Source organism: Myxocyprinus asiaticus, chromosome 10 (assembly GCF_019703515.2).
Source record: "Myxocyprinus asiaticus isolate MX2 ecotype Aquarium Trade chromosome 10, UBuf_Myxa_2, whole genome shotgun sequence".
Classification (NCBI taxonomy): domain Eukaryota; kingdom Metazoa; phylum Chordata; class Actinopteri; order Cypriniformes; family Catostomidae; genus Myxocyprinus; species Myxocyprinus asiaticus.
Genome location: NC_059353.1, coordinates 50,583,435 through 50,655,523, shown reverse-complemented (window position 1 = coordinate 50,655,523; position 72,089 = coordinate 50,583,435). Strand labels below are relative to the sequence as shown.

Genomic DNA, 72,089 nt, shown 5'->3' with positions numbered 1-72,089 from the left:
GTATTCTACATAATATTGGACTTTTGATCTCACCGTGTAGCTTCAATGATTATTCCTTAATGTTTGCTTGTATACATATGAGATTTATCATGCTGCATGATGTTCGACAAGAGGATGGAATCAAGAACTTCTTCAACGATGTGTATGACCTGTACATCAAGGTACAGCAAATCGTATGTCATACTGACATCCCATATGTATGCAATGAATTTGTTTAAAAACTTTTGTCTTTTTACACAGTTTGCAATGAATCCCTTCTATGAAGCCAACGCTCCGATCCGCTCCACAGCCTTCGACAGGAAAATTCAGTTCCTTGGGAAGAAGCATCTCCTTAGCTGATTTGTTTTCTCTACGACTATACATATAATGTGTACATTTTTGTGCTTTCAATTTACCCTCATGCATAATAAATATACAGGTGTGTTGTCTAAACTATCTTATTATTTTGGATACAACTGGGATCATTTCATTACATTTACCACCTGATGTTGTGCAACGAATTCTGAAGTTCTGGGAATAATGGGAATATTTGGAAAGGTGAAGTACTTAAAGGGATAGTTCACCCGAAAATGAAAATTCAGTCATTGTTTACTCACTCCTGTGTTGTTATAACACTATATGACTTTCTTTCTTTTTCTGAACACAAAGGGAGAAATTGTGAGTAAATGTTGTGCTCAGTGATGTCACAATGGCAGTTTATGGTGACCACCTCTTCAAGCTTCAAAAGAACACAAAAGTATAATTCAGAAGTCTAATAAATTATATCCATGAGACTCATGATTGTTATGAAAGCATACGATAAGATTTGATGAGAAATAAACTGAAATCTAATGTATTATTTAGTGAAAATGTTCACTGACCGTTGATCTCCTGTGTGTGTTCATGATACGGACACGAGAGCAACAGTTCACGCAGCCCCCTCGCGTCATTGGGGCGTTCAAGCAAAAGCTTGTTTTGTTTATCTAAAAACAGGTCCTCCACAGCGATAATGACAACAGGACACAACACAGCTACACAAAACAGAGAACAGAACTTACTAAACATGTCTGAAGAGTTTGTAGTCCAAGAATTGATGCATTTCTATGCCCAGCCTTATTTTTTTTTAACAGAGTACTCGTAAATCAAACAGAAACATAGAGGAGGCTACAGGCAGCCACAGTCACATCGTGTCCTAACCTGACAGCAAATGACGTGTGATAAATGTATATTTTCTATGGTAATCAGAGTTTTTGTCCTAACCAGCAGTGACGAGCGATGGTTCATTTTATCGATTGCTTGTTTTCTATTTTCAGCATCAGGCTGGTAACTCCGTCCACTGTGAACTGGCACCGTTTAAAAAAAATAAGGCTGGGCATAGAAATGCATCAATTCTTTGACTGCAAACTCTTCAGACATGTTTAGTAAGTTCTGTTCTGTTTCTCAATGTGCATTCGTTTGTTTTATTACATTCTCGTGGACTCGTTCTGCGTCCTCATTCATTGCCGAAGTCCGATTCCAATCCTCAAGAACGCAAGTACCGAGAATGCAGGAAATTACCTGGATGTGTCCTTGAAATCGAGGTTGCATCGGATGGTGACTTGTGGGCAAGAACTCGGTACTACAGTGGCAGACGAAGGACATTTATCGTTTTGTTTTGATTTTTCCTCAAGAGTTTCCTGCTGTTAGCTCGCTATACTCGTTATGGTCATTATACTTCAAAAATAATTTGGGGCATAATTTTAATACAGTAATAAACATGGAGAAAACAAAGGTTTACAGACTTTATTCTTTTAACGTGTCACTAGTCCTGCAAAACCTCACTGGTGTGATAATGCCAGTAGTTCTCTCACTGGATTCAAATGTGCTGTGATGGTTAATTGCGCAACAGGAATATCGCAGCACATCTCAAAGCTCGCAATAGATGCGTTCTGCGTCCTCCTGTCCTTCTGAGTTTGTTCTTCCAAGGTAGCTTGGCAAGACTGGTCTTCATAAGCACACAAGTCCATTCTCCGCGTTCTTAGAATTGAGAAACACCCATAGACTGAATTTTCATTTTTGGGTGAACTATCCCTTTAAATTCGGTGCCACCAGAAGAGTGCAACAGTGCCCGCCCACTTTTTCAGCCGTCTGAAAAAAAAATGTTTCTTTTGATACATTTTGTTAGATTCTTGCATAAAAACAGAAAACAGTTTTCGAATAGGGTAGAAAAATAAGCTTAAGATACTTCAGAGTATATATCTTGAATTAAGTTTACTTTTCTACACCATTCCGAATTTTATACTTTTGGTTTTTAGTAAAAATTGAGTGAGATTTAAGCTTAAAATGAGATATATAAAAAAAAAAAATAACAAAAATGGAAAAAGTCATTTTAATTCAAGATCTGTTCAGGGGTATTAAGTCCATTGCAAAAAAATAAAAATAAAAATATTTGAGTATTTTGTTGTATTTTTTTAGCAAGAATATCAAAGCGTTCTTAAAACAAGAAAGAATTATTTGAGAAGCAGAAATGGCATGAGATATTAACACTTTTTTTCCCAGAGAAATCTAACCAAATTTGGTGCGGTTTATGCTTATAACAAGAAAAAACTATTTGCCAATGGGCTAAGAAAAATAATCTTGTTTTCCCTTTGAATCGAGTTTTTGGCAAATGGTTTTTTTCTTGTAAAAAGCATAAACTTTACTACATTTTGTCAGATTTCTCTGAAAACAAGACAAAACATCTTAAACAGTTTTGCTTCTCAAGTAAAGTTATCTTGTTTTAAGGATGTTCAGGTATGTTTACAGGAAAACGAGACAAAAATACTGATTAAGAAAATGATTTTAGCAGTGTATTTATTGCATTTGCTCTTTACTAGACTATCAAGCTGGAGAAAAAATTATATACAGTACTGTGCAAAAGTTTTAGGCACTTGTGAAAAATGTTGCATAGTGAGGATGTCTTCAAAAATAATGACATAAATAGTTTATCACTTAATATCGTGCAAAGTCCAGAAACATAAAAAAGCTAAATCAATATTTGGTGTGACCACCTTTGCCTTTAAAACAGCACCAATTCTTCTAGGTACACCTGGACACAGTTTGTCTTGGTTGTTGGCAGATATGATGTTCAAGCTTCTTGTAGAATTCTCCACAGTTCTTCTATCTATTTCGGCTGTCTCAATTGCTTCTGTCTCTTTATGTAATCTCAGACTGACACGATGTTCAGTGGGGGGCTCTGTGGGGGCCATGACATCTGTTGCAGGGCTCCCTGTTCTTCTATTCTAATCTTTTCTATTTGCAAAAGTAATGTTTGGGAGTCTAACATTTATATTTCCTATTGACACACTAAAGCTGAAGATATAAATAACCATCTTAAGACAAATGTTTTTGTGAAGCATCTTATGTGCCTAAGACTTTTGCACAGTACTGTAAGTTTACACTGTAACCCACACAAATCCCATAAAATATATATAAACTGTAAATATACGTACAAGAATACCACCCAAAGGAACCAACCCAGTGTTTACTAGATAGTGCATCTTGAAATATAATGCAGCAGGCGTGGACTGGCCATTGGGAGAACCGGGACTTTTCCCGGTGGGCCGGCCGTGAAATGGGTCCGAATGGGCTGCCGCGTTACTCAGAATGTGCCGTGATATGCAGAAGGGGGCAGCGATATGCAGAAAAGGACAGCAACCCCCCACCCCCGCTCATCGAATTTTGGGCCAGTTTCTATGTGAAATCCTGGGCCGAATTTTCTTCCCAGTCCGCCCCTGTAATGCAGATTCTTCCAGTTCATTCAACGAGCATTAAATAGCTAATGTAAATAGATCATTAAGACATATAATTCATGTCCGTTAACAGCAGGAGGTGCCGCTACGTGGCTTCCGATGCAGATTGACCGTGTCTGTCAGAATCAAATGCTCGTGCCGCTCCTCCATGGCTAGAACTCTCCTCACAGCTTCCTCGAATGCTACCGCAACATTAATTGCATCTTTCGCACTGGTCTCGAAATACGGGAAGTTGCCGTTCTCCCTGCACCATTCCTGAGCTTCTTCACTTGTCACTTGTCTTTCCGGCACGTCGATCTTGTTACCCAGAACCACAAAAGGAAACGTGTCAGGTTCCTTGACGTCGGCATAGTAGACGAACTCTTTTTTCCAGTTGTCGAGGTTGTGGAAGCTCTGACTGTCGTCCACGCTAAAGGTCAGCAGGCAGCAGTCAGAACCACGGTAAAAGGGTGTTCGCAGACTTCGGAATCTCTCCTGGCCGGCCGTATCCCAGATTTGCAAGGTGACTGTACGGCCGTCGACCCCCAGGTCTTTATTGAGGAACTCTACACCGATGGTGTGGAAAAGGTGGGAGTCAAACTTGTTGGTGACGTAGCGGTTCATGAGGGAGCTCTTGCCAATGCCACCATCACCCAGAAGAATGACTTTCAGAAGGGATGATTTGGATGACATGATCTTTGTTGTTGGCCTCTTCCTGGTTACCTGAAAACTAAAGTTTTGGGACATTTTAAGAACATTTAAGAATGTCTAAAGCTCCAAAATTTTGGATAAACTAACACAAATTAGTGTCTTTTCTAACAGCAAACCTATGTAATATTGTTTTAGGTGAAAAGTGGGTCTAAAACTAGTTCTCATTTTTCATGTAGTAAAAATATCTTGATAAATATTGAAAAAAAAAAGACGTACCAAATCAATATGGAAAAAATATATACTATTTTCTTTTTTTTTTTTTTTTTTTTTGCATAAAGAAATGGTCCCACATATTATCTATCTATATATATATTTACATTATAACATTATTTTCAGGACACTTAAGCACATTTTATGCCCTAATTGTCATTACCGTAACATGTCCGGACCTTCTACTTTTACTATTCCCATTGTTTTCAAAGGGAATTCTCATTACCGTATGACAGTCATGCTGTATTTTACTGTATTACAATAAAATAACATGCTGTTGTACAATTATTTTTTCTCCCCTTTTCTCCCCAATCCGGAATGCCCAATTCCCAATGCGTTCTAGGTCCTTGTGGTGGCATAGTGACTCGCCTCAATCCGGGTGGCGGAGGACGAATCTCAGTTGCTGAAACCGTCAATCCGCATCTTATCACGTGACTCGTTGTGCATGACACCGCGGAGACTCACAGCATGTGGAGGCTCATGCTACTCTCCGTGGCATCCACGCACAACTTACCACACGCCCCACCGAGAGCGAACCAAATTATAGTGACCACAAGGAGGTTACCCCATGTGACTCCACCCACCCTAACAACCGAGCCAATTTGGTTGCTTAGGAGACCTGACTGGAGTCACTCAGCACGCCCTGGATTCAAACTCACGACTCCTGGGGTGATAGTCAGTGTCTTTACTCGCTGAGATACCCAGACCCCTTGTACAATAATTTCTTAACCCTGTGAGGCCCACTGTTGTAATATTACAAAATACATTTTAGCTCTACTAAAATAAACCTGCACATATTTTGTTTCTCTCTAAGACCACATTTACACAACTAATAGGTCCTATTGTTCAGCCTTGCAATGCTACTGGATGGTAGATTTTGTAAATAGGCCTGTTCACCTGGCCATGAACTCACACAACCTGCAAACTTGCCTTGAAGCACATCATCTTGTTTTACTGGACTGGATAAATCAACATTCAAGTAAGTAAAATGCCTAATATATATATACAGTATATATATATATATATATATATATTTTTTTTTTTTTTTTTTTTTTTTCCTGTGATTAGTAATATGGCTAGATCATGCAGATATTAAGGTACTGTTGAATGTTTTGATCATATTAGATTTTGAGCTTGTTATGTCAATGCTGTAATTTTACAACACTGGGTAAAAGGGGTAGCACAATTTGCCTGTGCACCCTGCACATTACATGGATGAATTGTACTTCTCACCTGTTCCATGTGAAATAAATACTAATAGAAACATACTGTTTTTGATCATTCACAAGTTTTAAATGTTTTCTTTGTTACCATTTTGAGTTTCAATCAAAATTTAATGATTATTAAATGATAAGTTCAAGTTGAATTAAGGAATAAATTATTTATTTGAGAATTTGAAAGTATTTGTGTAGCAATATTTGAAACTATCTGTATCTTATCATCAAATAAAACTATCATCTGGATATGAGCAAGCAGTAGGCGGTCGAACCAGATGATATTAGTAAACCTGCAACCACTGACCATGAACGGGATTGGTGATTTTGTGTTTGTGAGATCTATGTAATTAATCGGCCGGCATGTGACTCTGAGCGACAGTCGGGACGCGGATGAAAGGATAATGAAAGTTAGGACGATTCAGAGTAATCAATAACTTAAAAAGGTTCAATTAAAAGAATGATCAGAAATCAATTAGAGGTTCAATTTCAATTGGAGTCAGATTAATAGAAAATTGGAGTCAGTGTTTTTGCGTCAGCACTCAGAAAAGACAGAACAACAAAGAAACCTTCAGCCATTTTATTGGAATCTGACATCGGACTGATAGTTTTACAAGGGACAGGTGATAATGTTCTGGAATGTGGGGGGTATAAGTGCTATTAGCATGATAGGTAGGGGGCACAATAAGCTAGCAAGACAGTATTGTGTGAATTCTGTTGAATGGGTGAATTCTTTAAAACGTATAAGTATGATTGGGATTGATTTGCATTGAGATTATTTAGCCTGGAAAATATATATATATATATATTTGTTCCTGGGTAGTAAGTGATATTTCCTAATTGCTTATGCCTCAAAAGTATAGAAAATGGCTATTATTCCCCACAAACTTTGCTTTTGTGACCAGGACAGTGATATTTTGAAATGTACCTATTTCCAATGAGAAAACGGGCAAATTTGTGTCTTTTCGTTCACATAAAGTCAGAGAAAACCCACATATGAATCCAAATGAACATGTATTTATACTAAAGTAATATTCTAAGCCGTGCTGGTCCATAATGGTAACAAGTACCCGTCTCTTCCCCTGGCTCACTCGGTGCACCTCAAAGAGGATTACAACAGCATCAAGACCTTGCTGGACGCCTCGAAGTATGATGAGTATGGCTGGGAGGTCATAGGAGACTTCAAAATGATGGCATTCCTGATGGTCTCCAAGGCGGTTTTACAAAGTTTCCCTGCTATCTTTGCCTTTGGGACAGCAAGGACACCAAGGCGCACTACCACAGGCGGGACTGGCGACAGCGGACTGAGTTCTCTGTGGGGAGGAACAACGTCAATTGGGAGCCACTGGTGGACCCCCGGAAGGTGCTGATGCCACCACTGCACATCAAATTGGGCCTTATGAAACTATTTGTCAGAGCTCTAGATAAGGAGTCGGCAGCCTTCAAGTACCTTCAAGACTTCTTCCCTAAGCTGTCTGAGGCAAAGGTCAAAGCCGGTGTCTTCATCGGACCACAGATAAAGAAGATCCTGGAGTGCAATGAATTCCCCAAGAAGCTCACTAGTAAGGAGAAAGCGGCTTGGAACAGCTTTGTCGCAGTGGTTCGGGGCTTCCTGGGCAATCACAAGGCCGAAAACTACGTGGAGCTGGTTGAGACTCTGGTGAAGAACTACGGCACAATGGGCTGTAGGATGTCCCTCAAAGTCCATATCCTTGATACTCATCTTGATAAATTCAACGAGAACATGGGAGCATATTTGGAGGAGCAAGGCGAGTGCTTCCATCAGGATATACTGGACTTTGAACGCCGCTACCAAGGACAGTATAACGAGAACATGATGGGAGACTACATTTGGGGGCTGATTCGCGAAAGTGATTTACAGTAGAATTGTAAATCACAAAAAACTACTCACTTCTAAATCTTTTGTAGTCATTTTTGTATTACTTTAGTATAAATACATGTTCATTTGGATTCATATGTTGTTTTTTTCGGACTGTATGTGAACGAAAAGACACAAATGCTCCTGTTTTCTCATTGGAAATTTCAAAATATCACTGTCCTGGTCACAAAAGCAAAGTTTGTGGGGAATAATAGCCATTTTCTATACTTTTGAGGCATAAGCAATTAGGAAATATCACTTACTACCCAGGAACAAAAATTGTGTTACATAGTGAAATCAGTGATTCCATTTCAGAGTGCCACCAGCCAGGAAAAACCGTCTTATCTACAATGTGTATGATGTCATTGATGCCATCCAAAATGGGAATAGTGACTTTGAGAAGGACTCTGATACAAGATATGAAGAGGAATGTGGAGATGCCTGTGAACTGGAAAAGGAAAATTAAAAATGGGAATCTCTGGCATACTGTGTGACTTTGATGTGTACCAAGGCAGTGTGAATGGAATGGAGGGCAACAGGGAGGTCGCACTTGTGTCATCCTTTGCTGGCCCAGAACCAGTGGAGAAGATTCAACGCTGGGACAAAGCCACCAAAAGATACACTGAAGTTGAGAGGCCTTACATCGTGGGTGCCTAACAAATTCATGGGAGGTGTCCATTTGTTAAAATCAGCAAAAACAAAAGCAGTCGCAAGGAAGTACTATTTTAATGTATGAGTACTCTTCAATTTAAATAATCTATCTTTTTTTCTAAACATTTGGAGCTAAAATGTGCTTAACTGTCATGAACATAATTTCACAATGCAAAAATTGTAATGGCAGCAGATTAAGTGATTATTAATAATAATAATAATATTCCAAGTGTCCCATTATACTATACTAGTAAAATCAAACAAAACTATTTTTTCAGTAGCAAGCCTAATGATTATATATAGTGATCGGCCAAAATGATTTTTAAATTGCAGATACCAATATTTTGGCCAATGGCTGATATAATGCAGATATATGATTTAATATGAATTCATTAAAGCAAGTGATATGCACAAAAAATATATAAATATTGAAAACATATTTTACACGATATTTCCTGTTGAATTAGCTTAATTTTATATCGAACCCAGAATATTTCTTTAAGAGATAGATTGTTTTTATTTTTTTTTAATTGACAGTGTTTTTTCTTGTTTTAAGCATTAATGACACTAAATTTTGTTATATTTTTGCTTTAAAAACAGAAAACAATTTGCATATAAGGTATAAAAATAAACTTAGAGACTTCAGAGAATATATCTTGAATTAAGTTTATTTTTCTACACCATTCACACACACACACACACACACACACACACACACACACACACATATATATATATATTTTTTTATTTTTTATTTTTTATTTTTTTTTGGTTTGAAGCAACACTTTAGTGAGATGTGTGCTTAAAAAAAACAATTGAAAAAGTAACTTTAATTAAAGATCTATTCAAGTGTATTAAGTACACTACAAAAAAAATATATATATATATATTCTCCAAATATTTTTGGTCTTATTTTCTGGCAAAAAAATCAAAGTGTTCTTAAAACAAGAAAAATTACTTGAGAAGCAGAAATGGCATGAGATATTAAGTTTTGTTTTCAGAGAAATCTAACCAAATTTGGTGCAATTTATACTTATAACAAGAAAAAACTATTTGCCAATGGGCTAAGAAAAATAATCTTGTTTTCCCTTTGAATCGAGTTTTTGGCAACTAATTTTTTTCTTGTTAAAAGCATAAATGTTATTACATTTAGTCAGATTTCTCTGAAAACAAGACAAAACATCTTATACAATTTTGCTTCTCAGGTAAACTGATCTTGTTTTAAGGATGTTTAGATATTTATACTGGAAAACTAGACAAAAATACTGATTAATTTTATTTTGCATAAACAAATGGTCCTAAATATTTTTTTTTACATTTTAACATTATTTTGAGGACTCTTAAATTATTCCCATTGTTTTCAAAGGAAATTCTCATTACCGTAAGACCATAATGTTTATTACTGTATTATAATAATAATAATAATAATAATTAATAAACAAAATGCTGTTGTATACGGAATTTCATACATTCACAATTATGATGCAAGTACTTTACAATTTAAATAATCTATTTTTTTTCTAAGAATTGGGGGAAACTGTAATGAAAATATCACAATGCAAAAAATTTATAAAAATAATAATAATAATAAAAATCTTAAATGGCAGTAGATTAAGTAATTAATAACAATAATAATATTCCACCTTAGTCACAGAAAATGCAAGTGTCCCATTATACCGTACAAGTAAAATTAAGCAAAAAAATGTTTCCAGTAGCAAACCTGATGATTATATGTAGTGATTGGAAAAAATGTTTTTTAAATTGCAGATACCAATATTTTGAAAGCACGGTGGCCAATGGCTGATATAACGCAGATATATGATTTAATATGAATTCATTAAAGCAAGTGATATGCACAAAAATATAAAAATATTGAAAACTTATTTTACACTGTATTTATTAAAAATTCACAGAAAAGTACAGTAATTTAAGAAGAAGAAGAAAAAAATGGTCATGGTCCATTGATGAGGCTGTTGGTAGATTTTCAAACTAACAAAATGCTAAATATCAGCCGATTAAAGGAATACTCAGGGTTAAAAAAAAAAAAAAAAAAAGGAAAAATCTATGTTACACTTACAATGGGGTCAATTCTTGGAGGGTTTAAAGGCAAAAATGTGAAGCTTATAATTTTATAAAAGCACTTACATTAATTCTTCTGTTAAACTTGTGTACTATTTGAGCTGAAAAGTTTTTAAAATTGTCATTTTAGGGTTTCTTGAAAGTAAATCGTCATGGCAACGAACTAACTTTACACAGAAAGGATTAGTGATTGATTTTATCACACTAAAATCATGTTAACACATATTGTGGCTATATACCATCTCTGTATTACGATATGCAATTTGCTGAAAATAAAAACAGTGTACAACACAAAATGAAGGTATGAGTAAATTCCATTGAGAAAGAACAAGGATGCACTCACAGTTTACTCTCAGCTGCTCACGGTCATGTGCTCCTCTCTGTCCTGCACATCACATGCAATAGAGTCCATTAGAATGAAGGCAACATGCATGCCAGCCAAAGTTTAACAAGCCACACACACACTTAATTAAAATAGTGCAAGCATGGAGAGAAGGGTAGAAAACACTCTTTCATTTAAATTGCTGGTCTGTTGTAAAGCTGCATGGCTGTATCTGTTACACAATAATTTCAATAACGTGGAAAAGAGCCATATTTCATCTAGAAGACAGGAAGTGTGTGTGTGTGTGTGTGTGTGTGTGTGTGTGTTATATGCAGGCCTCCCACAGTCACTGAAAACATGAAAATATCTGGGAATATTAAAACGTTCAGGCCTGATAAGATCATGAATATTAATAAGATTGTAAAAGTCATGTGAATCATTCTCGTGAGTTATTTCTTTTCAATGAAACTGTCTAACCGCTTCTCAAATCAGTCTAAATAATTCATTAAAGAATCAGTCTGAATCAAAATTACTTTTAAAAGCATATCCAGTAATAACTAATGACTGGAATGGTCATGGAAAAGTAATGCACATTTTTTATAGTAAATATACGTTTTCTTAGTTGTGCTCTGTTCTGAATTATTTCATCACATATACATTGCTCTTGTGTATAGTAAAATTAGCTGACAAGTAATCTGTGAGAAAATGGTTCGTCTGAGTTCATTCTTTTAAATGAATCGATTGATCTAGTTCACAAATTGCTCTAAGTGATTCACAATCGTATCAATGTGAATTCAAATGTTTTTTTGTTTTTTTTATCTAGCAATTTTGATTGACTGGAAAGGTTAAAAAAAATTATATAATTGAAAAAAATAACCTCGCAATTGCAACTTTATGTAATAAAGTCAAAGTTGAGAAAGATAAAGTCGAAATTGCAAAAAATAAACTCACATTTGCAACTTTATTTTATAAAGTCACAGTTGAGAAAGATAAAGTCGAAACTGCGGAAAATAATCTCAAAATTGCAACTTTATGTTATAAAGTCATGGTTGATAAATATAAAGTTGAAATTGCTCAATGAACTTGTAATTGCGGAAAATAATCTCGCAATATCAACTATGTAATAAAGTTGAGAAAGATAAAGTCGAAATTGCGAAAAATAAACTCGCATTTGCAACTTTATGTTATAAAGTCACAGTTGAGAACGATAAAGTCGAAATTGCGAAAAATAAACTCGCAATTGCAACTTTATATTATAAAATCATAGTTGAGAAAGATAAAGTAGAAATTGCTTAAAATAATCTCGCAATATCAACTTTATATTATAAAGTCACAGTTGAGAAAGATAAAGTCGAAATTGCGAAAAATAAACTCACATTTGCAACTTTATGTTATAAAGTCACAGTTGAGAACGATAAAGTCGAAATTGCGAAAAATAAACTCGCAATTGCAACTTTATATTATAAAATCATAGTTGAGAAAGATAAAGTCGAAATTGAGAAAAATAACCTTGCAATTGCAACTTTATTTTATAAAGTCACAGTTGAGAAAGATAAAGTCGAAACTGCGGAAAATAATCTCAAAATTGCAACTTTATGTTATAAAGTCATGGTTGATAAATATAAAGTTGAAACTGCTCTATGAACTTGTAATTGCGGAAAATAATCTCGCAATATCAACTTTATGTTATAAAGTCACAGTTGAGAATGATAAAGTCGAAATTGCGAAAAATAAACTCGCAATTGCAACTTTATATTATAAAATCATAGTTGAGAAAGATAAAGTTGAAACTGCGGAAAATAATCTAAAAATTGCAACTTTATGTTATAAAGTCATGGTTGAGAAAGATAAAGTTGAATTTGCTCTATGAACTCGTAATTGCGGAAAATAATCTCGCAATATCAACTTTATGTTATAAAGTCACAGTTGAGAAAGATAAAGTAGAAATTGCGGAAAATAAACTTGCAATTATGCCCTATAAACTTGTAATTTTCGTACATTTCATTAATGAGCAAATTCACCAACAATCCATCTTCCAAACCATGTTTTTGCCTTACCCAGATTCACTATAGTAAGCCTATAATAATGATTTATATTTTAAAGCTGTTGGGAGGGATTTGGCGGGAAATTGCATATTTCCGCCATTCGTGCGGCTTGAATGTAGCATCATTTAAAATCAGTACTTTTCAGTTTCAGTTGCCATTGTAGAAATGTAGTATTCACAGTCAGCCATGATTACTTTAATCAGTGAGTGAAAGTGTCAAATAACAGGACGGTTACTGAGATTAAGCAAGTAGTATTCAGCTGGTCATGTGACTCTAACATGGCAGCTCCCATGTGCGGACCCTCTCCATGTAGAAGAAAACAGATTTTATCCACCTTAATCCTGGGGGTCTTACTGGGGAGACGGATGTGGGATGAACTTCCACCGGAAGTCGTCCTGTAGCATTCGCTAATGTAGGCAGCGGTCATTCAGACCCCGTTTACAGCTGGTATTAGGATGTGATTCGGATGATCCGATAGCAAGTGATCAGCACTATATACAGGTGTAAATGGGGTGCAAAACCTTTTGTGATCAAATCGCAAAAAACACATACAGTGGTAGTTAAAATCACATTTGAAACGCTGTAAACACCGTCCGGGATGCAGCGAAGCACCACTCCTTATCTGTCAATCAACCGCTGCGCTAAATCAAGAGTTTAAACTGTTCATGACTCTGGTGACACATGGCTTTAAAAGGAAATAACTGTCCGATCGGAAAAGGAGCATATACATGTACGAGATTCTTTACGCATCTTCTTCAGTGTCTTCGCGTGCACTTACAGCAGATGAAATTTGAACTGTACCTGGTGCACCATTTTTCCATGCTGCTTTGTCTTTTGTGACATTTTTCTGGTTTATTAATTTATGATGCTATATGTCACAAGTGCTCACAGGAGGTGCATTTGTGTGACCAACAGTGATGTGTCTGGCCTGACCACATGTGACCGGATCACCCGAGATACATCTTAATACTGTGACAATGTGCATTAATTACAATACCTGCTGTTCTTCAAGAATCCAGTACATGGCACTGTGTTACAGCAAATGTTACAAATTGTTTGAGAAACAAGACCAACATGTAATGTGCTATCAGTCAGTAAACAGAGACGTGTTGAGTCATTTTATTTTTAATCATTGAACAAAACCAATACCAGCCATAAACAAGGTCTTAGTGAGTTTGTATTATGCTTTGCTCAATTCGTAAAATGTTCGCATTTGCATTCTCACTAATAGAAATTAAATTGAAGAGCTCTGTAACTCTACATACATGAATGGGAGTCACTTATGGAAATCATCATGACAAGTATATATTCAAGTTGTAGCAGCTATCTCGTATATTAGAATTCTTACTAGTAAAAATTCAGTTGTAGAGCTATGCTCACACATCTAGAAATATGAATGAGTGAGTCAATACTGAAACAAATGACAAGTATAAAATATTCTTAACTGTAGTATCTCTCACATCTCGTGCAATTCATTACGGGGTAGTAGAAATATAGTTAGATGATGTCTCTAAAATGACTGGAATCTGTTATCTTAGTAAAAATGGTCATGATTTCATAGAGCTACTGTAAAATTACAATTAATATAATTGGGAGTCAAACTTGGAAACATGATAAGAAGTACTAAGTGCACCTTTAATTGCATCCTGACCCTTCTCTAATTGCTGAACATGCTTACCAAATAAAACGTAAGACACACTCCTCTCCTTCAGTTGGTCAGCAGACTACTGTATATTAAAAATTAATGGGAGTCGAATGGAAACATATAAGAAGTAAATCGTTCAATGTGTCAGAGCTCTCTAATTATGAATTCTTCACTAGCCTGAAAATTCAGTTGCTATTGAGCTCATGCTAATTAAACATGAATTGGCAGTCAATGGAAATCCATGTAAAGTAATATCGCGCTTCGAATTGGTAGAGCTCTCTGGCAATTAGAATTACTTACTAGTGCAAACATTCAGTTGTAGTCAGCAATATGTCAATTAGAAAACTGAATGGGAGTCAATGGAAACATATGACAAGTATATATTCAATTGTAGAGCTCTCTAATTAGAATTCTTACTAGTAAAAATTCAGTTGTAGAGCTATGTAATTAAAAATAAATGGGAGTCAATGGAAACATATGACAAGTATATATTCAATTGTAGAGTTCTCTAATTAGAATTCTTACTAGTAAAAATTCAGTTGTAGAGCTATGTAATTAAAAATAAATGGGAGTCAATTGAAACAAATGACAAGTAAAAATATTCAACTGTAGATCTCTAACTGGAATTCTTACTAGTAAAAATGTAGTTAGAGAGCTCTAAAACTGGAACTGTTACTAGTAAAAATTCAGTTATAGAGCTCTGTAATTAAAAATAAATGGGAGTCAATGGAAACATATAAGAAGTAAATATTTAATTGCAGATCTCTCTAATTGGAACTCTTACTAGTAAAAATTCAGTTGTAGAGCTATGTAATTAAAAATTAATGGGAGTCAATGGAAACATATAAGAAGTAAATGTTCAATTGTAGAGCTCTCTAATTAGAATTCTTACTAGTGAAAATTCAGTTGTAGAGCTATGTAATTAAAAATGAATTGGAGTCAATGGAAACATGTAAAGTAAATGGTCAATTGTAGAGTTCTCTAATTAGAATTCTTACCAGTAAAAATTCAGCCGTAGAGCCATGTAATTAAAAATGAATGGGAGTCAATTGAAACAAATGCAAGTAAATAGTCAATTTTAGAGCTCTCTCTCATTATAACTCTTACTAGTAAATATTCAGTTGTAGAGCTCTGTAATTAAAAATGAATGGGAGTCAATGAAAACATATGACAAGTAAATATTCAATAGTAGATCTCTCTAACTGGAATTCTTACTAGTAAAAGTTAAGTTCGAGAGCTCTCTAACTGGAACTCTTACTAGTAAAAATTCAGTTGTAGAGCTCTGTAATTAAAAATGAACGGGAGTCAATGGAAATATATGACAAGTAAATATTCAATAGTAGATCTCTCTAACTGGAATTCTTACTAGTAAAAGTTAAGTTCGAGAGCTCTCTAACTGGAACTCTTACTAGTAAAAGTTAAGTTCGAGAGCTCTCTAATTGGAACTCTTACTAGTAAAAGTTAAGTTCGAGAGCTCTCTAATTGGAACTCTTACTAGTAAAAGTTAAGTTCGAGAGCTCTCTAATTGGAACTCTTACTAGTAAAAGTTAAGTTCGAGAGCTCTCTAATTGGAACTCTTACTAGTAAAAGTTAAGTTCGAGAGCTCTCTAATTGGAACTCTTACTAGTAAAAGTTAAGTTCGAGAGCTCTCTAATTGGAACTCTTACTGGTAAAAATTCAGATGTAGAGCTCTGTAATTAAAAATTAATTGGAGCCAGTGGAAACACATGACAAGTAAATATTCAACTGTAGAGCTCTCTAACTGGAATTCTTCTAGTAAAAATTTAGTTTGAGAGCTTTATAACTGGAACTGTTACTAGTAAAAATTCAGTTGTAGAGCTCTGTAGTTAAAAATAAATGGAAGTCAATGGAAACATATAAGAAGTAAATATTTAATTGTAGAGCTCTCTAATTAGAATTCTTACTAGTAAAAATTCAGTTGTAGAGCTATGTAATTAAAAATGAACGGGAGTCAATGGAAACATATGTAAAGTAAATGGTCAATTGTAGAGTTCTCTAATTGGAATTCTTACTACTAAAAATTCAGTTGTAGAGCTATGTAATTAAAAATGAACGGGAGTCAATGGAAACATATGACAAGTAAATATTCAGTTGAAAATCTCTCCAATTGGAACTCTTACTAGTAAAAATTCAGTTGTTGAGTTTTGTGAATATAAATGAATTGGAGTCAATGGAAACATATGACAAGTATATATTCAATTGTAGAGCTCTATAATTGGAACTCTTACTAGTAAAAATTCAGTTGTTGAGTTTTGTGAATATAAATGAATTGGAGTCAATGGAAACATATGACAAGTATATATTCAATTATAGAGCTCTCTAATTGGAACTCTTACTAGTAAAAATTCAGTTGTAGAGCTATGTAATTAAAAATGAATTGGAGTCATATGAGAAGTAAATATTAATTGTAGAGCTCTCTGATTGGAATTCTTACTAGTAAAAAGTTAGTCAGAGCGCTGTCTATTTGGAACTCTTACTAGTAAAATTTCAGTTGTAGAGCTCTGTAATTAAAAATGAATGGGAGTCAATGGCAACATATGACAATCTCTAATTGTAACTCTTACTAATAAAATTTAAAAATTATTACGAGTAACGCTGGGGACATTAAAAGATCATTTGGCCTTCCGTAGTGCTGCGGCTGCCACTGTTGAAAAAAAAAATGTGTGTGCTGATTGCAAAGTAACAGATTTTTAGGGCAGCTGAGATTAACTTTAGGGGGGCTGAGGCCCTCCTAAATAGGTTCTAGCAATGCCTATGATCTGCAGTACCTTCATGGACCCCTGCTGAAAACCCTAGCTCTAGACACATCACATGGGAAAGTGTGTTTACCAATATATATATGTGTTTTTTCCCCTAAATTCCATGTGCATAAATGTAAATGTACCTTAAGTAGAAAACTCAACTTAGTGGTGTTAATTACTGAAAATTGGGCAGCACGTTTACATTTTCTCCCCAATACTGGTTTGGAATTTAACTATTAAAAAGAATCACAAGAAATTTGCAAAAATGTTGAAACTCTTAAAAACATTTTAATGCAAGGCAAAATTAAAGCAAAATTTACAGCTGTTATAATGCTAAAATGTTTATATAATTATACAAATAGTGAATGGTAACTACCAACAAACCTTTCAGAAAACTGAAGAGCATAATATTAATAACACTTTCATGAACGTATCCTCATTGTTTTCATATGCATATACAGGTTATAACCTGATTATTATAAGAGCAACAGCAAGATCTGTCTTTTTTTGTTGCTGTCAAGATGATTTAACAGGGCACACATACACAAACACAAGATGATGTCCATTGTGGTGCCCTTAAAAGACTTTATCATCTGAACAGGGTCCTGAGAAGAGCACTACATGATCCAGCCCAATTTCTCCAGTGACTGACTTCCCCCGCTCGGCCTCAAAGATGAGCTGAAGAAATAAGAAATACAGTCTCAATTATTTTCATTCAATGCCAATGATTTGTTTACACATTGGCTAAATGTGTTGAGCTAAATATAGTTAGGGAAAATCAAATTATGAATATACTGTATCAAAAATGGCAATACAAAGTTCAAGATCTTATTACTTGTCTTACAGAGACAACTCTTCACCATCCAGTCAATTCCTGATGAATAAAATCAAGTTCCTCCCTACATTTCTTTCTTGTTGAATATCACTTCAAACTACATCACACTGCAGAAGTAAGATTAGTTTTACATGCTGTTTCATGTTGACTTTAAGCGCCCTTTGATGCCCCTCCAGTAGGTATGACAGGGAGTGAATTACTCTAATGTTTATTGCAGCAAAATGGAAATTAATTCCAAAATTGGGGTGAATTGCATTTTAATTCCATATAGATTAACGTATCAGTAACTTATGTGCCACTAGTTGCAGAAAACGGAATTGCAATCTGATTATTTGAGTGGCCTGACTGGGCCGGGCATAAACAGCACTGGCTCAGCCAATGGCGTGAGTTTGGGGGCGGGGCTAACTAATTGCCTGACCAATGGTAGAGAAGGGGAGTGTCTGAAATGTTCTTTTGTTTTTTAGTTTTTTGCAATTCTGTTTGGTGCATCTGTTGGTACAGAATTGACACACTTCACCTTTAAAGATAATAAGTTGGTTTCAAGAATTTCAATATAAATGATCTGCTTCTCAATTCGGAAAAAAAACCCCAAATCTCACACGTTTTGTTGGATAACTGCGACTGGCAGATCCTTACCGCTTCTGGAGCTGTTTCCGTCCAGGTAATTGTGATATTTTCTGTTTGCCATTCCTGGTTGTGACTCTGTCTTCTCTCCCAAATGGCAAAGGCACTGCTGTCCCACGTCACTCGTAAGACGCCCATGTTCAGTCCCAGGATACGGTAATCGAATTTAAGACAGAAGACGCTCTGACGCATGTAATCATCCAGAAGCAGCTTCATCCTCGCCTGCTCCTTCCTGTTGCCAATAAGACCATGCAGAGCCAGGTAGTATTCTCTTCCTAAAAATAAGAAAGGGCCTAGTAAGGCTAATGATAAAGCATATTACATTTACTGGCATCTTTTACATAAGAATCAGAAAATAAATGGGAAAATTCTTCTGAACACATGGGCGGTGCTAGGGGTGGGCTAAAAGGGGTTAAACCCCGAATGTTATTATCATCTTGTAGCAAATATCGATATCAAAACATACCAGTGATTCAGTATTAAATTAACACTAAAATATAAATATATTTTAATATTAAGTGATATATATAAATTAATCATACCAGTCTTTCTACAGTATTGATAATATAAAATAAGGCTCAATTTAGTACCCATAAGTTATCTTGTTGGGGGCTGTGCACAGTGATGAGAAGTAACAGAATACATGTTACTAACGGCGTTACGTATTGAAATACTAAGCTATGTAGCCTGTACCTCAGAAGCTTCACTGCTTAAGATATTTAGGCTTTTTCAGAGCATGTAGTTTATTTTGTTTTACTGTTCTGGCAGATTTTTTTCACGTTTTTCACTTGTTTATAGTTTCAGTGCTGAAGAAGTAATCCAAAGTATTGAGATTACATTACTGAGTAATCTAATGGAATGTGTTACAAATTACATTTTGAAGCATGCATTCTGTAATCTGTAGTGGAATACATTTTAAAAGTAACGTTCCCAACCCTGGCTGCACATGCAGGTTGTTGACACTCGTGTGTTTATGAACTGTCAAAATAACTTTGGTCTTGAGATATTGGAAACGGTGTTGAGTTGGTCCTTCCTGATGCAGTAAGTACCAGACAATAATATATGTAACCCTGACAACAGTGAGTAATACGTACAGATGTGCTAACTTTAAGTCACAAGCCAGGACATCTGCGTTTTTTGCTAAACTATTATTATTAAGACACGACGCCATGAACCGTGCAAACTTTGTCAAATCTAGCAATTATTTTTTTCCTCATAGGCACCATATTTTTTCAACTAAACTAACTTAAAGCACCCGCCAAATCAATGAGGACTTTTTTCAAGCAGGCTAGTTCCGGTCCGCTCCGTTGAGCGTTTGTTGGGTGTAGAAACTTTTCGGTATAGCCTTTATCAATAGCAGCGACCACAGGATGGAATTATTGTTGCTTTTAATGAACGAGTCCTCAGAAATACTTAATCTAAACAACCCTACCTCGGGTTCCAATGATTTCCTAGGGATGATGAAACAAAGAAAATGGTTTTATGTTAATCGACTGTATGAAAGCACACATGAAAGTGAAAGTATCTGATGTGGTTTGCGAGGCATTTCTCAGGTAAAGTGTTACAATTCATGAAGAAAAATGAGCAGGTGCAAATTGTTCAAGGAAGCAAAATTGAGTCTTTTTACTTTTAACATTGTGTTTTAATTGATGGTGCATTTGCAACATGTTTATTTCCCGTTTGCATTTGACATTTAATGCAATTGCTGGTTTGTTTGTTTTTGTTGTTTTTCTTTTTTTATTTGTTTATATTGCATTCACATCAGATGAGGGCCCCCAGATTTTAACTCACATCTGTCATTTATTTTGTTGTATGAATTTGTCACCGGTGAACACTTATCCAATCATTCCACTCAAATTGGAGGCTATATCTCGATATTTAAAATATTTAAAACAGTGATTCCCAAATACTCAAACTCTGGGGTGGAAAGGTTCATTTATTTATCAATTTAAAGTTGGTTTAAAATATTTCATGAAGATTAAATGAAATAGTAATGTCATGAGAGCAATGCGAATAGTAGGCTATTATTGTTTACTCTGTTCATTCATTATGAATGTACAAATGTATTTCTTTATAAATAAATGGATGTTTTGTGGTATTTAATAAAAACATTTTCAGACTCTGTGAACTGTGACACATGTATGCATGTCTCGCTTGAAACCATAAATACAGTCATATAACATAAAAATCTTCACGTCATCATCCCTGGGATATCATTTGAACCCGAGATAGGGTGGTTATGAACCGTTCATTAAAAGCAACCGCAATTCTGCCCTGTGGTCGCTACTATTGATAAAGGCTATACCGAAAGTTTCTATACCCAACAAACACTCAACAGAGCGGACCGGGACTAGCCTGGGACGCTACGTGAAAAAAGCTGTCAACTGAAAGCCAACGGAAAGCCAAAAGGGACAAAATTGTTTTAAAAATAAATAAATCACATTAGTACATTGTGTTAAAAGCATGCAAATTCTGATCTTAGAGCCAGTGTTAATCTCGTCAACTAAATCGCTGATGAAAACGTCATACAAGAAGAGAAAGACGTTAATCGTGATGATAATTTTTTTTTTTTCTCCCCAATTTGGAATGCCCAATTCCCAATGTGCTTGTGGTGGCAAAGTGACTCGCCTCAATCCGGGTGGTGGAGGTTGAATCTCAGTTGCCTCCACATCTGAGACCGTCAATCCGCGCATCATCACGTGGCTTGTTGAGCGCGTTACCACAGAGACGTAGCACGGCATCCAAGCACAACTCACCACGCGCCCCACCGAGAGCGAGAACCACATTATAGCGACCACAAGGAGGTTACCCCATGTGACTCTACCCTCCCTAGCAACCGGGCCAATTTGGTTGCTTAGGAGACCTGGCTGGAGTCACTCAGCACACCCTGGATTCAAACTCACGACTCTAGGTGTGGTAGTCAACGTATTTACTCGCTGAGATACCCAGACCCCCAATCATGACGATAGTTAAACTTTTGTATTAAAGAATACTGTTGATGAAAAATAACACTGCAAGATACTAACAGTGCAAGATATAAAGGGAAGAAACATCTAGAGAAACATCTGTTTATAGAAGAAAATATTAGAAATGCATTCATCTAATCCAGCAGTTCAGTTTGTTATTTCCCCACGTGAGCTGCATGAGTTGAACGCGATGAACACCAGCTAAATGAACCACTTTAAAATGGAGATAAATCAAAATATCCACAACATATATGTAATATTACAACGAATGTACAGGTGAACTTGAACTAAGTAACAGAATATGCGTAACTTGCGTTGAGAATACACTGTTTCTGTATAAACTACACACAACGTCATTTCCTAAACTGGTTAAACACAGAAAATTAATATGTTTCTAGAGCATGAAGAATTCAGAGTTAAGTAGGCTAACTTAAGAGTAGTTAATACTTCAGTATACTGATTATATGCTTTTATTTCCGAAGCTCAGTTGGACAGTATTTGTAGCCTATCTTGAATATGTCTGATACATGTTTAAATTGAGAAAATGTTTAGACGTTTTTTCTAAATGTTTGAATATTTGATTAAAGTTTAGTCTGTTATAGATTTATACTTGTTTTTGTCATTTTTACATTTTTTTTATTTTTTTGCTGTTACACATTATCATCAACTAAATTATATTATTTTCCGTAAAACCGACTAAAATGATTGATAATGACATGCAAAAATATTGACACATTTTAAAGGATGTTTTCATCAAAAGACTAAAACTATGACCAAACAAACACCTGTGTAAAAATGTACACTGCTTTGAGCGTATCTGAGGCAAATACAAAAGTTATCGTTTAGTTTCAGTTTTAGTAATATTTAAAGATTTATTATATAAATGACATCTCACAGATGTAACATTTAAACCTTTATTATAAAGTGTATTATATTCTGATATTACATCAAAGGACGGCCCTATAAGTATTCACAGAGGTCTGGACACAGTCCCGAATATCCACTGACCCTTAAACCGCCCCTGGCTGTACATAGTTACAACTGATATTTTAAATGTGGACATTTAAGCAGAGTTGAATATGTACCATTTTTATGATACTTGATGGTCCAGTCCAAATCATCTTCATTATCCTGAACCCATTCACACGCACCGTGATCAAAATTACAATCTGTCAGGAACCCTAATCAAACAAAACACATAATTGTTGAAAAACGTACATACTAATCACATGCTTATTACAATGGATTTCATGTTGAATTTCATGCTCTCTTACTTTCCCTCAGTGGCGCTGCTTGAATCTCTTTCGGCTCTGTGTCTGGACCATAAACAGGCTCAAAGTCGTCTGGAACTAGAAAAGCAAAAATAGACACGGCACATAAAAAACACAAATTGTTATTTTGTTTGATCTTAATGTACAGCACTTTGGTATACACTGTAGTTTTTAAAGTGCTTTATAAATAAACTTGAACCTAACACTATCAACACATGTCAACAGTGGGAATTACAACAGGAAAATTATGTAAACAACATTTGCATTTTGTGAAGAACATACTGTCTTTGGAGTGAAAATGAGCTGGCTGTGCAAGAAGGACATAACCAATCACAATTCTGCAAATAGTTGTAAGAAAGAGGACCAATAGCAATTCAGTATGCAAATGTCACAATAACACCATTGTTTGGGAAGTAGTCAACTAAAATTAGCAACGTTACAAACGTAACTAAATTTCTCAATAGCGTGACAATAGTTCAGCTGTTTTCACAATATAATTGTTGAGTTGTGCTGTAGCCAGTCCTGGGTAATAACGGATTACATGTAATCTGTATAATGTAATCTGATTACAAAAATCAAGTACTTGTAATTAGATTAAATGACATTTGAAAATACTCATAATCAGATTACTGTTACTTTTTTTGATTATATGATTACATATTAATCAGGCAAATGTAGTAAATTGTTCATAATTTATTGATCCCTCTTGGTTTTTTAAATCATTTAATTAAATAATAAAAAATGTCTCTCCATTTTCTCCCCAATTTGGAATGCCCAATTCCCAATGTGCTCTAAGTCCTGGGGGTGGTATAGTGACTCGCCTCAATCTGGGTGGCGGAGGAAGAATCTCAGTTGCCTCTGCGTCTGAGACTGTCAATCCGCGCATTTTATCACATGGCTTTTTGAGTGCGTTACCGTGGAGACGTAGCGCATGTGGAGGCTTCACGTTATTCTCCGTGGCATCCACGCACAACTCACCTCATGCCCCATCGAGAGTGAAAACCACATTATAGTGACCATGAGGAGGTTACCCCATGTGACTCTACCCTCCCTAGCAACCGGGCCAATTTGGTTGCTTAGGAGACCTGACTGGAGTCACTCAGCACACCCTGGATTTGAACTCGTGGCTCCAGGTGTGATAGTCAGCGTCTTTAATTGCTGAGCTACCCAGGCCCCCAGTTTAAGTATTTTTTTAACAGTAGCGGTAATTTTGACTTTGTTCAGTTGATGATGGCCACATCAGCCCTGTACGCCTGCACCAAGTGTAACCAGCGACTCCTGTTTGAGGAGTTGTTGCAGGGCCTGCAGCTCTGCAAGGAGTGTCGAATTGCACATCCTATTGTAAAATGCACCTTCTGCAGGTCCGAGTTTCAGCAGGAGAGCAAAACCAACACTAAATGCAAGAAATGTGCAAAAAATGTTAAACAGTTTGGGATGCCAAATCCATGTCAGGACTGTAACATCATTGCTGCGTTCATTGGGACCAAATGTCAGCGCTGCACCAACTCTGAGAAGAAGTATGGCCCTCCACAGGCCTGCGAACAGTGCAAGCAGCAGTGTGCCTTCGACAGGAAGGATTAAGGAAGAAGAAAGGTGGATGGGAAGCTCTTGTGTTGGCTCTGCACACTGTCATATCGTTGAGTTCTACAGAAAACAAAAGAGCAGCGCAAAGGCCTTGGCTTCTCCCACTCCAACTCTTCTTCCCTCAGTGAGAAAGAACATCAGAGACACTACCGACACAGTTCACATCACAAAATAAGTGGTACTTTAAGTCCAGAGCAGGATCAGGGACTATGGATGCAGAGCATTCAAAAGGAAACGGCAAAGAAAAACCTAAACTAGAGACAAAGCCATCTAATGGAGACAGTAGTTCAATCACTCAGTCAGTGGATTCGGGAGGCACGGATAACTTCATCTTGATTAGCCAGCTGAAAGAGGAAGTGATGTCACTGAAGCGAACGCTTCAGCAGAGAGACCAGACCACCTTGGAGAAGGACAGGAAGTTAATGGAGTTGAAGGCAGATTTTCATTATCAGGAGTCAAATATGCAGGTAATGCATGGGGAAAGCGCATAAAGAGGCCATGGAGCAACAACAGGCAAAGAACAGAGAGCTGATGAAACAGGTCGCTGCACTTTCGAAAGGCAAGAAGTTGGACCGCAGCAGTAGCTCACTGCTGTTACCATAGCAATGACCTCATGCCATCACATGACCCCTTGCCCCAATGTTTCATTACTGTGAGAAAGCTTCACCCTGCATTTCTCACAGTTTTTAATTCGGGCTTGTTAATAATTCCAAGAATATCAAAATCCACAAAAGGAGGTAGATCCTTTTCATACTTGGCTCCTAAACTATGGAATAGTCTCCCTAACACTGTTTGGGATGCAGACACACTCACTGAGTTTAAGTCTAGACTAAAGACTCATCTATTCAGCCAGGCATACACCTAATTTATCCTTCAACTCACAATTAGGCTGCTTTAGTTAGGTCTGCCGCAACCAGAAACATTTATCATGATCTATAACTCTGTATAAATCTGAATGACATCTACGCTAATATTATTCTATTTGTATCCCTGTCTCAACCTCGGGATTCATATCCCGAGGTCATCAGAACCGGCCAGATCCAGCTCCGTTCCTGCTTGGTGTCGGACTCCACTGCTACGTGTCTCTGAGTGATGATGACTAACTGCAGCCGGTGCCAGCCAGACATCACTTCAGTCTATTACGATGGACTTCAGAGGATGAACTGATGCCAACTCCAACTGTAAGACATGGGATACTTCATATGCCACTGACTGAACCTTGGACTTAGGATAGACCTCACCCAACCTCACCGAAATGACCTGCCGGTTGAACTGCGATGCACCTCACTGATCTCTGCATCACCTTGGTCTAATGATGGACTACACTCTTAAAATGGAATATATAGACTATCAATTAATTGCCAACAAAAGCCTTCATCAGCCAACCAACAAACGACAATGCATCTATATGAACTTCTGCAGTTAATCCAGGATGAACTTCAAAGACATTACTCATTAATCTTACAGTTCATACAAAATCTTTTGTTTAAACACTGACCCTTAACACTTACTTAGTTTACTAATCTTAAACCATGGCAACTGCCCATGTTGCCCATGCCTAAATCCGCCACTGGTTGTGAAAAGTGCTATACAAATAAAAATGACTTGGGAAAACCAAATAATTTTAGTGAATCGGTTCTTTTTGACAGTTCATGTCAATGAACTGGTTACAACGAACGATTCCCTTATATTTAACATTGGGAACTTCGATTCATTTTAGTGAATTGGTTCTTTTGGACGGTTCATGTAAATGAACTAGCTCACACATATGATTCACTGATTCACTTGAGCACCTTGCAGCCTTAAAGGGACTTTGCCATCTTATTTGAAGCTAAATATTTAGTTAATTGTTGCTGTTTATCACAGTAATAAAAAATACAGTGGATGTACTCAATGTTGGGCGTAATGCAATTACAAAACAATTAGTTACTGTAATATAATTACTTTTTAGTGAAAAAAGTAGTGTAATACACAGTGTTGGGTTAGTTACTAAAAAGTAATCCATTACAAAATACTAACTAATTCTCTAAAATTATAATCAGATTACTTTACTGATTACATCATTGAAAAAGTAATCACACTACTAATTACTTTACTTTTAAGTTACTTTCTAAAACACTAAATAATATCTATTTTTCCTTGTTCGTTGTCGCACACCCATCAGCTGTCACAGAAACGCAAACAGACGTACATATGAATTCACATTTTAATTTTGTTAAACATAAATATGATTTTTTTTTTAAATATTTGTAAACCAAGTAATGTACTTAAAAGTAATAACTTTCTTTGAAAGTCAGTAACTGTAATCTGATTACAAGAATATAAAATGTAATGTGTTACCCTACTTTTTGTGCCTAAAAGTAATTAGATTACAGTAACTAATTACTTATTACTAATCAAATTACCCCCAACACTGGTAATGAATTACATTTTAAATACTTGTAATCTGATTACAGTTACTGACTTTCAATTAATTTAAGTACATTATAGGGTTATGCTTGTTTTCTAATATATTATTGATGTAGAATACATGAATTATTGCCCCATAACGAGTTATTGTGAAGGAGAAATGTGAGGTGCTGAGTGTATGACTTGTGTGTAACAATGAACAAGAAATATAGACATTATTTTGAATTTGTTAGTGGAAAAGTGTTTTAGAAAGTAACTTAAAAGTTAAGTAATTAGTAATGTGATTACTTTTTAATGAAGTAATTAGTAAAGTAATATGATTACAATTTTAGATAAATAATTAGCCATTTGTAGTGGATTACTATATTCCCGTACTATTCCATACTATTTTATATGGTTACTGTAGTAAAATCATGGTTGATTCTCATCTGGACGTCACCCTAATTAAATATATAGCTATCAGGTTTGTAGTTTATTATTTAGTTATCATCATTTAAAATGTAGAGTTAGAATAACTGCCCCGGATTGATCTTGTTGAGATAACTCAACTATCCAAGTTTTTGTTTACTGAACTTGTGACAGGTTTTTGAAAAATAATTCAGCTGAAATTAGAGGACTATGCACATCATGCTCACTTATTCGGATTCCAAGCATGCACTGTGGCATGAATAAATTATGCAAATTTCAGTGTTAATGCCTTATTTAAAAAAAAAAAAATTTGTTTGCTGCTTTTCTGTATGCTGTTGGTTGTTGTGTTTGTTGACACTTGATCATACACTCATAAATAAAACAAATAGCAGTTTATTTTACCCATAACAATGAGATGGCCCTAACTACTTCTATAGTTTCAATAATATTACATGGTAATAAAAAGTCTTTAAAACTTTATGTTCTGTATAAACAACTCTCCCTCTGAAGTTGAAACAACTAAAAATTTTAAGGCAGCACAAACACTGACTTGAAACAATCAGAACTGATGGCAGAATTAAAGAATATCATCTGATGGTTATATCTAAAAATATTTTCTGCAATGTAGTGTAGCTGGCTACTTTTTTAAATGAGTAGTTTGACGGTAGTTTAACCCTTTAAGCTCTGAAGGTGTTTTTAAAGATATCCTTTTTCAGTGGCATACCCAAAATTAAAGGCTTATAACTCATACAAAAAAAGTGTTTGGTATCATAGTAAAGAAAACTTTTAAATTTTTTATGATATGGATTATGATACATTCTGAGACTCTCAGCCTAAGAAACTGATGAAAATCACAAAACAATTTAGCCAAAAATTTACTTTTTTTCTTATTTTTCTTATATGACATTATATATCTCTGTGGTGGCTCAGAAAAACTGCTTTTGTTTTGTTCCCAATCATGTCAACTGTATCTGAGAAAAAGTTTGTGTTGATACGACAAAGCAATCAAAAGTTATAGCATTTCAAAAATAATTTAGTGTCCAAAAGCCTCTCCAAACAAATAAAACATAATAATTGTACATAAGAACTAATTACACATGCAAACACAACAATAACTAAAGGTTTGTATAGCATGCAGACATGATTTTAGTAATGAGATTTCACAGAATGAGTTTCATTCTGTGTCATTTGAGTCATCATTGAGTCTGTGTCATGTATTTGGCGCCATCTCCTGGTGGTCATATGTAACATTGTGCTTCATGTGGATTATCTAATGATCTATGCATCTGATTATCTTGTGTGTGGGCTCGTTTGAAAGACAATCACCTTCTCTAAGTAATGGTATGTGATATGTTATGTTCCGTTTATGTTTTGTGAAGTTATAAGCGAAAACGCGGCATATAAGCAACATAATTGTCAAAGACATATACTTAGCTATTACTCGCTATATTTTTGTGAGTAAAACAAATAGGCTGGTTGTATTGTACTCTTTGAGAGATTTCCAACAACATATGACACATGACTATTTGATCAGTTTGATGTTTTTACTGATTGTAATAATATGTACAGTGCAAATTGTTTTTTTTATAAATGATCAAAATGGAACACTTCTGATTTGTCTGCAAATTTCAAAGCACTTGTTCAGTTTTGGTCATAATGTCTACATGTATTATAAAGTAGAGCTTCTAAACTTTCAAACGAAAGCTATTCTGTGTTGGTCAAGACTGAAGTTATTAATATTTTGACAATTATTTTATTTACTTGCGGGCTCATCCGAGCTTAAAGGGTAAACCAAAAATTAGGAAGGAAAGTCGTTTCAGAAGCTTATACTGAAGACAGAAATGTTTTCTTTGGAATAATGTGCACTGATGAATCGTTCACAATAAAACCAAGAAAGTGCATTATGAATAATTCAATTTAGATTTTTCATATTGACTAAGTAGTTCAAGCTGAATTCATTGCAGAATACTTTGGGTTAGAGTACAAATTTGGTACAAATTCTAACCAAATGTGTGAGGAATATCAATACAGTTTTGCATTGCAAACATTACAAGCATGATTTATCTTCTTTTTAAGAAATGAAAACCCAACTAGAAAGCAAATATCTCCTCTTATGGAGAAAATAAGAATGGTTTTTTGGATGTGCAAGTGAACACTTGCCTGCAGCTTCATGTCTGTAAGTGCAGTCTGACTGAAGCTCTGATGTTCTCAGGCTAATTGAAAGAGAAACCGGGGGTTTATAGAAGATTGCTGGACTGATGACAGACACTGAGCCTCACACTGTCAAACAGATGTTCTAATAACAGGCTTCAGGTTTTTCCGGCAAGGGAACGGGCCCTGAGGAGGAATGTCTCCCCAGAGCTCATGTATGTCTCGGGCTTGTATCCTCCTGCCTTCTCTCTGACAGTCTCAAGGACAGAGGGGAGATTCTGTAGTTTTGTCTTGTTGAGAGATTAAGGGTGAGTTTATGAAGAATGAACTGCATTCCTTCATGACATCATTTATTTGCACATGCTTTAACAAAGTCAACATACTGTTATTCTACAGACATGGACTTATATTTCTGAAAGTCACCTCCACTGAACTTGGCACAGACCTTCAGACTGTTCTGACTCAAGTTACTATGACTTTTCGAACTGATTGGATTTACGGTTTTCACAGAACAGGTGATCAAAAATCCCCAAAATCCCATAGACTTACACTGACGGAATGTTCAAATGGGCCAAGACTATTAAAACTCCAACAATTGAATTTAAAAATTCAAATTTAAACAAACCCTTTAATCTGCGTTAAGTTTCTCTCTTGCATAGTTTTCTTTCTTTGTTTCTTTCTATTTATCTATCTGTAACCTTCAAACATACTGTATATATTTTTAATTAGTCTTACACTTTCAGACAAGGTCAAACAAACATTAAAATTTGTCTTGACAAACTTCACACATCTAGCTTTTAATTCCTTTTATGTAATAATTCCTCTTCCTGTGCGTGGCCAAAATCAATTAAAAATACACACATTGGGCCTCATTCATGAAACTTTCATAAATTTATGAGTAATTTGCGTGTAAAATGGTAGTAAAACGTGTGTTTGTTTGTGAATTCCAAACATTCATAAATAGAGGGCGTGTGCACGTTCATTCACAATTATCATAATCCACGCCCATGTAAATGGCATACAAGGAACGCACCAGACTCGCTAGTAAACATCTATGTGGAACAGTAGTGAAATTATTTCTATGGACGAAGTGCATTCACATCGTTAAAACTTTGATTTACATTTATGCATTTGGCAGATGCTTTTATCCAAAGCGACTTACAGTGCACTTATTACAGGGACAATCCCCCTGGAGCAACCTGGAGTTAAGTGCCTTGCTCAAGGACACAATGGTGGTGGCTGTGGGGATTGAACCAGCAACCTTCTGCTTACCAATTCAGTGCTTTAGTCCACTACGCCACCACCACTCCAGTTAGCGATTTAGCAAACACTAAAAGAAAGTGAGGATGTACTGTCATCGCATGTTTTTGCTGTCATATGATGCTCTTTTGTGAACCAAACAGTTCAAGAAGTCAATAAAAGTGGTTTGACATGAGTGTAAAAAATGAGAGGAGGATGTTCACCACCATTAACCTTCTCTGGTTCAGTTCAGCGCATCGCCAGCATCATTTGTGAAACTTCTCGAGTTAATCATGATGGTAACAGTGATATACTTTCACTTCTGTAAATTACTAGAATGCCTGAAGAAGATCTTTGACCGAAACGGCAGATGATATCACAGATTTACAAGCTATTCGACAATGTGCAGGCTCTTTCTATTGTTTCCTCGTTGTATTGTGTACGCACCTGCCCGTGATGTGTTTATTTATAGGTTTAACAGCATTAGCATTGACCATACGTTATCAACTGAACGTGATTTACTGATGCCTATTAAATTATAAAACCTAATTTATAGAGCTCATATCATATATAAAGACTGTCCAACCAGTCACGTTAGAGGGCATTACATTTTTCGAGAAAAATCAAGCACTTCTGCTGGAAAAACGATAAGTTGAGAAAACAATTATACTTTGAAAAAATAAATTCAAGCGGTAAAGAAAAGTTTCTAAATAAGTGTAGGGTATAGTTTGAAAAGAAAACAAAGCTTTTTTTCTTCTTCGTCTTTTTTTACGGTTAATATCACTCATTTAATTATTAGTATTTATTAATTTTTTCATTACTTATTTAATTTAACTTCTATCCAAACGTAATCATGACAGTTTGCCTGCAAGAACTCAACACGTTCTGATGTCTTACACACGATTTACACATAGTCGGGAGCAGGTGTAAATTTCGTTCGTACCGACTAACGTTTTGGAAATACGAAAAAATTCATGAATCTGAGAATTTACGTAAGAACAGCTTTACGAACAGTTTACACAAAAATTCGTTCTGCTCGTGTTTCATGAATGAGGCCCATTAATTTAAAATTCCTCTATGTTAATTGTGTTTCCAATGTTAAAAATATGAATAATAGACATAAATTATTAGACTGGAAATAGGCAAGAAGTTTAAAGTGGCTTGGAGACTTTTGAGTCTGAGCTCATGAAAATTATGCGACTGTGACGACATTTTTGGAAAATTACATCACGTGGTTCATTACACGTTTCGCGGCAGTTCTGAGGTGAAATTTCCACTGTGTGGTGCTAAAAGCAAGTTAAATGTTCTCCCAAACATATTAATGCTCTATTGAGTTTTTAATCAACAAAACCAACCTCCCTACCCTAAACCGAAAACCTAAACCTAACTGATAGTGTCAGAAAAAGCAAATGTGAGATGAATGTCAATTTGTGGTGCTTCTATGACACTTTGGGCTCACGTGTGGACTTGCGTGCTCTTCAGGATTTGTATCCCAGTCCTTTACATCACAAGTGCAATGCTCTATCAGTTGAGCTACTGCACAGTTTGATCACACTTGAACACGCTTGTAAATGTAGTTGATTATGTAATGGAAACGTTAAAATGAGACATGCACTATGGTAAAAGTGTTTAGATGTCATAAGATAGCATTGCGTGAGGAACAGGGTGAAAAGTACGTGTTTATGAACTGATAATCAGCCGTTTTACACGTGGTTTGTGTGAAAGTGAATAAAAGTCATTGTTGTTATAGTGTTAATTTCACCGGGAAACTGACACGATACGTACAACGAGCCATGTTAAAATCATCTTGCAAAAAAGTACTATAGTAACATGATTCTATATGAGACCAGGGTGGGACTTTTAATTAGTCAAAAACAATGACACTCAACTTTGTGATCACCAAAGCCACTTTGTGGTGGAAAAATGGCCAAAAGCCAGTTTACAAAATCCATAATAACCCTCCAGTTTCCTTTTTGGTTCGTTTATTTCTAGTATTGGCAACCACATAATCAAATCTCCAGAATAATGGTGTTCTGATGCATTCCACACCTACTGTACATCCGCTCCGATCACATGAGACGAGTTTAATAAGCAGTTATTTCATGACAACCAGTTATTTTCCTCCTACATTAAACATTAACACTTATCCTGCCACTTATCCAGCTCTTCGCCTCTCTTCAGGGAAACTTTAATGGAATAGTTCACCCCAAAATGATAATTCTCTCATCATTTACTCACCCTTATGCTGTCTCAAACTGACATGACTTTCTTTCTTCTGCAGAACACAGACTAAGATATTTTGAAGAATGTCCTTACAGTGCAAGTCAATGGGGTCTAACACTTTCAAGCTCCAAAAAGGACATAAGGCACAAAAAGGCATCATAAATGTAATTTATATGACTCTAGTTGTTTAATCAATGTCTTATGAAGCATTATGATCTGTGCATCATTAAACTAAATAAATGTGGCACCAAAGTTCAAGTTTGAGCATGTCTTTAGGTCGGTGAACTGAAACCAGAGTTGTGGTGGTGTAGTGGGCTAAAGCACATAACTGGTAATCAGAAGGTTGCTGGTTCAATCCCCACAGCCATCACCATTGTGTCCTTGAGCAAGACACTTAACTCCAGGTTGCTCCAGGGGGATTGTCCCTGTAATAAGTGCACTGTAAGTCGCTTTGGATAAAAGTGTCAGCCAAATGCATAAATGTAAACCAGACCTCCTTTCCTTTGTCTTCTTGTATTTATCCAAATACCAGAATGGTGTGAGCAAAATATTAAAAACTCTAAATATTATGGATAGCAGGACAATAAAGATGCTGTTCGACTTTGACCCCATCTAGAATTCCATTGAAGATATTAAAGAGCTTTTGCTTTATTTTGAATATTTAGGGGCCAAGCACCAAAAGTCTTTTTGCTGACATCCCATAGAACCATTTGGAGGAAAGTTATGAACTTTGGCACAATGGTTGGAAGGGGTCAGAATAGTCCCCTGACCCATCTGGGGGTCATACGCTCAAACTTTTTAGTGCCAATAAAACTTTTGTCCAATTTACACCAAAGTTTGCTCTAGATTATCTTCAGATCAAGCTGCACAAAATTTCTTGAATGGATTTTTAAATCTTGAGCCTTATATAATTTGGATTTTTAACATGCCAATGAAGTTTACAGTAAAGATGCCAGTAGGGTGTGAATTATTGTGACTCCCTCCATCAGAAATGAGTCAGAAATCACAATGGGCCATTTTTGGAAAAACTTGAAATTTGGGTTTTTTATTGTTTTTGATTAAACATAGTTTCAGCTTTCAAATGATGTCAGTGCTGTCATGAAATTCAAACTACAACCTTGTGTGACCCCATGCGTGGACGTTGCATTTTGGCTTCACTATACAGAACGTATAATTTAAATTAATTTAATCCGACTGATGTCAGTTCAGGACACTCTGTGCTGTCAGTAAAGGGTTAAACTTTTGTGTCATGTGACACAACAACATGGCGCTGACCACAGCGGAGTTTGTCTTTGGGAGAAACGGCAACAAAATTACATCTGGTAAGAAACCTAATTAAATTTTTACATTAAAACCTGTTTGAGTCAAAAGATTAGAGTCTCTAGTTTCATCCGATATGCCATTTTAAAAATTGGAGTTAAACACAATGTACACTAATGTGTAATTTAGCGCATACTTTCCTTAGAAATCCTATATTTACATTGAGAATAAATTAGTTCATCCAAAAGCTGAAAAATGTTGCTTTCAGAGGCTTTATATGGAGTTAGGATGAAAATAAGGTGCATTTCAAACTGTTCTGAGACCAGTGCAGACAGACAGCACACTGGAGGTTAAGTCATTCACTAAATAGGGAGCAAGGGAGCATCCTATAGCTCTCTATGCAGCTAAGTGCATTCACTCATTCATGTGACAATGATAATCAGTACATAGATTCAGAATTTATAATGTATCATTTTATTTTAACATGACTGACAGTGATTGGATGATGCTGGGCATTACTTTGAATCTGAATTAATTATGCTAATTTCTGATGTAATGTCTGTAACGTCTCAGAAACATGAATAATCAACACTCCTGGACACATCATAAACTATTTGATAAAAATAAATATGACTTTCTATAGCTTGGTGTTATTTAAAATTTCACAACTTGGTCCCGCTGTCCACATATGTGAACATTCATTTTTAGGAAAACTATTTGATCTAGAAATATATATATATATATATATATATATTATTTTTTTTACTTTTTTATTTATTTGGTGCTACTAGTTACAAATTTTCAGTCGTCTGGGTTCCGGAAGTATTTTTTAACTGTTATTTATGTCTTAATTATTTAATGTATGCATGAATAAATCTTCAAGCTGAAAAATAATGACTGATATTGTAATCTTTAGAGTCTTTAGAGTTTTGTGACAGCCATCGTTTAAAAGATTATATCTCAGTTTTCAGTAAGAAAGATGAGAACTTTTTACTTCATTGCATAAAATGCAAAATGTGATTCTGGGTCAATGTGAATCAAAATGATGAAGTAGGTCACATTTATATTTTGCAGCTGATTTTTGTTGTGCATTTTTGCTTTAATAGTGCACAACATTGGCCATCTACTTTTTCAGCTGTCTTGGTACCGAAAGTATTTTTCCCAATAATTTTTTCCATAGGGATTTCATAAAATCCTTCATGAAAGAGTTGTAAGCCATAAACCAAAACAACCAGCTCCGAGGTGAATCACAACATCACAAACTTTGATTTGAAACTAAAAAGTATCTGAAAATCAGACAAAAAGACAAAGATAAAAGACTTAACATATTTAATGAAGGAATGAACTACAATCCCATGAAGCATTGTCAATGATGTAATCAAATTAAAACAATGGAAAAATATAAAACTAAATAAAACTAAAACTATAAGTTCAATGTCAAATATTCAGTTATTTACAAATAAATAAGTAGTTTGAGAGTGTACGGAGAGCGACTCGATTGTATCATTCACAGTGCATCATGGGAGTGGGCGGAGCTCTTTTGATGTGATTCTCTGACTGGTGGATCTCTCTTCAGGATCATGGGTAGTGTAGTTCTTCACCAGGAATACTGCTATTAAAGAAGATTTTTTTCTGATGGCTTCAACAGAAGCATGTACCATCAATTAACAAGCCAAGCTCATGGTAGATCTGTCTTTAAATGTTTATAAGTTATTGTTAACAATCAGTTCACCTTAGGAGAAAATAAATATTATTTTTACTTCTGGAACCCGACTGTTGTGCTCTATAAGTGTAACCAAATATATTTTGTTATGCATATCAACTTTACTTTCCTCTGCTATGACTTGAGTCAGCACATTACTCACATCACAAGGGATCGCCATACGTGCCCTTTAAAAGGAACATCCATGTCAACAGTATGAAGAGGAGGGAGTATTTATAGTGAGAGCTGAAGATAACTCACAGAAAACATCTCCTCTGGCGTTCAGCTCCTCGCCTTCCAGCTGATTTCCTGTGTCTTCTCCCTCTTCCTCCTCATCTTCCTCATTGTAAAACTTCTTTTCCTCAGAAAACAATGGTGTTTCATCTGAAGGGCCGATGTAGACCTCGCCATCATAGTCGAAGGGTTGCATGTGATGTCGTGGAGTCTTGGTCACCATAGGCTCTGGGATGGTGTTGTCAAATTTGCCCCCTAGAATACGGAGCATGTTGGGGGCATCAGGAATCGCTGCAGAGCCATAAAAAAGATTTTACAAAATTGCAATCAAATGCTTTTCGACAACAAAGTGGTTCTCAATTGGTGGGTGGCAGGTCTTGGAAAGCAGGGAAGAACAATGCTAAATGTAAATAATAAAAACACATTTAAGCATACTGCAATTAAGATAAGCAAGGAGAAAAATGCTTCCCACATCTTTTGTTGCTGACCTCAAAGGCTGTGTGTCCAATCAAACTCTACAGTATTTTGCTGTAAATTCACTTGGTAAAAGTATGTCAAAATTTATGTCAACATGGACAGGTTGTGTGACATGAACTCATCCTTAAAAACCATCAACAATGCTACACAAAGGAAAAGAAAATTCCACCCAGACAACAATAAATACAGATTCACTTGCAGTGAGAATAAGCAGTTTGTTTTGATCACAATGTGTTTTGAGCAGTGAGTTATTGGTTGCTGAGAGCATGAAACCATTTAAATTTATGAGACATTGAAAAAACAAAAATTCTGGGAATATCAACACATTTTATAAGGATTTTGTATGATAAGCAATGTTGGTACTGTGTGACAATGCATGAGAGAACTGGGATAGGATCTTGTGCACTGATTTACGTAGATGTTCGGGAGCGAGACTGCTGTAGTCTAAAGCCATGGAAAGACCTTCTTTCAAAGGTTTTATAAAAGCCAAATGCTAATTTGTTTTATGCAATTGCAGCATTGTTGTATTGAGGCTACAATTGCATGAGTTTTGGAATAAAGCAAACTGTTTCATGCGAAGCACAGGGCAAATTTGCAGTGGATGAAGCCAATTGCAAATGTCAAAACAGAATTATGGAGATTAGTCAAGGAAGACGCCCAACCATGTCTCATAGAATCATGTTACTATTAGAGCTGTCAATCGATTACATTTTTAATCGTATAAATCATATATCAACTAATCAGATTAATCGCAATTAATCACATGTATCAGTATTTCTAGAGAAAGGCCCCCAAATAAAAATATATCAATATAGAATGATTAAATAATTATAAATAATTACTGTATATATAAATATGTAAATATAATAATTCAGATAATTAAAATATACATTACATTATTCCGGCAGACTATTAAAACTTTAATATAATACAGAAAGTTGCTTTAGAATGCAATCTATTATTTTTCCATATGTACTTACCATAAGGGCTTTTCTAAAGATGTGCATGCGTCAGACAGACGCTTTTGGAGCATCTCACATTGAATTAAACAGCGTATTAGGATGCTGTGTCAAGTTAAACGTAGTTTGAAACGTAGAAAAATACGTCTTGAGATGCCTGCATTTGGAGTTGTGCTCCGTCCAGCTGTGTTTGAATGCAAAACACGTCCTCATTTTGTGCTGTATGCTGTGGTTTGTTGTCTATACAGCTGCGCGTTGCCTGTAGAGCTGGAGCTGCGCTTACTGCCCCCTGCCGCTGACAGAGACTCGCAAAAACATGGTACTTCAAGCTTGAACTGCTCCGATGGTAGGAAGATTCCTAACAATTAACTGCATACTTTTTTAAACAAGTTATTTTTTCATATAATTAATCACACTGAATTAACAGCTTAAATCGACAGCCCAAGATTTTTGCAAAATTATTTTCACATGGCTCGTTGTATCGTGGCAGTTTCCTGGTGAAACAAACACTAGAGGTGTTACAGCAACAATGACTTTTATGCACTTTCACACAAATCACGAGTAAAACGGCAGATTATCAGATCATAAACACTTATTTTTCGCTCTGTTCCTCACACAATGCTATATAATGACATCTAAACACTTTTACTATAGTACATGACTCGTTTTAACGTTTAACTACATTTATAAGCTTGTTCGAGTGTGATCAAATTGCACGGCTCAACTGATAGAGCATTGCACTTGTGATGTAAAGGAGCGGGGTTTGAGTCCTGAAGAGCACGTGAGTCCACACGTGAGCCTAAAGTGTCATAGATGCACCACAAAATGACCTTAATTGTGTTTTTCATCTCACATTTGCTTTTTCTGACACTATTGGTTAGGTTTAGGTTTAAGGTTTAGGTTAGGGAGGTCGGTCGGTTTTGTTGATTTAAAACTCGATAGAGCATTAACCTTAACCTAATCTGTTTGAGAGAACATTTCACTCGCTTTTAGCGCCACACAGTGGACAATACACCTCAGAACGGAATACATTTAAGGAACCACGTAATATCATTTTGCAAAAATGTTGCCAGTCACGTAATTTTCATGATAAATTGATATGAATGAAGGCTGTGAGGGACACACAAAAAAAATCTGTTCAATAACATCTAATTATGACAATCCATGTTTTCTGAAGTTAAGAGCATGTATTTTAACAATCAATTCGAAGAAAGCACTCCATCACAGCTTGGTAAGTAAATTAAAATGTCTTCCCTCACTAAGGTGCATTGGGTGGCATTTGCAAAGCACTAAGTACAGTAGGGAGATACAGCAGAAGTTCCCTCTAACTCCTGATTTGAACATTGTTTTGCATTTACTTTTGTACCAGTCAAGAGAGGAGCTTTGAGGCAACTTCCTTTCCCTTATACAGCCATGAAACAGTTTGGCTGCGCCTCTAAATGCTCTCACCGTTGAGAAACTCACGAGTACTGCCTTTATCAGCATCCCAGGATCTGTGATAAAAAGGTTTGACTACAAAAACACAGAGGAAATTCACATGAAGCTCTCCGGGAAGGAGATATTAAAGGCATATATCATGGATACTCTTTCAAAGCTCAGGAGACTCAGTGGAGATCTCAATTATGTTCCAGAGCAGTTTCGACTTGGTCGCAGATGATTCACCTAAAATAGCTTTGGAGACATAAAAACAGACTCAAATGAGTCGATTGCTGACACACAGTAAGAGTAAAGAGCTATAAAAATAATGAGTTCATATTGATATCTCTGACTTTTGATCTGTGGTAAATCTGAGCACATTGTTGAGATATCTTGTGAAACTCTAGAAGAGACACATGTGAGATTATTGGAGTCTTTTTCTCAGGAGACACATCTGAGAAGCAGAAGACTCATTTGTGATTTTTCTTGCCATTTGGAGCTGACATTTATTTGTCTATAAAGAAATAAATAATTTTCTTGCTGGCTTGGTACAAAAATGAATATTTACACAGGTGGGATTTAAATCGCACACCTGTGAAACTCAGAAAGCTCTTGAAAGGAAATGGATTTTGGGACTGCTAAGGTTTGCTTCAGATTTTGTTTCCTTTATATCTTTTGTTCTTTTTCTTAACCCTCCTATGGTTTTCGGTCATTCTTGACCTAAATAAATCTTCCTCATTTAATACAAATGGTTTCCTTTATCTGAGCAGTACAAGACTTGGTGACTTTTCTTCCATTTGCCATCTGAACACCCAAAAAAAAAAATAATAAATAAATAAAATAAATTGGGCTTGATTCGATAAGTCTAAGTGGATGTTAAAAAAAGGCAACGCCTTTTGTATTCATGGCCAAAATTGACCGACCATTGAAAATGTATGGGAAAGACCAAAAAACTGAGCAATTTTTTTTTATCTGTCAAAAATAATCAATAAATCAGCCACAATGCAAAAAAAAAACAGACAGAAATTACAGGGTGAGACTCTAAATCATCCTCAGTTCAAATCATAAACACCCACTCACACACAAACACACTTAAAAACACAAAAAAAATGAACTGGTGAGACTATAACACAGACCTTTTTTTTACATTTGTAAAAAACTAAAAACATAATAATAATTCAGTCACAATGCTAAACACACACAATCTCAGAAATGAAGGGGTGAGACGATAACACACTCACAATGCAGAATACACACACACACACACACACACACACATACACAAAACCAGAGCATCAATAAGTGGAGCTCTACAGCCATCTTTTGGGCATTACAAGTTATTTCCAGCTGATGACAGCAATCTGACACACACACACACACACACACACACACACACACACACACACACACACACATGTTTGCAAAATACATTTTTACTCTAGAAAGTTTGAAATTGCAAAATGTTTACTCTGATTCTTCTGTTTTATACTCTAATTGAATTTTCAGAATTTTGCAGTTCATTTCTGTTTCTTGATGTTCATTTTCTTGACATTATTATGCATTTACTTTTTTAGTTATTTAATTTCTATGTTAGAAATAAATTATTGGTAGAAATATGTTTATTCTGTGTCTTCTCTTTGTAACACCATGGTCAGGTTTGATTGCAAACATAATGACATAAACTGCAAAAACTGACACTTCAAATCTATTTTAAAATGCAAACTTTGACAAATAATAGTTTGATAATGTTTAAATATATATCCAAATGCATATCAAATAATTTTTTTCAAAAATGTGCTAATTTATATATGTAAATTAATGGTATAATTTGGAAATTTACATAAAAATAAGATCAAAATAGCATAAAATCCCAAAAGAAATGTATTGTTCTTCATGAAAGTAGAAATGGTATCATTATCATCATCATCATCAAAAAAAGACATTTTCAATACCATAGGAGGGTTAAGTTTTAAACACTAAATTACAAACAAAAGTTCACACAAATAAGCCCTTTTTTAACTTATGTCATTTATATTCATATGAAATATAATTTATACACTACCAGTCAAAAGTTTGAACATTCTTCATTTTTTATTTTTACTTTTTTAAGATTTTAGAATAATAGTTAAATAAAAAGAATAGAAGTCATCAAATCTGTGAAATAATATAAATCGGATAATATAGGGACCAAAAAAAAGAAGTTCTAGTTATAATTTTTAGTTTTTTGCTTTTTTAAAGGAATTCGTACGTAGGCACAATTTATTTTTGTTTACAAAAATAATTTCAAGTATTTAAGCATTTAGATCAGGAGTCCCTAAATCTGATGATCCCCTGTGTGAGAAAAATAGTAAACATGATATTTAAAAAAAAAAAAAAAAAAATTGCCTTTTATATTTTCTTTCTACTAAAACCAAAAGAAATTATTAAAATATCATCTGGAAAATATTTACTTCCTATTAAGTTGACAGTTTATCTTTCTTATGCTGGAGTAATGTTAAATGTATAAACCAGATAAACAACACTTTCAACGCTGAAATATTATTATTATTATTTTTATTTTTTTAAATTAAATTTAAAAAATAATTTCATCAAAATAATATTTTATTTTAAATATTTATATTATTTGTGAAAAGCGTTATTTAAATACATTTTTAGAAGTATACAAAAACAATAAATACTGTTTCAAAGCAGTTTGAATTACAACCCTTATTTCTTATTAATATATATATATATATTTTAATATATGACAATTTATTTTTATTTCTGTTCTTATTTCTTACTATGGCTTTAAATATAATAAAATAATCATAATAATTAATTTCATGATTTCAGAATGAAACGGTAATAATGCACAATAATATCAACATTTTCACACTTTTTTTTTTCTCTGAAATTTATTGCAGACCCCCGAGCACCCCCTTGCGTCCCCCTGGGCCCCTGATTTAGATCAACAGGTTTTTAAGATCATGAGAAACATAAATTCAGTTTCAAATTGTAGTGTATGTTTCAGCCTAAAGCAAACCTCTTTAATATATGTTTTTGCACATATGTTACAAATTCGTCACATTCAGATTTGCATCTAGTTTGAAATGTTGTCATCGCTCACCTGAACAGTCGAATCCACTGCCACGGAAACCCTGTTTGCATTTACACTTGTAGGATCCGTGTGTGTTAATGCACTCAGCATGATGAGAACACTTATGTGTGCTGGCAACACACTCATTTATATCTGAAAATATATATATATATATATATTAATTTAAAGCATGAATCAATCAAATTGAGTTGAGATGTTCAAGACAAAAGCATCTTTATATTGCATATTAGATTTATTCAACACATCTGTAATTGTGGTTAATCAAACAAAACCACTGACAATTAGGCCCTATATCCATTGCATCTTTCTTACCAACACAGTCGTATTTTCCATTTACATATTTGAGATCATAACCGCCCTGGCATTTGCAGTAGTAGCTTCCAAACGTGTTGATACACTGCCGATTGAACGGACACTGGTTTTTGCCAGTTGCACATTCATCAATGTCTTAAAGGGAAAACAAGAGAAACAACAGTTTATTATTATTGTCTGTTGTCATTTGCTCCAGAGTTCACACACTTTTGGACGAATGAATTTCCATGATTTTTCCAGCCATTTGTAATTAATATATGAGGGTATTTAAAAATACTTTTATAGAGATTGCACTCAAATAGAGTAGTATGTAATGTTGATTTCAACCTATGCTAATACAATTTTATGATTAAAAGTTGTATATGCACTCAAAAAAAAAAATTTTAATTTTTAATTTAGTTAAACATTACATAATTCAATTTGATGAAATTTTGTAATGAAATTGAAATGTGTAAATGATAAAAATAGACTAAAATATTTTTTGAGTGTGTTTACAATAGTGAATGCATTATAAACTAACATGAACTAACAGTGAAAACTATTTGATTAAAAGTTGTATATGTGCTTTATATTAAGATTTACACATTTCAGTTTCATTACAAACTTCCATCAAATTGAATTGAGTAATCTTTAACAAAATAAATAATAATAAATAATTAAATACATATTTTAAGTTTTATTAATAACGTTTTGTCCACAATTACACAATACAATTTTATGGAATTTTGTAATGAAATTGAAATGTGTAAATCTTAAAAATAGGCTATTTTTTATTTTTAGTGTACTGAGTTATTTAATTATTAAATCTTAAAAATAGGCTATATTTTATTTTTAGTGTACTGAGTTATTTAATTTCTATGTTAGAAATAAATTATTGGTAGAAAAATGTTTATTCTGTGTCTTCGCTTTGTAACACCATGGTCAGGTTTGATTGCACACATAATGACATAAACTGCAAAAACTGACACTTCAAATCAATTTAAAATGCTACACATTGACAAATAATAGTTTGATAATATCTAAATATATATCCAACTGCATATCAAATGCATTTTTTTCAAAAATGTGCTAAAAAGTTGCTCGAATGAACTAACAGTGAAAGCTATTTGATTAAAAGTTGTATATGTGCATTATTTTAAGATTTACACATTTCAGTTTCATTAACTTCCATTATTAAACTTCCATTAAGTTGAATTGAGTAATCTTTAACAAAATAAATAATAATAAATAATTAAATACATATTTTAAGTTTTATTAATAACATTTTGTCAAAAATTACACAATAAAATGTAATGGAATTTTGTAATGAAATTGAAATGTGTAAATCTTAAAAATAGTTTATTTTATATGTTTAGTGTGTTAATATTAATGAATGCATTATAAACTAACATGAACTAACAATGACCTGCTCTATATTTATAAACTAACATGAACCAAAATTCTTAAATGCTGTAAAAAAATACAGTTCATTGTTAGTTCATGATAGCTAATGCATTTACTAATGCCAAAAAACTGAACCTGGTTATAAAGTGTTACAGAAATTCCTAAGATTTTCCCATGATTTTAGGTTTTAACAGTATTTATTTATATTACTTTTCCAGCCGTTTGCATTAACAGTACGATAATATTACAAATAATTTTTTATATTCACTAAAGAGATTTCTATAATGCTTTACAGTAAAGTTGTATCCTTTAACTACATTTACCATGAACTTACAATTAACAGTAATTTTACAGCACTTATTAATCTTGGTTAATGTTGATATCAACATATGCTAATACATTTGAATAATTAAACATTTTATATGCACTAAAAAAATCATTTTAAGATTTACACATTTCATTTTCATAACAAAATTCCATCAAACTGAATTGATTAAAAATAAATCTAAATAAATAAATAAATAAAAAATAACCTAAACATTTTATTTTAATTTTTTTTTCTTTTTAAACAACACAATTCAGTTTGATGGAATTTTTTAATGAAACTGAAATCCTAAAAATAGACTAAAATATTTATTTGAGTGTTTACAATAGTGAATGCATTATATACTAAAATGAACGAACAGTGAAAACTATTTTCAAAGCACTTGTTAATATTGGTTTATGTTGATTTCAACATATGCTAAAACATTTTTATGATTAAAAGTTGTATATGCACTCAAAAAAATATTTTAAGATTTACACATTTTAAGCTCATATGCATTAGTGAATGCATTATAAACTATATTGCATTGAGCGTTCCAATAATTTACATCAGTGAAGGTCCGGTTGCTATAGCAGGTGATGGTGTTGTTTTGTTGTTCTCACCGACACAGGTCTTTTTATCAGGTCCCAGCTGAAGACCAGCAGAAGGACAGAGACAGCAAATTTCTCCTTCTACCTCCTCACAGCCGTACTGACAATGAGCCAAAGAACATGTCCTCGAGTCTGCGTAAAAACATCAACAAAACACATTTGTCATTTTGAAGGGGTAGCCACAGAACAACATATTAAAGGAACAGTTCACCAAAAAATACAATTCGCCTCATGTTGTTCCAAACTCGTTTGCTGTTATTTTTCTGTGAAACACAAAAACAGAAATGTTGCAGCTTTTTTTTCCATACAACAACAGTTCATAGTGAGCACATACATAAAAAACACACTCCAAAAAATACACATAGCACCATAAAAGTAGTCCATACGACTAGTGCGCTATATTATGAGTCTTCTGAAGTCACAGGACAGCTCTGTGTGTGGAAAATACTGAAATGTTAGTCGTTAATCACTGATAGCTTTTAAATCTCACTCTCCATTTCACATATTTGCACTGGCACATTATGTTTTGTTACAACACATGTGAGAACCAATGGCAGTTGTCCTCAGTGACATCGAATCTTGTGCAATGTGTACTTTTTTAATGTAGATGGGAAAGATTTTAAGTGAATAACAACTTAAATTTGAGCTTGATTCTCTCACAAGGCTATCGTATGGCTTCAGAAGACTTGGGATATAGTGCACAAGTTGTATGGACTACTTTTAAGACACTTTTATGGTGTCTTTTGGAACTTGACAGACATGGTTACTATGAACTGTATGTAATTAAGTTTCTACAAAATTTCTTGCTTCATGTTTCACCGAAAACATAACAGCAACGATATTGGAACAACATGAGGGTGAGTAAATAATGAGAGAATGGTCATGTTAGTTTGAACTAGCCCTTTAACCCTTCCTTGGTCTTATGGGTCAGTTTGACCCTTTTGAAATTTTAACACTGATTTCCATCAACTTAACTTTAGGTTTTCGGCCTGACACTTCATGACATCCTCCACAGAGGTGATCTGAACATTGAAATGTCATTTTTTTAAATTGCATGCATTTAAACGCAAAGCTACAAAAAACAAAATAAAAGTCCCTACATTGTCCTTAAGGGTCAGATTGACCCTTTTTTATGTTCAATTTCAAAAGCTTGTAATAAAGGCTCTGTTTGCTCTACATCTCTACTTTTGGTCTTAAATCGTTTGTCTAGGTGCCAGCTAACACTAGAAAAAATATTTTTTTTCTCTGTCACCTTCTATCACAATATACAGATCTGAAAGGCAGGAGGAGCCCCAACTGCACCCATAGACATCCAGTATTTTTTGAGAATACTCAACATAAAATTGTAGAAAAGGTCAAAATGTTATTATAAGAACACTCATTCTCATAATTTCACACACACACACACACACACACACACACACACACAACACACAACACAAGTACATACACACAGACACTCACAAACACTCACTGACAACAGATACAAATGCAAACAAAACATTTCTTTATATATATATATATATATATATATATATATATATATATATATATATATATATATTCATTAGTTATTTTACTGTTAATTCAGTGTTCATTGTATGTTTAATAAATGTTTGACATGTTCAAATGAGATATAATATACAAATAAAACCTCTAAAAACAGAAGAATAAATGCAAATTAAAGTTATTAGTTATTGGATTATTTTGTTCAAATAACCATCAAAAGAGTTTGAAAGTGAAATTGTGAATAAAAAAAGTTATTAAAAAAAAGTCTGCTCCGATCACTGCTTCTGCAAGCCCCAAATAGCCACGAACATATCGGCTCTTACCTTAGGTTGTTTTCTACAAAATGAGTCTATTTTATTTCTAGTCATTTAGCTTGTCTGGGTAAATAATCCACTGTTATGTCTCAAATGTCCAGAAAAACATGCAGTTCAGCAAAAAAAAAAAAAAAGTATTATAAACAAATCATTGTTTGAATATGTTCTTGACTACTGATGATAAAATCATTGCAAACCTGAGGTTCTTAGCTTTCCAATGACACAAAGATCACAATTGTAGTCCATTCAGAGGCCGAGGTATTCCAAAACATGGGGAAAGGGCGGGGCTTCCCAAAAAAGACTGGATGTCTATGGACGGAGTCACAAACCACATTGGGGTGTCCCCGCTTTTAAGATCTGCATGTTGTGATAGAAAGTGATAGGAAAAAAATATTTTTCTAGTGTTTGCTGCCATCTAGTGGAATGATCTAAGACTAAAACTAGGGAGATCGAGCATACAGAGCCTTTATTACAAACTTTTGACATTTGTGACGAGGAGGAGGGCGGGGCCAGGCTGTGAGGACATATGGCTTGCCCTGAATCAGGCTAATCAGCCGGGAGGGGGATAAAGACAAGCCAGAAGCGCCAGTTAGATAGAGATGCATGCGGCCGCATTGCATGTGTGTCTGTTTATGTTTGTTTAAGTTCATTTATGCTTTAAAAATTTATGTTGATTGTTCAACCGGTTCCCGCCTCCTCCTTGCCCGACCTTTAACTGTTCCAATGGTGCCGAAACCCAGGAGGGAGGAGGGATGCACTGTCACGGAGTCCTCGCCGCAGCCATCCACCAGGGGAGCAGCCATGGCTGTCTGCCTGGAGATGGAGGGGTCCCTGCCGGCCGACGTGAGCCGGAGGAACCGTGGCCATCTGCCGAGAAGGGGAGGAGCGGTTCCGTCCACCAGGGACCGGAGGACTCGCTGCCATCCGCCAGGGGAGGCGCGAGCTGGTGTCCGCCAGAGGGTGAAGGAGCGGTTGAGGACCGGGTGACAGCACGTCCAGGAGCCAGCAAACAAGTTTGTCTCTTTCTCTTGAACCGGTGCCTCCGGCCACCCCTTTTCTCGCTCTCCCGCTGATCAGCTGATTCAGCGCCGGCTGTGCTCGATCACGGCCCGGCCACGCCCTCCTCCTCATCACAAAGTTTTTTTTAACAAGATTTTTTAAGCTGCATTGAGTCGTCCCCTGCCTTTCAAATCTGTATGTTGTGACAGAAGGTGATGGAGAATAAGTTCTTTTTTCTAGTGTTCTAGACGAACGAGCAAACAGAGCCTTTATTACAAGCTTTTGAAATTGAACATGAAAAAAGGGTCAATTTGACCCTTAAGGACAATGTAGGGACTTGATCATTAAGACCAAGGAGGGGTTAAACATTCAAACAGAAGTACTCACTTCTACAGGATCCGTCAGGCATTAGCATGTATCCGTTTAAACAGTAGCACATATAGCTGCCAAACGTGTTCATGCATCGATGTTCACAGGGTCGAGGCTTCAGGCCACACTCATTCAGATCTGAAAAGAACAACACTCAATGTTTTATAATAATAACATACTACCATCATTCTCTTCTTATTTCTGCAATATAAAGTGAGTATTGTATACGACATCAAATGACTCCAATGATTAATAATCTCACGAACCTTGACTACAAGTCTTTCCGGTGTATCCAGGGAAGCACTTGCATTTGTTTGGGCCGACACACTCACCATGTTTGCATCCCAAGTCGCACTGAGCTGGTAAAACATTCAACGGTAGAGATATATTAGTAAAGGAAAGGAAGGTCAAGTTTGTTCACAGACACCACAAAACCATCCATGTCTGGAAACCAGCTTCTGTGTCTCCAAGATAGTTTTGTATGGCTTAAGAGCACCATTCCACAGCAGAAAAAATAAAGATAACACATTAGTTTGTGGATGGAAAATTGGCCCAGTGTTTCCATGTTTTGAAGTACAAGACTAGCTCAACTCAAATGAAATATTCTCAATCACATGAAAGCTTTGATTCTTGTCGAAACTGTTCTTGTACAACATTTCTACTCATTTACCTTCGCAATGACCTTTACTGTTTTTCTTCCAGCCGTAGCAACACTCCAGTCGGCTGCCATAACGACATACACCTGCTAAACTCCGAGCTGGGATTTGTCTACTTTGTCTGTTACTGAAAAAGCAGGAAGAGGTCAGTTTTATACACAGATGCAAGAAGAGCAGTGTTGGGGAGTAACGGGATACATGTAACAGGATTACGTATTTAAAATACAAAATATAAGTAACTGTATTCCACTACAGTTACAATTGAAATCATTGGTAATCAGAATACAGTTACATTCAAAAAGTATTTTGATTACTGAAGAGATTACTTTGCATTTTATTGTCATTTGTTTCATTTAATATTTAGTCCTTTCAGATGGAAAACATTTATACATATAAATGATGTGATCCAAAGTGCATTTGAACAGCGGTGAAACACTTTCTTATGATGTGTTACATTCATACGAGCAGACAGAGAAGTAAGTTTGAAGTAAGTTTGGAGCTGAAGAAATAGAAATAAACCTTGTGTAAATTGTCAGCTTTACGCTAAGATAAAATGATATTTCTAGCCATTTTACATGCACATGTTACCAGATATGATCATAACGTTGGATCATAATTTCTTTTTTTCTAGTAAGATCTTTAATATTAGGGCAAAAATCTTATTCTTGATAATAATTTTTGTATTGTTTTCCTGTAAAAATATCTAAAAATCAGGGCGATCAGTTTGATTGATCTTGTTTTAGAAACAACACTGCATAAGATATTTATGTTTTTCAGAGAATGTATTTTTAACATGTGTATTTTGTCTTACTGTACTGAGTTTTTATAGTCAAAACAAGTGAAACAATCTACCAGTGCTGAAGAAGTAATCCAAAGTATTTAGATTACATTACTGACCTTGAGTAATCTAACGGAATACATTACAAATTACATTTTACAGCATGTATTCTGTAATCTGTAGTGGATTACATTTCAAAAGTAACTCTCCCAATCCTGGAGAAGGGTTATTTTATTTTAGTTTTTTGGATTTGCTCCCCAATTTGGAATGCCCAATACCCAATGTGCTCTAAGTTGTCATGGTGGTGTAGTGACTCGCCTCAATCCGGGTGGCGGAGGATGAATCTCAGTTGCCTCCACGTCTGAGACCGTCAATTCGCGCATCTTATCACATGGCTTGTTGAGCATGTTACCGTGGAGACATAGCGTGACATAGCTATTCTCCGCGACATCCACGCACAACTCACCACGCACTCCACCGAGAGTGAGAACCACATTATAGCAACCACAAGGAGGTTACCCCATGTGACTCTACCCTCCCTAGCAACCGGGCCAATTTGGTTGCTTAGGAGACCTGGCTGGAGTCACACAGCACACCCTGGATTTGAACTCGCGACTCCAGGTGTGATAGTCAGCGTCAATACTCGCCGAGCTACCCAGGCCTTACTTAAAAAATGTATTCTGAAATTCCAATCCAATTATCGGTCCATTTTGCAGCTTATTTTGGCCAAGAATTTCCCACTTAGACAGGAAGGAAAGTCTGGTTGACATATGAAGAGACCAATCATATTTTTATGTGATGTTTAGAGGCGAGTTTAACCTGTTACACTGCATTGCTGGTCAGTATATTTTGTGTTTTGGAAGCTGGTCCAGAGAATGGGATGTTGGTGTACTGGCTTCTTAACCCTCCTATTGTTCAAAATCTGAATACACCTTTTGCATTCATAATCCAGTTGTTTTTATCAAAAACCATATTGTAGCTCATTGTTAACTTCTTAACTGTTCATACATGCAAAAAGATTGATATTTTTGGCATGTTAACTGAAAAAAAAAAAATATATTTATTTTTTATTTTATCAAGGTTTATATGAACTTTCATTTGAATATAACATTGCATTAAATGTATATAAATATTTAAAGCAAGAATTTCTAGTAATTCTCTTTTTCTTTCAGCTGCTTCATCACCACAGCAGACATCCATGATCTGCATATTTGACTTGGCACAGATTTTCCACCAGATGCCCTTCCTGACACAACCCCCAGTAGTTGGGAGACTCTCACTCACACTGGACTTGTGGGGGAAACCAGCACACATGGAGGAAACCCACACAAACACAGGCAAACTCCACACAGAAAGACCCAGTTAAGCCAGGACTCAAACCCAGGACCTTCTTACTGTGAGGTGACAGTGCTACCCACTGAGCCATCATCTACTCAACCAAATAATTTTGTTTTCAACCAGACAACATCAAAACAACTATACAACACAACTCCTATACTAGTATACAATGTTTTTAGACAAAATTCATTCTGTTTATTGCATTAACTGCTCAATGTTAATGTGTGATTATGCTGCAAGCTGATCCATTATCAGACCAGTCTGTTGAGAGCAAAAGAGTAAAATTTTGACTTTTCTTCCTTCAACCCTTATTCAGACTATGTGTGCTTGAACTTTGATATAGTTTATTGGTTATGTTTCTTATATCTGTTTTGTCAGTTCTGTGTGAGTGTGCATGTTTGTAAACAAGATGCAGTCCCATTTGAAAAACTATGTAGTATTTAAAAATTCTGATTTACCTCAACCGGGTCAAAAATGACCAGCAAGTCTCCCTTGGTCAACCAGCTTTATCAGAAAAGTCTGTATGGCTGACCAATATATTTTTCTGGTGAACAATAATCTGTTGGTGTATTGCAGGTTAATGAAGTGGTGCAAAGTGCAATTTGCTAATCACCTGAGAAATACATCATTGCACTTAGACGTTTCAGAACCATGTCTGTTTTTAACGCAAAGTCTAAACTCAGTTCCTGCATTTGTAGTTTGGAGATTCCACCAGCAGGTGATAATCAAGTTCAAAACTCCATGATGATCAATGTTGTAGCCGTTTTATGATTTGTGTTAAACTATCTATAGGTCATGATTTATTTTTCAGTGTTCATATTTAATTGTATAAATGATCTCATTTGTATTGGTATTTTTCCACGTCACTGCAAAAGAGGCCGCTGGAAGTAGTTGGAGAGTGCAAAATGATTGTATTTGGAGATGTGGTTATATAGGATTTTTTTGACCACTTTGTTATTTTGATTATATTTTCATTTTGTTTGAAGTGTAATTTGAATTTAGAAATATTTTTGGTTTAATTTTGTTGGCAGAATAAATGAATAGGTACTTAATTAATGTAGTTCTGTTTATATATGATATATCAGCCTAATATCTATAGCCCAATATTTGTAGCTTTGGTGCTGCTGCTGAAGTTTTCAGACAGTCCCTTACCACAACCTTAGCACGTTTTAGCACAATGTGAGGACTTTTCAGACGGTCCCTTACCCATCGTAGGCACAATTCCCAACAAATATCAAGTTTAATTTAATGATCTTAAATGATTTTGCGGTGATGCGATCGGACCAGTTTAAATATGGGACAAATTGTATCCCGTATTGATCTGATACAGGACACATCATTTTATCTTTAAATACGGGACAGTCCCGTATTTTACAGGACGGTTGGCAACCCTACTTGGGACTGCCACTCTGAAATGATGATGTCCAGAGATTGGATTACATTCAGACTAGCACGGTAATGCATGGAGCTAGTACAACGTAAAGAAAAACGAGTCGTAGCATTGATGGATTATTGTGACTGGACAGATAATATTTAACGTCAGAGAAAGATCTCGTGACCCAATTTTGGGTTGTAACCCAGTGGTTGAGAAACCCTGCCCTAGACGACACCCCACGGGACATGTTAGGCTGTCAGAACATACAAGGTTGTTTTACAGGTTAAAGTTACATCATGGCGAGTGATGATATGAAGGTAAACATCTTTTAACATGACCTGTGACAGCTAACGTAGGACCATATGCTTTCCGCAATGCAGAATCGTGGAATACAGTCATAAAAGTTGAATTCATAAAACATCTTATGGAATTTGACATATATGGGATAAAGATGAATGTCTGAATGCACAATTTATTGAATTAAAATCGTGATTTGTCTTGCAAAAGGCTGCAATTTAGATAAACAAATAACAGTCTGCATGTACTGTGCACTTCTAAGTGAATGTGTGAAGCCGGCTGCTTATAAGCTGTAAACACCGCTAAACCAGAGAAACAATCCAGAAGACAAGTTCTTAATCCAGTGTAGATTTGAGCAGACAGGATGTAGGAACCTCTAGCATCTCCTCTGTATATATGATACGTTCTTGAAGTGTTTGACAGATGCCTCTAACAGGATGTGCCAAATTTGCCTTGACCACATTTCAGCTATAATTAAACCTTGGACATCTCTACAGCAGATCATGGAACGTGAGCTAGTTCAGTTCTCTCGAGCTGGGGTTGTGTATTAGAGAAGACTGAAAACTGGACCTGGATGAGATTTGTCTTTGAGATTTGTCAGTAGAACAGGTTTAAATCAGGCATTGTATCCTATTATTGCGGATGAGGAAATAACGTTAACCCTTACCTCTTCAAGACACACAATGTCGAAAGCAATATGCATTATAAAACACAGGGCATATTGTGCTTGTGTGATGTTGTTGAATGCAGACACAAACAATAAAAGAATGTCAAATGATTTAAGACACATAAAAAAGAGGGACTGATACACAAGAACACGCAGTTGAACCAACAGTGTTCCAGAAGTATCCGAAACTGAAGACAGCGTCCTCGTCAAAGGTATGTGTGAACTGTGAATATAATGGTGTATAGCCAGTCTCTCTCTCTCTGCGCCGGTGGAGTGGAAGCAGATTTCAATCTCTTTAGTTAGATTGCGTCAACATTTGAACTATGGAAATAACTAGTCAGTCACCGTGATTTTGACAATCTTGGAAGCTGGTCTGGTCTAAATTGGCCATATTGACTGTGGAATGTTGTTGTGATGACGTCACAACAAGCCCAGATTGCTACCCCCCTCGCCCCACCCCCCACACTCTTCAAAACTCGTTCCGGAGCCGGTGGGCGTGACTAATGGCGCATTGTGCAAACAGCCTCTGAGGCACGGATTCTGATCCCATCGACATGATCGCGTTCAGATAAACAATGGTGAGCGCGATTCATAGGTTGCATTTTTACTCTAAAATGACATTTTTACTACACTGAAGGTTAGGTTAAGGATTGGGGTTATTGGTAATTAAAATAAGCATTCCTATTGACTGTTTTACATAATTTATAACTCATTTTTGGCACCACTCTGTGGACATTTCAGGCAGAAACTTGAGCTAACACGTGCCCATTCATTCGTAACACTTCCAGCTTTGGCCACTGGGGGCACTGATTTAAATTTCAGTAAGCACAGACCGATTGCAGCAGCAAAACTTTCGACCAACTAGCTAGTGAAAAATTCCTGTCGGGCCTGTTAACACTATCTGTGATTTTTTTCTGCACAATTGTCCATTTAAAATATGATCACAAATTAGATGTATTGCAGGTAAAAGTTTTCTTCATGTTAAAAATGAACATTCTTGAGGGGAAGGTGTTTGTATATATATATGTTGTCTTGCCCCAACTTCCTGTTTCAAAAGGAAATACATCAATATAACACAGAAAACTGAATGTTTTACCAACATCCTCTCTCTATCCTGGTTCCTAATTCAATGCTCCAGATGTCTTCTCATGTTGGCACCTAAATTTGGAATGGGCTCCAGAGAGACTGAGGGAATCTGTGAACCGACGTAAATAAACACTTTCCTAAAGGACACTTCATAAGAGGTAAATGGGAGCCACTCATTTAGTGTGAACAGGTGGCTCTGCACATTAACAGTTTGCCAAAATTAGCAGATCACCACAGACAGCTTTAAAGTGCGAACACAACACCACCACAACAACAACTCACTATGTACTGTAAATCCCATGACCCAGAAATTAACCAGGGCACGGGACAAAAATGCAATCAAAGTGAATACAAATGCCACAAATATTTCAAATGTGCTGGCAAAAAAATGCCCTCTGTTTTTGGTTTGCATTTGATATATTTTATGATATTTTATTCTTGGTCTATCTAGCTGAAACTAGCAAACTGAGGGTTTCATTGATCTCAACAATGTCTCAAACTGTGCTCAGATTTGCCAAGAATCCAAAGCTTAGAGATCTCAGTATGAACTCAAACATTTAAAGTCTTTATATGAGCTATAAACTTTGCTCTGGGGTGCTACATGAAAGATAGAAATGCAAAAGTGTTTACGTTTTACTAGGAAAAGTTCACTTACCTGCAATCTGCCATCCTAAATGAAAAGTATGACAGGAATGGGAGAAAACAAATCCAAGTGAAATATTTCATGTTTGAGAAACAATCCCAGTTTGGGATCTCTGACTCTGTTGTTCTTCTCTTTGTAGTTTAATTCCTACAAGTGTTTTGTTAAAAGTCTCAACTAAACTCTAAGGAGTCTGCCTCTCTCTCTCTCTCTCTCTCTCTCTCTCTCTCTGTGTCTCTCTTTCTCTCTCTCTCTCTCTCTCTCTCTCTCTCTCTCTCTCTCTCTCTGTCTCTCTCTCTTTCTTTCTCTCTCTCTCTCTCTCTCTGTCTCTCTCTCTCTCTCTGTCTCTCTCTCTCTCTCTCTCTCTCTGTGTCTCTCTTTCTCTCTCTCTCTGTCTCTCTCTCTCTCTCTCTCTCTCTCTCTCACTGTCTCTCTCTCTCTCTGTGTCTCTCTCTCTCTCTCACTCTCACTGTCTCTCTCTCTCTCTCTCTCTCTCTCTCTCACTGTGTCTCACTGTGTCTCTCTCTCTCACTGTGTCTCTCTCTTTCTCTCTCTCTCTCTCTCTGTGTCTCTCTTTCTCTCTCTCTCTGTCTCTCTCTCTTTCTTTCTCTCTCTCTCTCTCTGTCTCTCTCTCTCTCACTGTCTCTCTCTCTCTCTGTGTCTCTCTCTCTCTCTCACTCTCACTGTCTCTCTCTCTCTCTCTCTCTGTGTCTCACTGTGTCTCTCTCTCTCTCTCTCTGCTGAAAACCCAGATGTCACTGAGTTGAGTGACTGAAGGGAGGAAGTGCTTTTGTGTGGGTTTCTAAGGCTTCTTCTCTCTGAAACTTAATCCATGACATCTTGATTGATGGCATCATGCCTTACATCTCACTTCACAGGGTGAAAAATAAAATACAAAAATAAAAAATAGGTTTGGGGGAAATTTAGAATTTAAGAACTGGCTCTTTTTCAAATTATACAGTATGTTTGAATTTGACTTGAATTGCATTTTAAAGAAATTCAACATCTTTTATTTATAAGTCTATCTATAAGATATACGCATTTCAATTTCACAACAAATTTCCATCAAATTGAATTGTGTAATCATTAACAAAATGAATAAAACTTAACTTAGTTATATATTTATATTTACATACTTAATAAAAAGGAAATTTGTTGTGAAATTGTAATGTGTAAATCTTAGAAATAGTCTTAAAAATGTGTTTAATTGTAGTTAGCTGTATAGATATGTTTAATAAAATTAATCTTGACATTAAAAATTATTATATTGATTATACTGTATATTGATGCTTGGCTCCATTTTCAATAATTCGGGCTAAATTAAAGCATTCTGGGAAATGCTCTTCCGTAAAATTAAAAAGGTAAATTATGACATAATGAAAGATATAAAATTAAAAGCAAATTATTAAAGGTATTGTCCGTACAGTTTGTTGTTTGTATTAAGACATGTTTACTGCTAATTCATACTGAAATATATTATTAAAACTACACTAACAGCAGCAATTTATTTATACTTAATTCTACTTCTCTTAAACTCTATGGTATCATGAAAAAGTTTACGTTTAAAACGTTAACGTCTCCGTAAATATAAGTCAAGCATATCATTTCAAATCTTAGAATCTTAGAATTCTTAGAAATAAGAATAAAAAGTAATACAATACATTTAAAAAGGTTTAAATAATTACAATTAATAAAAAAGTAAAATAATACCAAATTGTTAAAAAATTTATGAATAAAATAGAATAATTAAATTGAATGAAAGCAATCAATAGGTGCAGCACAGTGATTAGTCAGTAAATGCACAGTTAAACAGATGCATTTTATAGTCTTGATTTGAATGTGGCTACTGTTGGAGCACATCTGACCTCTTCTGGAAGCTGGTTCCAGCTGCGGGTGGCATAATAGCTAAACGCTGTCTCACCTTGTTTTGAGTGAACCCTCTGTATGTCTAATTACAGATCCTAATGATCTGAGAGGTCTGTTAGGTTTATATTCAACAAGCATATCTGAAATGTATTTAGGTCCTAGTCCATTGAGTGATTTATAAACGAGTAATAGTACTTTAAAATCAATTCTAAATGTAACTGGAAGCCAGTGTAAAGACCTGAGGACTGGAGTATTTTGCTCAGATTTTTTTGGTTCAGGTGAGAATCCTGGCAGCAGCATTCTGAATGAGCTGCAGGTGTCTAATGGTCTTTTTGGGAATGCTGGTAAGAAGTCCATTGCAGTAGTTCACCCTACTGGTGATGAATGCATGAACAAGTTTGTCTAAGTCTTGACTGGACACAAAACATCTAATTCTGGCTATATTTTTTAGTTGATAGTAGGCTGATTTAGTTTTGATGTGACTACTGAAACTAAGGTCTGACTTCATAATGACACCAAGATTCCTTACTTGATTTTTTGTCTTTAGGCCCTTGGAGTCAAGGTATGTGTTCACCTTGGGAATTTTGCCTTTGTTGTCAAATACAATGACCTCTGTCTTGTCGTTGTTTAACTGAAGGACATTTCGGCACATCCAACTGTTTCATCAATGCACTGGCACAGTGAGTCTATGGGGCTGTAGTCATTTGGCGATAGGGCTAGATAGATCTGGGTGTGTCTGCATAGCTATGGTACGCAATATGGTTCTTTTTCATAATTTGGCCTAGTGGGAGCATATACAGGTTAAACAGAAGTGGTGCAAGAATTGAGCCTTGCAGGACACCACATGTCTTGGATGTCCACTCAGATTCATAGTTACCTATGTTCACATAGTAACCCCTCCCTTCTAGAGATGACCATCCCAGAGAGCCCTACCCAGTTTTCCAATCTGTCTAGGAGTATTTTGTGGTCAACAGTGTCAAAAGCAGCACTGAGATCTAATAATACCAGCACTGATATTTTGCCTGAATCAGTATTTAGCCGAATATCATTAAGGATCTTTATGAGCACCACCTCTGTGCTGTGATGCTGTCAAAAACCAGACTGCAAAATGTCCAAGTAGCCATTTGAGTTTAAGAATTTGTTCAGCTGATTGAAAACAAACTTTTCAATGATTTTGCCTATGAAAGGAAGATTTGAAATTGGCTTGTAGTTGTTTAATATGCTGTTATCCAGATTGCTCTTTTTTTAGAAGGGCCTTAACAACAACTGCATTTTTCAGAGACTTCGGAAACAAGCCTGAAAGGAGTGAGGCATTCACTATCTCTAAGAGATCGGTTTCTAGACAGTTAAACACATTTTTGAAAAAAGATATGGGGAGTGTGTCAAGATAGCAGGTCGATGTTTTAAGCTGCTTTACTGTTTCTTCCGGGGTTTTGCCATCAATTGCCTCAAAATCAAACATACTGTCTAATTTCTGAAGTTGCTGTGGTGGGTGCTGTCTAACCTAACCTAACATGAGGACGAGCTGATTGCCATTCTAATGTAATTGATTTTTTTCCTGAAAATAAATAAATAAAATCTAGAGGTAATGGGGTAGAAATATTTATACGAAAATAAAAGTCCTTCACATAGCACCTATGGACAAATCATATATCAAATGAAAGCTCTCATTCACGTGGGCGTGGGTAGCTCAGTGGTAAAGATGCTGGCTACCACCCCTGGAGTTCGCTAGTTCACTAGTTCAAATCCCAGGGTGTGCTGAGTGACTCCAACCAGGTCTCCTAAGCAACCAAATTGGCCTGGTTGCTAGAGAGGGTAGAGTCACATGGGGTAACCTCCTTGTGATCACTATAATGTGGTTCGTTCTCGGTGGGGCGCATGGTGAGGTGAGCATGGTTGCCGCAGTGGATGGTGTGAAGCCTCCACATGTGCTATGTCTCAATGGCAATGCACACAACAAGCCATGGGTTGACGGTCTCATCCTCCACCACCTGGACTGAGGCAAATCACTGCACCACCACAAGGACTTAAAAAGCACATTGGGAATTGGGCATTCCAAATTGGGAGAAAAAAAACCCCAAAAAGTGAAATTTGATTTCTGTATGTCATCAATTATAGACATCTATTTTATGCTCCAATCACTGCTGCTGTAAGCCCCAAATAGCTAAAAACTTTATATCTGCTTTTACCTCATTTTCTAAAAAATGAGCCATTGTTTACTTGTCTGTGAGCTTGCTTTGCTGAATAATCCAATGTTATATCTTAGATGTCCAGAACAAAATATGCCATCCAGAAGGAAAAGCATGCTAAAAAATTAATCTGAAAAATATTATCTACAACTATTGATGATAAAATGTTTTATATCATTGCAAAGGGGAGGATCTCTTAGGATTCTAATGACATTTAGATTGAGCTTCTAGTCCACTCAGAGGCCGAGATATTCAATGAAACAATGAGGGTGGTGCTTGAACTGAAAATTAGACTGAATGTCTATGGACGAGCACATCTGCGAGGGCTAAAATGCGTTAGAGCGCCACCTACATTTCAGATCTGTATATTGTGGTGGAATGTAATAGAGGAAACAAATATTTTTTCTAGTGCTTTCTGCCATCTAGTGGAATAAAATTTGATTTTTCAAAGTGAGGTAGAGTGAACAGAACCAGAATTACATGTTTAAAAATGTAGGGGATAAAAATTCTGTTTATCATAAGATTATAAACACATACAATACATTTATGAATAACTGGGAGTCTTTTTTATTATTTGGGGGGTTCTCTGAAAAATGTTCAATAAAATTAATTTTATATACACTTTGTGACCAGAATAAAAAAGTAAATTTTCCTTAAGGTGGGCCTCAAGACCCATAGTACCTTACAATTCATGTTCCTGCATATTCACCTAGCCACTTGACCAAATGTACCAGCTAAATTAATAGTCAGTATAATGCACATTGTATTTCACATAATCTCAAATGGTCTTGACTGTCTTTGGATATATTTGGCTGCATTCTGTTCGGTTAACAGCAGAGCTCTTGTTTGGGCTTGTCAGCACCAGCTGGAACGTTCTTTGAAGTACTTCTCAAAATTATTAAGTCTCAAGCCTAGTTGTTCAAGAAAAGAGAATATCCATCATTAAAACGTTTTTATGGTTCTGCACCCTTGAATGAAGACTAACATCTGCTCTAACCCTGTAGAACATCTCATGAAAAAATCACACATTTCTGTCGCTCAAATGAGGTTTCTGTTGCATTCTAGCCAGTGAACTTAGATAGTATGATTAAAGGTTTTCTCGAGGGATATTTAAAAAAAATGGTTACCTCCAATTTTAGAATGTTTGGAATGACATGGAGGTGAATAAATGATGACAGAACTTTCATTTTTGGCTTTAAGAAGTGACAGCATGGATTATTGTTACACCACACATTAAAAAGCATCTGGTGAGGTGTATCTGGAAGGAAAGTCTACATGTAGCTGCAGGTTTCTTTAAACGTCCTGCAGTCATGTTTCTAATGTTGTCTTTGTTCGTTCGCTCCTTCGAGGCAGAGACAGACTCAGAGCTGCTCAGAGAGCAGATTATTTTCATTGCAACATGAGGAAGAAACAAGCTTGAATTTGTCCTAGAGTTTGAAACATGCCGCTACCTGACACCTATCACCAAGAGTAAGACTGAAACAACAAAAGAACAACATTTTCTATTAGGCTAAATTATCTTATGTTAGATATTATAGTTGCAGAACATGGTTTGTGTTTTTTTAATAACAACTGTTTTTAAACTGGTATGTGCTTAGAAGAAAGGTGTGGTAATGTCTGAATCCTGAAAGTATATGGAGTTCTTTTTTGGTCCCACTTTATATTAGGTGTCTTTAACTACTATGTACTAAAGTTAAAAGATAAGTTCCCCCCAAAATGAAAATTCAGTCATTGTTTACTCACCCCCGTGTTGTTACAACCCTAAACAAGGGAGAAATTGTGAATAAATGTTGTGCTCAGTGATGTCATACAATGCAGTTTATGGTGACCACCTCTTCAAGCTTCAAAAGAACACAAAAGTATAATTCAGAAGTCTGTGGGGGGTCATGATAGGACACGAGAGCAATAGTTCACGCAGCCCCCTCGAGACATTGGGGCGTTCAAGCGAACACTTGTTTTGTCTAAAAACAGTTCCTCCACGGTGATAGTGACAACAGAACACAACACAGCTACACAAAACAGAGAACTGAACTTACTAAACATGCCTGAAGAGTTTGTAGTCGAAGAATTGATGCATTTCTATGCCCAGCCCGGCATGTGAATAATGTCACAATGAGGGCTGTCACGATTATACAATTTGGCTGACGATTGTCAAACAAATAATTGTGAATATTAAGATTAATTGTCTGTATAAAATATACAAATCAAATGATAAAATAAGGATATGGAATTTTCTTTAACCCTCAGGGGTCGATGGATGTGTCCTACTGGATTTTTCCTCATAACAGCGGAAACAACTTAAAAAAACTCTGTCATTTTTGGGCATTCAGATAAGTGTAAGACATCATTAGAGACTATAAAGGGTCTACTTTTATTTGTGTACACTCACAATAACAACAAAACCTTGTGCTTTTGTAAAATAAAGGAAATAAACAGGGTGCGCTTTCAGCCATCTCTGTATCCGCGAGCATCTTTCTGAAACACGTCACAAAAATGAACTGAAACTCTGCGAATACTTATCACACAAACATGAAACATATGTCTAAAGAAAGCTTAAAATGTCTACTTTTAAATAAAACAATTCAAATTTAAAACAAATATTCTCCTGCAATGTAATCTGTATGAAACAAAGTGATGTACAGTTTCTCCAGGCTCAGCTAATTATCCCTAATGTGATCACACCCACCAGCAGAGGGCGCTATTCATACGGTAATGTGCTGAAGCGATCAATGCAAATGGTAAACGCCCCCGAGGCAAGTTTTCATATATATATATATATATATACATATATATCTCGTGACGAGACAGGAGAGGAATGAGGATCTAAATGCAGCCTTTTAATAAAATAAAGGTAAACCAGGTAACTCAGGACATAATGACACAAAACACAGAGAACAAAGCACAGCATAATACAGTTGAAGACTAACAAAGAAACCAGGGGAAACAAGGGCTTAAATACACAAGGGAATGAGGAACACCTGGAGAAACAATCAGGGGAAAACCAATCATGAAAGAAATTACAAAGGACTAACAGGAAACAGGAACAGGGAACTAAACCAGAATTTCAACAAAAAAGTCAAGACAAAAAACAGGGAATATGTGACATATAGATTAAAATGCAATTTATTCCTGTGATGTAAAGCTGACTTTTCAGCATCATTACTGCAGTCTTCAGTGTCACATGATCCTTCAGAAATCATTCTAATATGCTGATTTGCTGCTTAAGAAACATTTATGATTATTATCAATGTTGAAAACAGTTGTGTACAATTTTTTTCCCAGAATTCCTTGATGAATAGAAAGTTCAGAATAACAGCATTTATCTTATATATATACTGTATATATATATTTTTTTTGGAAAGAAATTAATACTTTTATTCAGCAAGGATGCATTATATTGATCAAAAGTGACAGTAAAGACATTAATAATGTTACATAAGCTTTCTATTCATCAAAAAATCCTGACATTTCTTTTTATATATTGTGTATATGCCCTATATCAGATATTACATTTTATTCTGTTCCCAGAGGAGGGGTCTTTGTCTCCTCAGGTGTGAATCACATCAATATTCATGATCATCCACGCCTCCTCGCATATGGCCTTTCTAACACTAAAAGTGTCTTACAAAACTTAAATGACTATATTGTTTTGTATGAATGAGTGATCAGGATGGTTTTCACATCATTTTGTAGCAAAAACTCTAGGCTACAAGATCCAGTTCTCAAAAGTCTTGTGAACAAATGATTAGTATGTGTTATATGGCCTTATTTCAGTGACTTAACATTTTTGTTTTTTCAAAAACCACGCGTAAACATTATTTTCTCAAAAATACAAACATGTACATACATATTGCTCACATATTATTGTAGCCCAGTTTGTGCTGAATACAGTGTTATCAGACTTTAGCCATTAATATATTTTTAAGCAACTGAAAAAAGCACAAATGTCAAGGCATGTCAAAACTTCTCCAGGGCCCAAAACACCCTCAGACCCCAGAGGGTTAAAGGCTTTAAAAACATTTGACAAAATATAATGTTTAAATATCAAAATATTTCTAAATACTTCAAACATGTCTCTCTTTTTTGGTCAACTTTAGTTTTTACATTTACACTGTTGTTTTTGGAACTCATATAAAAAAAATATATATATTTTTAATATAAATATAATATAAAATAGTATATTATATTATATTATATTATATTATATGCAGTGGTACAATATTTTTTGTCCTAATTTCTTCACTTTCATTCGTTATTTTAATGCCCTTTGATTAAAACTACAAGTCCAAGTTAAAGTGAAATAACTTGAGGGACAGTTTCTCTGCAGTAATATCTGGTTACTAATGGAGCAGAACAAAGTGGTGACCTAAGTAACTCACCATTTCAAAGGTCACGCTCATGTGGGATCAAACGCTTGACCTTTTCTATCAGCCTACTGCAGCATGATTCACACTGTGATGACATGAACTGGGAATTGTAGAATGAATCACATTGGAACTGTAAACTAGCTCTTTAAATATTCTGAAGACTATATGCATGTTTTTTGCCCATGCAAACTTTTACCCATTATGCTTGGGTGTTGTGGATGTTTACCAGGGCTATGCAGAATCATTAATTGCATTTAGCATTTTTTCCATGCTGTTCCTGACGCTATCAAGAACAGACCTGTGACCCACCAGTTTGGAAGCACTGATAGGATGCTCAATGTTTCTCCTGTATGACTACAATCCATCCACAAGGGGTCAGCAGTCAGCAAATGTTTTTGGTCCTTGCACATATTTTCTCAAGCCGCACTCAGACCCGCTGTAGTAGAAAAGTGCCTCGAGTTGTTCCTGACAGGCTACTCAGCCTTACAGGCCTCATATGGTTAGGATTAGGGATGCTGTCTGTCAGGAACAATTCCAGGCACCTTCGTTCAATGGGCACTCAGACCAGGGGGTCAGGAATTAGCTGGTTTGCAGGTCCCTGTAAGTCACTACTGGTTGATGCTGGAACTGCTGTCAGTAGGTTATTGGTAATGGAATTTTACCAGATTAAACTAGTGGATATAAACCTGATGACTAGAGATGACTAGATGATCACTAGAGGTCACTCTCTGTTTAACATTCTGTCTGCTGATTTGAGGAAGTTTAAAGAGAGTAGACATTCAGATATTTATTGTGAGGCTTTCAGCAGGTTTAAAGTTGAACAGGGAAGGAATCTGACACAATCGAAAATCATTAACCAATGTGTGTTTAATGAAGCAGAGCAGGAAGTCCATATTATTTTTTCCTTCTCATACATTTAAGACGAGCACCTTCAATATTCGCTAGTCTCATGCTAATGAGTCTCTTGAGTAATTTAAACAGACTAATGAAAACAAATCACCCCATGAGAGTAAAATTACAAAGTAGATCTCTTTAATATCTTGATTGTTTCTCCTAGGGGGAATTCAGAGAGAATGAATGAAATTATATTTATTTGCGCACACTGTGTTGTTTGAAGTAATTTTGGAAATCAAGTGAGAAAATATACATTAATGCACAAATTTCAGGCAAATAGTGCTGAATTTTGTGATTTTTTAAATTTGTTTATTCAAAAAAATTATTATTATCATTATCATTATACAGTATAATAATAATAAGGATTCACAAATTACAAGACCAAATGATTTAATGAGTTCTGGTAAACTTGCCACAAATTTGTAAACTCTAAATTGTTGCAACAGGTTTGCCATTGAAGTGTTTGTCCATTGTTGCAAATTGTCCATTGTTGCCAAAGGTTTGCTGCAGGTTCACCACTACTGATGAAGAGTTGCAAACTTCAAAAATCAAAAGCTCATTTGCATGTGAAATAAATCTAAACTGCTATCCATATACATTTTTATAACTCTATATTACTGTATGTCTTTGGTTGTTTTATTTGAGTACTACTATTGCTTTATTCGAATATTAGATGACACATGTGAGACAAAGTTCATACTTAAATAAGACAGAACTGAGCTCAATTAAGAGCAACTTCTGATTAATAACATTTTAAGTCCAAAACAGCTCAGCGAGAAACTCTCTTCAAACACGGTTGTTCCCATAATGCTTTATAATTAAAGAACTAATGATGCATCAAGAGTCAGATTGAATGACTGACTGTTGAACAATCGCTTGTAGCAACAATGAGAAAAAACACAATGTCTCTCGCTGTCTTTGCCTATAAAAGGAGCGGAGGCAGAATGAGTAAAGAGTTATTTCGAAAGCTCAACATGACCACATCCTGATCTGAGTGGGAGGTTTGATCACAGAGAAAGCAGTACACACTGCCATGCTGACCTGCAAGTGTTCAACAGATAGTGGATATTAGGCCTGGGTGAAATCATTCAAGCATTTGTTTACTGGTTAACTCCTGAAGCTAACTAGCATTAGCAAGCCATTTTGCTCGTGTTGAAGAGGGAAAATGTTTGCTTAGATGTGACTATACCATAGCTAGGGTTGCCACCTCGACCCTTTAAAATTCCTGGACACTTGATCAATGACCGAAAAACACATTGCTGGGCATCATTCAAGAAATAAAACATATTATTTATGATTGTTTACTCCTTGTTTGATATGGAAAAATTTTCTCCCAGCTTGGAGTGCCCAATTCCCACTACTTAGGTGGTTATCCGGGTGGTGGAGGACAAGTCTCAGTTGCCTCCGCTTCTGAGACCGTCAATCCGTGCATCTTATCACGTGACTCGTTGTGCATGACACCGCGGAAACTCACAGCATGTGGAGGCTCATGCTACTCTCCGCAATCCACGCACAACTTACCACACGCCCCACTGAGAGCGAGAACCACTAATCATGACCACGAGGAGGTTACCCCATGTGACTCTACCCTCCCTAGCAACCAGGCCAATTTGGTTGCTTAGGAGACCTGGCTGGAGTCATTCAGCACGTCCTAGATTTGAACTTGTGACTCCAGGAGTGATAGTCAGCGTCAATACTTGCTGAGCTACCCAGGCCCCCGAATTATGCCATTTTCAACAAAATTAATGAAACTTAAAATATTAAGTTTATATATATATATATATATATATATATATATATATATATATATATATATATATTAAAGATTGCTAAATTCAATTTGATGGAATTATGTTATGAAATTGAAATGTGTAAAAGAAAAAATCCAACTGCGACTAACCTTTAGCATTGAGCAAATTGAACAAACTTTGAAACTTCCTTGCCTTAATTGTTTGATGTTTTTCAAGTAAAGCAACCAAAACAAGGGAGTGCAAAATAAACAGTCCCATATCCATAACACATTTGTACATATAATGACATAATTTTATTACTATCACTATTCATCTTAAGATAAATTATAGCCATTGCTAAAACTCAAACAAAGCGCTGAATATGCATTTTCTTTTTTTTCCTGCTTTGTAGTAAACACTAATACAATAAATCCAACCATTTTAATAAATGTTGTAATTAATGTTTATTATACAGGTTTAAATGAAATCCTTTAACATTGTAGCACTGCTGGTTAATTCCCGAAACTAACTAGCATTAGCAAGCCATTTTGCTCATGTCAAAGAGGTAATGTTTGCTTAGACGTCACTCCACAATATCTTCCATGTAGATAGATTATAGCACTGATTAGCTGGTTAACTCCTAAAGCTAACAAGAATTAGCAAGCCATTTTGCTCTAGTGAAAGGGGCAAATTGCTAAGAGGTTGCTCAGCCATAGTTTAAAAATAAATTAAATATCGAAATAAAATCATGCAGATAGTGGTTGCTCGTGAGCTCCTGAAGCTAACTAGCCTAACATTAGCAAGCTATTTTGCTTTTGCCTTGAGGAAACATGTATTGTTAAAAGGTTGTTCTAGCATAGCTTTCATGTAGATAAATTACAGCACTGATTAGCTGGTAAATTCCTGAAGCTAACAAGCATTAGCATACCATTTTGCTCTTGTCCAAGAGGAAAGATGTGTTGCTAACAGGTTGCTTAACCATAGCTTTTTATAAATATCAAAATACATTATTTAAATGAGATGTAAATATTTTTAATCAATACTTTCCTGTATTGAGTGAATTATGGGTATATTCATGTACCTTGCAAAAGGCTGATAACCAAAACATTGGTAAATAAAGAGCCTGTATCTTGAGTTGTGCAGTTATATTTTTTTCCTCTATATATTTATATAATCAACATTTCTCTCGCTTTGTCCACCATTTTGCAATGCATTCCAGGATTGTCTTCTCCGTGAAGTATACATGCAATACTGCCTCCGAATCTGGTCAAAATGAGGTGACTTAATATCATAATTATAATGCCAACCTTCTAAAACAATCGTCACATCAAGAGCAAAGTACTGCCTATGTAGGCAGGTCAATAGGTTTTGGCACAGAGCCACTGTACTGATTCTAATATGTTGTTTCCTGGTTGTAAGTCTACTGGGATCGTGCACTTCCGTCTTCAGTTAACAACCACACAAAACACGCCTCCCCATTACTGATGTTTTGCACCACTCAAATCACTTTCAAGCTGCCAGATACAAGTCAAAGCGTGTGTCTCTCTCTAATAGTTACAATAAAGCCAGCCACCAAATATTCCCAGTGGTGGCTCTCATGTAAATAACCTCAGTCTGGGCTTTGCCTTTCTCTCATAAATGCTTTTCTTAATGAAAAACCATTAAAGAGTGAAACCATGTTACGTAAGTGGGGGGATGGGCAGTGGGACGTCTCTTCCTGTCTGTCCATCTGCTTGTGTGAACGTCCTCAAGAGGACAGCTGTTACTGTCGCTGTGCTGCTCCCAATGCATCTGACCGCCTGCAGCTTGCATCTGCACAGATCAGATCAGCTCAACACAAAACACAAACACACTGGACAGTGTATTGTAGCTGCATAACCCTCATGTGAACTGCCAGCATCCTGTAGTGCATTAAGGGCATTACAAAGACAAGTCAAACAGGCGTTTGTTCTCGGTTGTGGAGGAGAATATGGTTATACATGGAATCTCAGATTTTATGACTAAGAATTAACGAAATATTGTGAAAACTATTGTTCTTATGACCAAAAGGCTACTCTACGTCGACGTATTTGTGTGGTCCTGTTTAACATACTAAAGGCCACAGTATACTTTGTTTTTTTCCATGTGCAGATACGTCTCGTGCACATTAATTTCAGTAAATTTCATCATCACCACAGTAAGCGTGTTTTTGCACGTTGTCAACACGTGTGCTTGTTCAGAATCAGAATCAGAATGAGCTTTATTGCCAAGTATGCTTACACATACAAGGAATTTGTCTTGGTGACAGGAGCTTCCAGTGTACAACTATACAAAAACAGCAGCAAGACATAGATAATAATAAAAAATAAAAAATAATTATACACATACATACAGACACACACATACATGCATACACACATACACATGGGTAGTGCAAATCTAATGCAATCTGTTATGTACAGTGTAAATTTCTGTAAAAAAATCTGTAATTTTTTTCAGAGGAATGAAATGGCAGAAGAGGTTGGATGTGTTGGATAAATATAAGAAAGACTAAACTGTGTTGAATTTACAGGGTCGCACACACCTGTGGCAGGTTGAATTTCCTCAGCTGGCGAAGGAAGTACAACCACTGCTGGGCCTTTTTCACAATGGAGTCAATCTGGGTCTTCCACTTCAGGTCCAGTGAGATGGCAGTGCCCAGGAACCTGAATGACTCCACTGCTGCCACAGTGCTGTTTAGAATGGTGAGGGGGGTCAGTGTTGGGGTGTTCCTCCTAAAGTCCACAATCATCTCCACCGTTTTGAGTGTGTTCAGCTCAAGGTTGTTTTGACTGCACCAGACAGCCAGCTGTTTAACCTCCCTTCTGTATGCAGACTCATCGTCATCTCGGATGAGGCCGATGACAGTGGTGTCGTCTGCAAACTTCAGGAGCTTGACAGAGGGGTCCTTGGCGATGCAGTCATTGGTGTAGAGGGAGAAGAGTAGTGGGGGGTGGGCCAACACCAGTCTCTCAAATGACTTCATGACCACAGATGTCAGAGCGACAGGTCTGTAGTCACTAAGTTTTGGTTTCTTTGGGATGGGGATGATAGTGGAATGTTTGAAGCAGCATGGGACTTCACACTGCTCCAGTGATCTATTGAAGATCTGTGTGAAGATGGGGGCCAGCTGGTTAGCACAGGATCTAAGACATGCAGGTGAAACGCCATCTGGGCCCTGTGCTTTCCTTATCCTTTTCTGTCGAAAGACACGGCTGACATCATCTTCACAGATCTTAAGTGCAGGTTGAGTAGCAGGAGGGGGGAGGAGGGGGGTTGCAGGAGGTGTTGGTGTTTGTGTGAAGTGAAGGTCAGAGTGGGTGTGGGGTGTGATATTGGGCCTTTCAAATCTGCAGTAGAACACATTCAGGTCGTCAGCCAGTGGTTGGTCCACCACAGGGTTGGGGGCAGGAGTCCTGTAATTCATAAGTTGTTTCATGCCACTCCACAATGATGCAGGGTCGTTAGCTGAAAACTTGTTTTTCAGCTTCTCAGAGTATCTTTTTTTAGCCACTCTGATTCCCTTATTCAGTGAGTTCCTGGCCTGATTGTACAAGACTTTATCCCCAACTCTATAAGCATCCTCTTTGGCCTGACGAAGCTGCCTGAGTTCCGCTGTAAACCATGGTTTGTCGTTGTTAAATGTTAAATAAGTCCTAGTAGGAATGCACATATCCTCACAGAAACTGATATATGATGTAACAGTATCTGTGAGCTCATCCAGATTGGTGTCTGCAGCCTCAAAAACACTCCAATCAGTGCAGTCAAAGCAGGCTTGTAGTTCTAGCTCTGCTTCGTTGGTCCATCACTTTACAGTCCTTACTACAGGCTTAGCAGATTTTAATTTCTGTCTGTAGGTTGGAAGAAGATGAACCAGACAGTGATCAGATAGTCCCAAAGCTGCTCTAGGAACAGAGCAATATTCATCCTTTATTGTTGTGTAGCAGTGATCTAGTATATTTCTGTCTCTGGTGGGGCATGTGATGTACTGTTTGTATTTGGGCAGTTCACGTGTGAGGTTTGCTTTGTTAAAATCCCCAAGAATAATAATAACTGAGTCCGGGTATTGTTGTTCCGTGTCTGTGATTTGATCAGTCAGCTGTTGCAGCGCTGTGTTCAAACATGCGTTTGGCGTGATATACACACTCACCAGAATAAACGAGGAAAACTCCCGCGGCGAGTAGAAAGGCTTACAGTTAATAAAGAGCGCTTCCAAATTAGGACAGCACATCCTCTTTAATGTTGTTACATCTGTACACGAACTTTCACTGATGTAAAAGCATGTTCCACCGCCTCTCGTTTTCCCCGTTAACTCCGCGATCCGCTCTGAACAGATGGAAGCCCGGCAGATGTAACGCGTTGTCCGGAATGGCTTCAATCAGCCAGGTTTCTGTGAAGCACAAGGCAGCAGAGGTTGAAAAGTCCTTGTTTGTGTGGGTGAGGAGATGTAGTTTGTCCAATTTGTTAGGGAGAGAGCGGAGATCTGCTAGATGAATGCTCGGCAGCGTTGTTCGAAAGCCGCGCCGACGGAGCCTGACCAGCGCGCCTGCTCGTCTCCCTCACCTGCGTCTCCTAACGCGTTTAAACAACACAGCCACGCCTCTGACTAGAATGTCAAACAAAACGTCCGAATATTCAAAATCTGGGAAAATATTGACTGGTGTATGCTGTCGAATGTTCAGCAGTTCGTCTCTGGTAAAACTGACTGAAAAAAGATTACTAAACACAGGACAAACAAACAAAAACAACAAAACAATAGAAGCGCTCCACACTGAGGCGGCCATCCATGGCGCCATCATGATGTATCAACAATGATGTTGTTACCTATGTAAAAAAATATATATCACAAAGTAGTCATACTGCAGTGCACATGTGTCAAATGCGTCCGTAAGCCCTTATGAAAATTGAGAGTTCATGGCAAATTTGCAACAAACTTGCTGATCATTTTCACATGCAAATAAGCTTTGCAGAAAACTTGCAATGATTTCATTCTGATATTTAAAAATATATATATATATGGCAGAGCAACCTCTTCGCCATACATTTTGTTTCTTGGACTTGAGAAAAATAGTATGCTAATGCTAGTTAACTTCAGAAGTTAACCAGCTAACCACCCTTACGAAACTTTAGAGTTCATGGCAAATTTGCTGCAAATTGGCCAGTGATATTTTTCACATGCAAATGAGCTTTGCGGAAAATTGTCCATTGTTGCCAAAGGTTTGCCGGAGATTCACCACTATCGGTGAAGAGCTGCAAACTTCTGGCAAACCTCTGCAGCGAATCAAAAGCTAATTTGCATGTGAAAATAACAAGCAGCAAATTTGCAGCTAGTTTAGATTCTTTTGTAAGGGAGGACTTCCGCTTTAAAAGAGTATACTTAGAAAGGCGAGTGCTGGACCGAAAACGAAGAATACACAAGCGTCTGACAGAGCATGTGATGGAAAGAATACGTAACTTGTTTTGAGGATGTTGAAATCAGGCGGAAATACCGAGAATTGGATTTCTAAAAACTAGTGCTGTCAGTCGATTAAAGTTTTTTAATTACGATTAATCGCATATTTTTTGTAGTTAATCGCGATTAATCGCAGATTTTGAAAGTGCTGAAATTTGACAATATATATATATATATATATATATATATATATATATATATACTTATTTTCTTGTCAAATTATATTTATTTCCATCTTAGGAAGAAAACAAAACAATATGTAGCAATATAATGATTTACTAACATTGTCCAAACAAATATAAACACAGAAATGCAAAAAAATATCACCAATTCAAGTTACATTAAATGCTTCCCAAAGTCTAAGTGGGAGTTTGATAATTTAAAGAACAAGTCCCCACATAGGTTGCATATTCATTGCAGTGGGCATTGAATCTCTTAAACACAAATCCACCCCAATATTAATCTCCCGGTAGACTGTGGCTATCCTCTTTCCTACAGCAATCGTGAAGCTGCGTTCATGATTTGCATCAGGGCGGCAACACCAGGGTTCAGTGCCGCTTTGAACTCACCATGCACATTACATAGGCTGAAAAATACTTGATTTCTGTCACAAGTCCCATCTGGGCTTGTTTTGTACATTAAATAGCACTAAGAGCTCCTATCTCCATAATTTTTATCACTGACAGGGAAGCACTGTCAGACCCACAAAATCAAGCTTGTATAGTTTACATACTTGTGTAGAGTATGGTTGAGGCCTTTTTCAGACATAGGTGTTTGGTTGTAAAATATAGTTATACATAGAAAATGGATTACACAATTGGTAAATAGAGGCTG

The 72,089-nt window shown here is 36.0% G+C and overlaps 3 protein-coding genes and 1 pseudogene across 3 annotated transcripts in view; 2 read left to right on the top strand and 2 right to left on the bottom strand.

Annotated features, from left to right (window-relative positions):
- The window catches only part of LOC127447009 (trafficking protein particle complex subunit 2-like), a 3,300-nt gene extending 2,268 nt beyond the window's left edge, over positions 1-1,032 (top strand). Inside the window, exons 4-5 of the mRNA XM_051708449.1 lie at positions 80-161; positions 241-1,032. Coding sequence (XP_051564409.1) covers positions 80-161; positions 241-339 — 181 coding nt within the window. The 3' untranslated portion in view covers positions 340-1,032. The remainder of the gene's footprint in view (positions 1-79; positions 162-240) is intronic.
- Positions 1,033-3,815: 2,783 nt separating this feature from the next.
- LOC127447008 (ras-related protein Rab-9A-like) lies at positions 3,816-4,421 on the bottom strand. The gene has a single exon (XM_051708447.1). It carries the CDS (start codon positions 4,419-4,421, stop codon positions 3,816-3,818), a length of 606 nt encoding a protein of 201 aa, XP_051564407.1.
- Positions 4,422-17,512: 13,091 nt separating this feature from the next.
- LOC127446989 (epidermal growth factor-like protein 6) lies at positions 17,513-55,049 on the bottom strand. The gene is made up of 12 exons (XM_051708409.1): positions 54,755-55,049; positions 48,573-48,685; positions 48,169-48,261; positions 47,921-48,040; positions 44,724-44,843; positions 42,414-42,548; positions 42,111-42,233; positions 36,180-36,443; positions 22,946-23,020; positions 22,757-22,852; positions 18,718-18,980; positions 17,513-17,924 (listed from the first exon to the last, which is right to left on the bottom strand). Exons 1-12 carry the CDS (start codon positions 54,823-54,825, stop codon positions 17,823-17,825), a joined length of 1,575 nt encoding a protein of 524 aa, XP_051564369.1. The 5' UTR covers positions 54,826-55,049; the 3' UTR covers positions 17,513-17,822.
- LOC127447004 (protein FAM76B-like) lies at positions 24,157-25,279 on the top strand (annotated as a pseudogene).
- Positions 55,050-72,089: the final 17,040 nt, after the last annotated feature.

What these genes read in the sequence shown, in the direction of transcription:
- LOC127447008 (XM_051708447.1), bottom strand. Translation starts at nt 4,421, where the DNA reads ATGTCATCCAAATCATCCCTTCTGAAAGTCATTCTTCTGGGTGATGGT.
- LOC127446989 (XM_051708409.1), bottom strand. Translation starts at nt 54,825, where the DNA reads ATGAAATATTTCACTTGGATTTGTTTTCTCCCATTCCTGTCATACTTT. An exon ending in TTTAGGATGGCAGATTGCAG is followed by an intron (nt 48,686 to 54,754) that starts GTAAGTGAACTT and finishes CTGCTTTTTCAG; the next exon opens with TAACAGACAAAGTAGACAAA. An exon ending in CATCAAGTATCATAAAAATG is followed by an intron (nt 18,981 to 22,756) that starts GTACATATTCAA and finishes TCTTATTTTTAG; the next exon opens with GAAGAGAATACTACCTGGCT.